Source organism: Mus caroli, chromosome 7 (genome assembly GCF_900094665.2).
Source record: "Mus caroli chromosome 7, CAROLI_EIJ_v1.1, whole genome shotgun sequence".
Classification (NCBI taxonomy): domain Eukaryota; kingdom Metazoa; phylum Chordata; class Mammalia; order Rodentia; family Muridae; genus Mus; species Mus caroli.
Window position 1 is genome coordinate 65,101,273 of NC_034576.1, and position 72,089 is coordinate 65,173,361.

Below are 72,089 nucleotides of genomic sequence, written 5' to 3' on the forward strand. Positions count from 1 at the left end.
ATAATTTCTTGAACTGACGCAAGTTTTTGTATGTGGTCTTAGCTGTTGAGAGTTCATGGTTCAACTGCTTTGCCATATCTAGGAAATACTGTAATAATGCAGAATACTACTATCTTTATTTATTTGAGATAATGTTTCATAGTTGACTAGAATCTGTCAAGTAGTCCAAACTGCTTGGGAAAAAGAATTTGTCTACCACTTCCTACCATGACCTTGAAGTGCTAGCACACAAAACACACTACTCCTTGATTTTTACATATCTGTTCTATGAATAAAAGTCAGGTACTCATACCACCAAATGCAGACACTATTGCATATGCCAGCAAGATTGTGCTGAAAGGACCCTGATATAGCTGTCTCTCATGAGGCTATGCCAGTGCCTGGCAAACACAGAAGTAGATGCTCACAGTCAGCTATTGGATGGAACACAGGGCCCCCAATGGAGGAGCTAGAGAAAGTAGCCAAGGAGCTGAAGGGGTCTGCAACCCTATAGGTGGAACTACAATACAAACTAACCAGTACGCCCAAAGCTCATTTCTCTAGCTGCATATGTAGCAGAAGATGGCCTAATCGGCCATCATTGGGAAGAGAGGCCCCTTGGTCTTGCAAGGAACATCAGGGCCAAGAAGTGGGAGTGGGTGGGTAATGGAGCAGGGGTGGGGTATAAGGGTCTTTCTGGATAGCATTTCAAATGTAAATGAAAAAAATACCTAATAAAAAATTGGAAAAAGTTAAAGAAAAAAAAACATCCACAGCCTGCATATTTTGATCTATGAAAGAAATTTAACACACTTAAGATTATCCACTGACCATAAGGTCATACCTGCTATATAACTCTCCAATCTTCTACCTCATCTTTGATGCTTTCTCCTGAGATTCTCTTCAAATAGTAATTTTATTTTTCTGAATACTGGACTGAAAAGTTAGGAAACAGATAAGTACCTGTCCTTTTCCCTCATGAACCACAAGAATGTAGTGGAACAAGAACAGAAAATAAATGTGACATGACTATGTCCCATGCCCCACATAGCCCACACATAAGTTAAAGGCCTAAACTACATTCAATATAAGTTGCATTTTAGAATTCATTGCAATATGGAAGTGATATAGAGTATCCAATACCAATCAACTTTACATTGGGCAATTTCTTACCACCATGTTATATTGATGGAAACCCTAAAGATAACACTGCTACAAAAAATGTGGGTAAACATTATGATTTTACCATCTTTCCTTAATTGTCATCATTTCTAAAATCATAATTATTACCGGGATATTAGAGGCTTAGAGGTTCAAATCCATAACCCAATTGTTCACACTATTCATGGTGAGTAAGTAGACTTATATCATGGCAAAGACAAAAAATCTTCCTGGATACTGTATACTTAGTCAGCAGTTCATGGCTGGTGAGGTTACAGATCCTGCCAGAAAGTTTATGACAGCCATGTTTTTGGCATTATATAATTTCTAAACACATTTTGAATGTGTGTCTTTTCACAGAGAAATTAGTATAACTTTCACCCTCATCGAAACACTCCATTTTAAAGCAGATGGAGATTAGCAGAGAATTCCACAAATAATCAAATTGAAAAGAATAAATTACTGGTATTCCCAATGACAATTGATAAATTAACACAAGAATGAAAAGAAAAATAAGGGAAAAGGGAGAAGAAATTGTATTACACCCAAGACTTAGAGAATTTGTGTAAGATGGAGCAGAAAGGGTGTAAGATCCAGAGAAATGGCATGCCTGCTATGAGAAAGTGTCTTCTACTTATGACAGGGAAGTTGCACCCACAATACCCCAAATAACAGAAATACCTAAAGAAGATTTTTTTAAATAAATGACACCACATGTTCTTGTGTCAACCTGGATGGGGGAGAAGGATGTTATTGACCACACTGCTAACTGAAGACCTACAGGAAATTAATTGGAGCTTATGAGAGAAAGAATGGGAATTCTCCTGGGCCAAGTTCCTTAAAAAGTTGTCAAGTCTTGAGAAAATAGCTTTTGCACACATACACACGAGCAATACCTAATGGACTTAATAGTCAGTAATTATGCATACATAACTGTATTATATGAGAGTAGACCATGAGTTTGGGAGCAAATAGGGTGCAAAAGAAAGAAATTGCAGGTAGAGAAAACAGCAGAAATAATGTAAAGGATCACCTTTGTAATTTCATTAAATTTTTGAAATATTCATTGAAATACATTCCAAATATACTTTGAAAGTAATTTAAATGGAGTTACAATATGTTGAGTGAGACAATTACAACCTAGATATATTATGACACCAAATAAAAATTTCAGTATAAGGAGTGGATTACTTTTGTGTAGCAACAGCTAATGGTGCTGCCCACCCCTCCCGATAAAACACGTTATTGGCAAGACTATCAGTTACTCTCTACAAACTGAATATATCATGAATTTATAACATTAAACATGGACAAATTGATCCGGTTCCCAAGTAGAAGATTCACTAGTCCTAATGAGCAGACATAGTGTTGACAAGTACTTGGCACACTACTGGGAAAATTCATCATCAGTTTTTTCCTAGATAGAACCCGTGTAACATATAGCAATAACCCCTATATAAGATATATCATTGCAGTAATGCCAAATATATTACAGAAGTAAACAAGGATATACAGGAATAAATAATTAATTAATGAAAAAATTAAATGAAAATTGAAAAAGCTATACATGATAATATGACTAAGAACTTCCATTTCATAGTCATTTTATAATAAAATTAATGAAATAGACCAAAGTACATAGATTTAGCGTAACATACATAAAGGTTTTCTGTGAAATACTGCCTTATTATATGAATAGATAAAGACTATAAGCTTATCTCAAAGTGCACAGCCAAAGTCTTCAAGAACCCCCTCTCTGTGGTTTGAAAAGAAAGTCATATATTAGTTATGTAAATGAAACCCTGTAAGCTTAAGAGGCTGTAGCACTTGTCCAAATATAATATTTCTGTAATTAAAAAAATATCTATAGACCTAGAGGTCATCCTAGGGCAGTTATTGGGAAAAACTAAAAGTGGACATTTTTTTTCTTAAATATCTGATTTTTAAGGCAACAAAAATAATCTAAAAGCTTTGTGAAGACCACATCCCTGTATATAGAAAATTATTGATATTGGTTAGGTCAAAGATAATTTCAGTAAAGTAGCAGTGCATGTTAAAATAAAAAAATAAATAAATTATGTTTTATGTACAAACGATCACTATTCAAAACTGAATGCTGAAACACACCTGGTTATACAAAGCCCTCAGTGAGTGTGGTGGCCTACATCTACAATGAAGAGCTGTGAGCTCCTCAGCATCTGGAGGTTCAAGCATGACTTTGTTAATGAGTCTCAACTCATTATGAGAAGTACATTGAGACTTTGTGTCATAAACCAAATATATTAAGGTTATATCTGTCAAGCTTCGTGGTGTGCATGTGATTACAGCTCACCAGACCTGAGTCAGAAGAATTCCAAGAGTATAAGGGTTGGAGGTCTGCCTATGTGACACAGAGAGAACAAAAGTGAGACCTGACAAAGACTGTTTGAAACTATTTTAAAACAGATTTATCATTGGTAAGGAACTATTCTTAAGGTAGGTCTAGAAATAATTTACTGCAGTTTCTCTTTTTCTGGAGAGACGTGAGGAAAGATGTGTTTGTCCTAGTTATGACATAGGTAAGAGAACAGAAATTTTAAAAGGTGCCCACTATTCCAAGCTGGTGTACCACTAGGTTTACTGGGGTTTACATACAGAGTTGCAAGTAATCATGTGTGACACAAAGGCAGGTAGATTACCCTGATTCCAATCAATGTGGGAGGAATCTACTAAAACTGCAGCCATGTAGCTCTTTAAACAAATTGAAGGAAACTCCCATAAAACTATTTCAATTAAAATTTTCTATTTGCATAGCATGTCTTGATGCCTTGTCTCTTCTTTATCTGAACTGACCATCCCCTCTGACACTGTTTCTATAGGCCCCCTCAGAGACACAACAAGAAGAGAAATTTATAGTAAATAAAATTAAAATGAGCTACAGAAGAGATATAAAATGGTATAAAGAATTGGAAAAAAAAGGTTTTTTTTTATTCCAAGGAGCAACAGAGACAAAGCAATATGACTATATAAAAATACATGACTTAGAATGGTAAACTGATTGGCAGAAACAAATTGTTATGAGGAGAACTTAGTCAAAAAGAAGACATTGCAATCCAAAAGGAGAAAGAAATTTTTGCTAGGTAAATGCTTTCCACGGCAGGTGGACAGCCCTCTTTACTTGCTTGCCATCCAAAAATTTTAAAGGAGTGGACAGAGAAGAGAAAATAATATTTGGGAAGTAATACTTCCCATACAGCAGTGACAACGCAACTCTGGAAGTTGACCCTGTATTGGAAAAGAGTATCTCTGAAACACTTCATAGCAGCTGAATGATGTCAACTGAATGCCAGCATTATATAACTTTGTTCTTAGAGAGCTGTTGCACACCAGGTAAAATGCCACAAATGACATGGCTCTTGGCGTTTAGATGATCATAGTGTATCAGATGACAGCTGCCTTTGATGTAGCAATTCCTGAGAGTAGGTGCCCCCAAAATAGTGCAAGAAGCATGAGTTCTCATTCTCTCTCACACTGAAAGCTCTATGGAATCACCTTTCTTTCAGATAAAGTATGATTCCAAGATCTGAGAGAGAAAGGGAAGAGTTTAAAGCAGAAGTAGTATTGGCAGACCCAAGAACAAATTCTCAGCAATGGAGATAGGAGCAGAATTGCTCTGAGCAGGACTGTGGGTAATCACTTCAAGGACCCTCAACTTTACTGCATGTATATTAATGTGTTCTGTCAAATCAGAAGCAGTCCTACTTTGATGAACAGCAGGTTTCAGTAAACCTCTGGCCTGATCCTGGTAACTGCTGAGAGGTAGACTCCAGCCAACTGCCTAAATGGCATAATACTGTGTGCATGAATTAATATTAGCTGTGGTTGGCTGAATGTGAGCATTCAAATAAATAATGAATTAATGGCAAATCAGGAGAGAGAACTTTCAAACACAGGAATGAAAATCAAAAGCTTACTATAACCTGATAGTGTTTTACATTTGAGCCTATTCTACCTCTTCTGCCTCCACCCTGTGTTCTACAAGGTGCTGACTTCAACAGACATTAGAGAAACCAGTCATTGGAATATAGAAGTTTAAGTTTTTGTCTGGTCATATAATGCTTTCATCCTGGTAACATACAATAAAATCAGTGTTTGTGTGTGTGGCTTTCTGATTGTGGTTGTGGGCTGTCCAATGCAGCTTGTTGTTAATCCTTTGAAATCCTCTATTGTCAGTTTCATCAGGTGTTGTGATTATATTATGATCCATTACACTAAATAATGTCTTTGTGACCATTACAACCCACTATAGAAAAACTGCTTAGGTTATATAAAGAAATAGTGGGTTCTAGCCATGGTAAGCAATACAATTAATTAGCATAGAGTGTATTATAGTCGAATAGGGTATATATTTTAGAACCAATAAAGTCAAAATGTATTCACCATTTGTTTATGGGCAATAAACATATATTTTTCCATTGTACACAACACATAGTCTGCATGTTTATGAAAACTAGAGGTGCAATCATTAACTGTTTCTTAGAAATCATTCATCATGTAAAACTGTTCATATTAATGAATACATAGTACATGTAGTAAATTCCAACCACCAATTCTATAGACTTTAATTTCTCCCTAATATCAATTAATGTTTCATCACAAGTTCATATACACTGTCCATTCAGTGCTATTTGTGTTTGCATAGAGATGTGACCAGCTACTAAAACATCAATAGCCTCTCAGGGTTAGTATCTCTGAAGAAAACTGGTTCTCCTTCCATCTGCACTTAATCAAATACCACTAGCTTCTCAAATAAGTTTGGCTTCATGAATCCTGTCCCTGACTTTGCTAAGATTTAATTGGCTACTTCCAAGACAAGAATTTAGCATGTAGTCTCAGCTGTAACAAGTTTATGTGTTCCAATGTGAAGTCCTGTCCAGAAAATCCTGTTTCAGTATACAGGTCTACTACCTCTACATTGATATAGCATTTAATACTAGGAGAATTTCATGATAAGAGTGTAGGCTAGCTGGCCAGTAATACTTAAAGGCCCCACTATCTCTAACCCTGAAACTTTAGGATGGCTTTTATACACCTCTGTTTCAATTATATATACTTGATGAGTGTGTTCATTCAAATAAAAATGAATTAAGGGCCAATCAGAAGATAGAGCTTTCAAACGTAAATGTAAATACAAAGCTTGTTGTAACCTGGGAGAGTTCTCAGTTGGAGCCTGCTCCAACTCTTATGCCTCCTCCCTGGATATTTCAAGGTGTTGGCTTTAACTGACACTAGAGAAAATCAGCAAAAGGAATAAGAATATTAGTTATAAACTCTGGGTGATCAAAACCCAAAGACAAGCATACTCTTTACTGTGCCATCTTCCCAGCCCTACATTTTTAAACTTAATAACCCAGTAAATATAATTCAACAAAACACTCCCTGATACCTACTACATGTAACTATCAAATTTTCCTCCGTGCTAGCTCTGCTATTGTCTTCTGAGATACTCCTCTAGTGTTATTTTTAGGTTGTTTTTTGTTTTTTTTTTTTNTTTTTTTTTTGTTTTTTTGATACAGGACTGAAATCTCAGAAAACTGGACAGAGTCTGTACTGCTCCCTGGTAAACACACACACACACATGTAGTAGAGCAAGAGCAGCACTGACTGCTCCCCCTTATATCCTTCCTCACACATTAACCAAGTCTTGTCAAATTTCTCACCTACATTTCTACAGTTCTTCAATAATCTCCAACTTTCATTCATTTTTAAATTAATGATTTGTCTGAACAAGTTCTAGAGTTCACCAGGAATGACCTTTTGCATTTCATAGGGTTTGTCAAAATGGTTAGATAAGGAAATTAATAAAGTTTGAATTAAGGTAAGCAGGCCTTCTAAACTAAAAAATATAACACCATTATAACTACTAGAATGGCATGCATGTATACTAACTGTAAATTTCACTCACCTTCAGATAAATATATACCTTACTTCCACCAAACAAAACTCCCAAAATAGGTATAAGAAGTCCTGTGTTTACTTGCTATTGAGATCTGTTTGAAAGATGCCCAAACACACAAGCTATTTCTACTGCCTATGACTGGTCCCAAAAGGTGGTAAGTAAGTCGCTATTAATAAAGACAACACACACTTTAGACACAGGGCCTAAAGGTACCTGATCTGAAATGTGCCTTCTCCCTGAGGACTAGCTTTCATAATACCAGAAATGACAGATAATCTTCAAAGGAGGGATGCAATAAACTGCCCTGTTCAGTTGTGACACATATGAGCCATAACATTCACTGGCATCACACACACACACACACACACACACACACACACACAAATAAATAAATAAAACTAAGGGTGCATTTACAGCACACTTACAATAACTAAGACCTCTCTAATTGAACTTAAGATCTCAACATGAAAAAAAAAAAACCAAAAAAAAAACCTTGTCTTATACTAAAATCTAGTTAACTAATCCAAGGCCTGACAATATTACTGATGCTATGGTGTACTTATAGAGAGGATCCTAGCATGGTTGCCCTCCAAGAAGCCCAACAAGCAGCTGAAAAAGTCAGGTGCAGATACTTACACCCAACCAATGAACAGAAGCCAAAGACCCCTGGATTTGAACTAAGGAAAAGCTGGAAGAAGCTGAGGAGGAAAGTTACCACATAGGAAGACCATCAATCTCACCTAACCTTGACCCCCTGCTCAGACACTGAGCCACCAACCAGCCAGCATAAATGAGCTGGTATGAGGCCTCCAACACATATACAACAGAGTATTGCCTAGTCTGGCCTCAGTGACAGAAGATGCACCTAACCCTTGAGAGATTGAGGCCCCAGGTAGTGGGGAGGTCTGGTGGGGTGGAGTTGAGGGAGTTGGGGACATCCTCTTGGAGACAGAGAATGAATAATGGGATGAGGAACAGTCACAGGGCAGACTGAGAGTGGGATAACAACTGTACTGTAAAAATAGATTAAATAATAATAATAATAATAATAATAATAATAATAATAATACCGCAAAACTATTTTAGCTGGGATTTAGTAAGAGACAGACAGTACAGGTCTGTTGACATGTTATTAGCACTGACTAAAATAATTTTACATAGATCCTACAAACTTATTTTAGTTGGATACAAACCACAAACTCAGTAGTTTTTTGGGGAAAGACTATACTGCCAAAATGTGTCATTGGTATAATCATGAATTTCTGACTAAGAGACAGCATTTCTTAGGAAAGGGCATGAAGTCCTATAAGATGCATTCTATTCTATATTGATTAAACATGCCCCAGTGAAATATCAATAATATAATATAATTCAACTAATACCTTCTGGTTAGATACTTCAATTAATGGTGGAATATTATAATTATAAATTATGTTTTTAGAAGTGAATGTTCACAGTCATCTATAAGATGGAACACAGGGCCCCCAGTGGAGAAGCTAGAGAAAGTACCCAAGGAGCCGAAGGTGTCTGTAATCCTATAGGTGGAACAACAATATGAACTAACCAGTACCCCCAGAGCTTGTGTCTATAGCTGCATATGTATCAGAAGATGGCCTAGTTGGCCATCATTGGGAAGAGAGGCCCCTTGGTCTTGCAAACTTTATATGCCCCAGTACAGGGGAACGCCAGGGCCAAGAAGTGGGAGTGGGTCAGTAGGGGAGCAGGGAAGGGGTGGCTATCGGGGATTTTCAGGATAGCATTTGAAATGTAAATGAAGAAAATATCTAATAAAAATTGAAAAAAATGTCATCACCAAAGATAACAATCCCATGCTGTTTCCACACTCCACATTTGAATATAAACTTACCCTATATTGAAAATGATTACACCATACTCCCAGTTGATGTCATCTCTGCTTCCTCGGCCTTCCTCAATGTGGTTCATCAAATTTTCTATTCCTTACAGCTACTCTCTAGTGAACAGCTCCTTTAGAAAAAATCAAAGATACACATGAGTTGCATAATTGAGCACCTCTATCCACACTGCTTATGCATAAATACTCTCTGTATAATTCTTAATTACAGTATGTACACCTATAGACTGTTTGCCTCTGCTAGACTCACATTGAAAGGGAAGTATCTAAAAATGCAGTGGGCAGTAAGGCTTTGGTATCCCAGTATGTAAATATACTTTCTAGGTATGCTCTGTCATCTTAACTGTGCCATACTAGTCAAGTGAGATTCCCTCCATGAGCTAAGATTTTAAGAAAAAAAAATGGTCTTCCAGTATTGTGTATATTTGAGTGTCTGTTTTCAGCTGCTCAAGTAGTCCTCAATGTTCTCCCCTTGCCATGGGTCACCTAGAAAAAGAAAACAGAAGGAGAATGAATAGAACATAGGCTCTATAAGGAGCACATGATAATCTGATGATAAAATAAGCCCCCTGTGAGAGAACTACCCTTTCATTGGACATACAGTAGTAAAATGATTCAGTAGCATAAACAAGCACACCACACTATAGATAAATATCATCCATCACCTTTCATAATTAATTACAAGATGGGGGATTAAAATAGTTAAAAACCCCAATCAAGCCTAAGTCAAAGAGTGGAAAATAGCTGTGTGGTATGAATGTTTCTATTTTTTATTAATCATTTTATTCATTTACATTTCAAATGATATCTTCCTTTCTGCAAACCCCTCATTCCATTCCCTTCCCCTTTTCCTCTATGAGAGTGCTCCTCCACACTCACTCACTCCAGCCTTACCACCCTAGCATTCCCCTATTCTGGGACATCTAGCTTCCACAAGACCTAGAACTTCCCCTTCCTATTGATGCCAGATAATTTCATCCTCTGCTATATATTTATCTGGAGCCATGAATCCACCCATGTATACTCTTTGGTTTAGTCTCTGGGAGCTCTGGGTGCTCCAGTTTGTTAATATTGTTCTTTCTATGGGGTTGCAATCCCTTTCAGTCTTCCTCTAGCTCTTTCATTAGGATCCCTAGGTTCAGTCCAATGGTTGGCTGTGAGTATCTGTATCTATATTAGTCAGGTGTTGGCAGAACCTCTTAGAGGACAACCATACCAGGCTCCTGTCAGCAAGCACTTCTTGGCATTAGTAACAGTGTTGGGGTTGGGTGTCTGCAGATGGAATGGTTACCTAGGTGGTGTAGTCCCCAGATGGTCTTTTCTTCTGTCTCTGCTCCATTTTTGTCCCTCCATTTCTTTTAGACAGGAAAACATCTGGGTTAATTTTTTTTGAGATGGGTAGGTGGCCTCATCCTCCAACTACAAGTCATGTCTATCTACTGGAGGGGATCTCTTACATGTTCTATTTCCCCTTTTTTGGGTGTTCTGGCTAATGTCATCCCTGGTTGAGGTAGCTTCTATCTCTTACATGCATGCAAAATACCTTCTGGAAGTAGGAAATCTAGTTAATAGGGATGAAATATCTTCTTGGGTACAAACTACATTTTTCCATATTTGATTATATAAGTAGTATATTTAGGAAGAGGGCCTTTCTACTGTAGATATTGTAGGTGTAAATGATGTTTAGCACTACTAATTCATGTTTGAGGTTAGGGTATATGGGAATTCTTTGGACAATAATCCAGGAGGATTTAACCCATTCCCACTGCTGGAGGTTTACTTGGTGGCACACCTAGCTAAGGAATTGTCTTCTTTAATATGGTGAGTACTTCATAATTATTATCATTTGTGTACATATTATAGAAAGCTTCTAGAACAATAGGCACAGACAAGACTTTCAATATTTCACACCACTTACAATTGCAGCATTGATTAAGGATGTGAACACAAGTCCTACTCCTCATCAGGAATATATTTGTAGTTTATATCTGTAAGGAAAGGGAGAATCATGTTTCCCCAGTGGAGTTATTAAGAATATCAACCACAATCTAGGGCTGACTTCATTCCCACGAATAGTAGGCCAAAACAAAATGAAATCCAGGTTTATTTGTTTGCTATTTGATTATGCACTGTGTTGTGATGGGCTCTGTTTGATTTGGTTTGTTAGATTTTCTGTTTCTTTGCATATTCATATTTTCTTAATGATAGGATATATATAACAATAAATTAGTTGGGTAGGGAGATAGGAAGAATCTGAGTGACACTGAGAGAGAAAAATAATCAAAATATACTATAGATAATTAATAAAGGATTAAATATATAATATGTATAAATAAGTATGATTCTATTCATTAAATAAGCAAAAAACAGTTGTTTCCAGAATACCCTTTCTGGAGTGGAACCTGACAAATGTAAACAAATTCTGCACTACACTGGAAATAAGAAACAGCACTGAAAATTTAATTTTGCCTAATGCTGCTTTGCTCAATCTGTTTTGTGCAATCTCAGGAACGGTGATCACAAGTTCACCTTGTTTTATGTCGCAACCAAATGTTGTGATGATTCTAATACTCAGAAAGTTTGGAGTCTCACCCTGGCTCTGTGACCCACTCTCCTCTGATAATTGGAACCATAAATAAATTTTGTTGTTTCCAGATCATCATAGTAGATGAAAACTGTATAGCATAATAAAATAGAATCTTCCATCTAATTATTTACATAACTAATCAAAAATAAAAAAACAAATGTTGGGAAGCTAATGACTTTATAATACCATAGCTCCAGGTAGCAGTCTCCAGTGTGATCTTCTCAGGATGCTGACAAGAAGCATGGCATTAGTGCTTGAGTTTGCAACCTCACTAAGAAGTACAATGGATCTCCATATCAGAAATACCTGAGATAAATAATGAAAAACACAGGGATAAGTAAGTATGAGAATACTTAAAGTTTCAGACATGTATCTCAGACTATTAATAACACCCATGTATTTTTAATGCCCAATTCATTGACTTTAAGAATTCCATAATTATCAAACTATTATAGACTAAGAGTATCTCCATCCACAGCAAAGTTATATTACTTTTTGTTCTATGGGCAAACTCATCTAAATTCCACAAGGAACATTAGTACAAGAACTAAATTTGACCTAATATTCAGATAAATAAAAACAAAGATGGAGAACTTGAACTTTAGACCCTGTTTCAAAACTTATGACAAATTAGTTTCAATAAAGATATCTGAATATGATATATAGTTAAGCATATATTAGTAAAATGAAACCAAATACCCCAAATAAATATTTAATAAGCATTTGTGAATATGATCATGGTGTGTGAGAATGTTGCAAACTGTGCATATGTGTATGAATGTTTAGTGAACATCAGGGCTTTTAATCAATTGAATTCTGTCTTCTTTAGAGATATCATTTGTCACTGATCTTAGAGATTAGCAGCTAAATAAACTAGCAGACCATTTCTAGGATGAGGATGGCATGACACCATTTCCAGTTTCTTTGTTGGTTGGTTTGATTCTGTAACTGCTAGGGATACAATATCATATATCTGCAAGTTCTGTGAGAAACACTATATAAGTGAGCAATCCCCAAGCATAAAACATTTATAGTTAACATCAATGATTATCAAAAATGTCCAGTAATTTTTGAAGCTATCAGTAAAGTTGATACAATATGAAAATTTGCATACAGCAAACATAACTGACTAAAATTGCCCATGCAAAAATATATACTGAAAATTAAAAACTCATAAGCCAGCAATATCTATGGAGTTAATTATGGTAGCACTAATGAACAAATTATTAGTAATATGGAAGCAGAATTACTGAAAGAAAAGAATATTGCAATTAATACAAAATAAGCATTTTATAAAATGAATTATAAATTCAAACAGTTTAGGATGACAAAAATATAGAATTTTCGAGTATCAGTGTTTGCCAATAAGGTAAGATTTTTCGAGGAGTACCAGAACATAATGAAGAAGAGTGAAGTATGCATATATACCCCATGTGGTGATCATCACATGTCCATTCAAGTTATTCCCTCTGCTACCCAAATTTCTCAATGTAATTACTGCTATGAGACATAAAAGCCAACAGTGATAGTGTATAAAACAACAACCATCAAATAATAACAGACAAAAATACCAAGACAAGTGAAAATAATTCAAAACAAAGCAAAACAAAGAAAAACCATAGGGGCTGACATAGCTTTATAAGAGTGAAAACACAACCAGTAGAATCACGTGTTTCTAGATCATATTGGATAAGTCTACTAACAAAAAAGTATAAAATATTTTACTATTTTAAATACAAAAGAGGAATAACAGAACTATATAATTACGAGTCTAAATAGACATTTTTGCAAAGCAGTTCCATGAGCATTGCAGAAGAAATTTTCTAAAATAAATAGAAACAATAGGGTTAGTCAAAACTTACAAGGAAATCATTATTGATAATTATCCCAAATTATATATAATTGTTATTCACATATAGATACTCACACACATGCATATACACATGTATGTGTATACATAGGTTTACATAATTTGCACACAATTGGGAAGATTATTGGCCCACCTGGGGCCATGAATATCTAAGAAAAATTCCAGACAGGAGAAAACTCTGAAATTTTGAATTGTTAGTAAATTTGATGAGTTGTTGAGAAAGGATTCCAGGAGAATACCACAAGAGTATAGTATAAGATAAGTACTTATTGCTTGAAATAACTGCATTTTGGATAGGGGAGCTAAAGGGATACTAAAGGTACAGTTGTGTTCTTAAACATGTTCAATAACTAATAGCTACCTAATTGAAATCAAGGCTTGCTTAACAAAGGGCCAATGATGCCTCATTGTGTAAACCAACAAATGTCATAAGGCTAGTTAGCCTTTGGAACTTAGACGACCTTACCACTACTTTCATAAGCCATTATATTCCCTAAATGCTGATGACATCTTATTCCTACAGAATGTTTAGAGCTAAGAATATTAAATCAATTTGTAAAGTTGTATTTACATACAAATATGCATGTGTTTGTGTGTAAGAGTATGTATGTAGCAATTATAATGAAGACATGATTTTGAGAGACGTGAATTTGAGACGTGAATTTGAAGTACACAGGAAGAGTCAGATATGTCAAAATTATGTAATATCTATTCATATGAAATCCTACTTTTGAATAAAGAAATAGTAAGGACACATAGAATGTAGGTTTTCCATAGAAGAAAGATTAGATTAGACTGAGGAGAATTGAGATGAATATGAGTAAAACTTATTTAATATAGGAGTATAAAAGAAATTGAAATACAAGAAGAACTAGAAAACTCAATAAAGCAGGCCATGTGCAAAACTGAAAGTTTATGGATTTAAATAGAAGGAAATACCTAGATTATAAAAAAAAAAAAAAAAAAACTCAGTACTTTCCCAGATGTTATCAAAGAAAAGATAAAAGTGGATGTCACTTCATAGAAAATGCACTGGTCATTAATCTTAGTCCAATTAGTGAATACAATGAACAATAGGTCACTCCTCTGTCTTTTCCTTATGACAAGGAAAACAAACTACTTTTGTTGGAAATATCACATTATTTCTATAAAATGCACAAAAATATACAGACTTTAAAAGATAGCAACAAACATAAAAGTATATGGACATATAAAATTTCACTTGAATTTATAGAGAAGAAAGTAATAATGAAAAATGAAAGGCAAAAGTCTCTAAGTATACAATACTACCAGCTACACATGGGATCCCTTTAATAAAGTCTCCTCAGAAGACCAGCACGGAGCACCTTCTCAGAATCTAATATCAGCTTGAGCAGCACGGTGAGACTCTGCATCATAAAAAGAAAAAAAATGTTTAAGAATAAGTAGTTAGTAAATGTAAAATACGTATGCTTTATTATTTATTTTCTTTCATACTTAACAACTTGACTGCAATTTCTTTCCCTCCACTACAACCACTCATTCCATCTCTGCTCTTCCTTAGATCCTATCCTCCTCTGTTTCTCTTAAAAAATGATTAGACCTCTCAGGGATATTAAACATGCAAGGCATATCAAGTTGCAATAAGACTAGGTACAATCCATCACACCAAAACTGTATGAGACAACTGAGTAGGATGAAAGGGTCTCAAGCATAAGCAAAAGAGTCTTGGACATGTCCCACCCTCAGTGTTAGAGCAGTCCCACAAGACCACCAAGCTACACAACCATAACATATATGCATAAGACCTAGCTAAGACCCATACAGGTTCTTTGATTTTCACTTAAGTCCCTGTGAGACCCTGTGAACATTGCTTAGTTGATTCAGTGGCCCATGTTCTTATAATGTCCTTAGCTACTCTGTCCCATACAATTCTTCTTCCCCTTCTTCTGTAGGGTTCACTGAGCCAGCATGAAATACAAGCCTTTGAGTAAAGCTGTGCACACCTATAAAGGGTGTGGTCCCATTCTCTTTTACTCTCCCTCTATATCTACTTGTATTATTATCAGTCCTATATTAATCTATATTTGATCACATTGTAACCTCTACTTTAAGTTGGCATTAATTCATCAGTGTATTAACCTGTGAGCCATGCCATTCTGACCCCTGAGGTCTGTAAGTGAAATATATTTCAATTGTTGCATTGTATTGCAGATTTGTCTCTACTGTGCCTCACTTAACAATCACTTCTGACCCTACTATCTATTTTTTCTCACTGCATAATCACTTTTATCAAATTATTTGACATGATATTAATATATAAAATAAATATTATGTTTGAAAAAATAGGCCCACCATTTCCTAATCAAAAAATCCTCTATTAAACCTATGATGTTTTCTATTATAACTTCATGTATTCTCTCCATTCTTTATATAAACTGAGTCCACTTGCATGTGTACACCTAGATGTGGAACAATCTACTAAAGGATGAGTAGACTCTCAGGGAAAACAGTCCTAAAGCAATATGACTCTCTTCTCGTAAAAGGCAATCAAATTCTAATAGCTATGTAGGGATGGGACTTCATGAGTTTTTCCTGCAGACATGGCAGTATATTGGCTGGCTTGCATTGTTAGAAGTCTTGTGGATATATTCTTAGCTGTTGAACATTCATTTGTTCAGCTTTTCAGTCACACCTAGCAACTACTGCTACCATCTGCTACCTCTGGCTCATCTGAGACAGTGTTTCTCAATGGACTGGAAATTTCCAAGTAGTATATGCTAACTGGCTGACAAAATTCAGATATCAGACTGTCACATCCTCTTATGTCTTAGGAATCCTTACCCATAAATAACGCCTGGCTTTCTTTTCTTTTTTTTTTAATTTTTTTATTAGATATTTTCTTTATTTACATTTCAAATGCTACCCCAAAAGTCTCCCACTGTCCTGCTCCCCAACCCACCCACTCCTGCTACCTGGCCCTGACATTCCCCTGTACTGGGGCATATGATCTTGCAAGACCAAGGGCCTCTCCTCCCATTGATGTCCAACTATATCATCCTCTGCTACATATGCAACTAGAGACACAGCTCTGCGGGGGGTGGTGTAGTGTTTAGTTCATATTGTTGTTCCTCCTATAGGGTTGAAGATCCCTTCAGCTCCTTGGGTACTTTTTCTAGCTCCTTCATTAGGGGCCCTGTGTTCCGTCCAATAGATGACTGTGAGCATTCACTTCTGCATTTGCCAGGCACAGACATAGCCTCACAAGAGATAGCTATATCAGGGTCCTGTCAGCAAAATCTTTCTGGCATATACAATAGTATCTGGGTTTGGTTGTATATGGGAGGAATCCCCGGGTGGGGCAATCTCTGGCTTTTCATATATATGTGTGTGTGGGGGTGTATGTTTGAGAAATAATACTTAGTTTTATATATCTAAAAAGCAAGCATATTGCTGAATAAGCCACCTCCACATACCTATGTATTTTAACATAAAATGAAAAATAACAGATATTGTGCAAGAATCATAATGCTGTGTTGTGGGGCCAGGGAGAGACAGAGCCAAGGGAATTGAGCCTGGAGCAAGAGTGTGGTTGGGGCATGTCCAAACCCTGGAAATCTTATCCTCATAATAGAAGTAGTAAGATTGCTCCCTAGCCCTGCCCTGGTTCTGCATGTCCTTGTGCATATAGCCCTGTGCCCTTACTTTGGTTCCACTAGAGAAATTAATGTAGCCCAGTAGCCATAATAGGTCCACCAAATATTTGGAATTACTCCTTATGCTGAGGCATCCCCAGCACCTGACCCCTACCAATGGTATACCTTTACCATATAGCTCCTACTCACCCTGCGAAACATTTAAATAGCCTTTAAACCACCTATTAAAATGAGAGGTCTCCATGAAGCTGCTTCTGGAAAGTATGTTCTCACTGTGTTGACTGCCACCTGAGACAATATTCCAACTAGATATTTTAAGCTATCAAATAATTGTGCATGTCACAGAGGTCAAGGACTCCACAAGACAACCTACATATTCAACTCACCTGCACCCAATGGGGCTCACCAATACAGAACCAACAACCAAAGAGTATGTAGGGAATGCAATTAAACCCCCAACATCTATGTACCATATATGCAACTTGGTCTTCATTGGGCTTCCCTAAAAATAAGAGCAGGGACTGTCTCTGACTCTGTTGCCTGCCACTGGATCCCCTTCACCTAAAGGGAAGAGCCTCAGTGGAAGAGGATATACTTAGTCCTGCTGTGACTAGATGTGCCAGGTTGGGGAAGTATGTAACAGGGGCATCCCCTTCACTGAGAAGGGAAGAGGTAATGCCAGAAGAGATTTGTAAGGGGGGCACTAGAAGAAGAGGAAAGAATGGCTTGTGATCAGGATATAAAGTGCATAAATAAATAAATTTTAAAAAATTGTCAGGAATGTTTTTGTTGTTGTTGTTTGTTGTTGTTGTTGTTGTTGTTGTTGAGTTGTTGACTGGATGGTATGTCATGAAGACATGACCAAACATTACAAATTGTCTCCTAAACACATGAATATTTGAGAACCAAGTAATAGATTCAACAGCTGCCAGTTAGAAGTACATAATAATAGGTATCCAAAAATAATAATTAAGAGTTCATGAATTGAGAGATAATGTGAAAAACGTGAGAAGCCAGTGGTGTAAGAAGGAGAGTGGAAATTATCTACTTACAATACTTATGAATGAATGTCTCAAAAACTTTTAAACACGTCCTCTATATGGAAGAAATTTAAAGATAGTCACCATAGAATAGAGGAGACTATACCCTAATCTCTCCAGTGTTAGGAATGGGTAATTTTGTTGCATTTTAGTCAATGGAATCCCATAGACAACCCCAAACAAGATATAGACAAAGCTTTTAGTTACTCTCTACAAACTGAAGGCAAAATCCTAATACAAAGAAAGATATCACTTACTTATGTCACCAAACATGGAGAAATTGAGCCAACGCCAAGCCAGAAGCTTCACATGTAATGTTCATGGAGTTAGAAGGTACGCTGCATGATACTAGAGGAAGAAATAAATAATCATTAGTACTCAGCTACAAATCCTGTAACCTAAACTAGTAATATAGCTACAAAATATACTGCTGTAATTGTGGCACAAAGTTTATTGAAGTAATCTCCTATTTTTGATTGGATTCATGGCCTAACACATAAAAATCAAGAGTCATACCAGACATTGTCAATGTGCTCGAGAACCCAAGAATACATAGGCCATGGTCCTAGTGGGAAACCACTATTATTCTGCAAATGGCTCATGACAATAAAATGACTCCTAATGGCATATTGTTATATCCATAAATCAGTGCATCACTTAACTCTCATCAGAGAAGTTTCTTCTTATAGTAGATAGGAACTAGCCCAGAGAGCCACAACTGGATAATGTACAACAGTGAAAGACATTGGAGTACTTGTCCTGAATAAGAAGCCTTCATCAAACCTTTCCCATCAAGCCCTGTGAATCTATGGGAAAGGGAAATTAGAAAGATTTTAAGAGAAAAAGGTAATAAATGATTCCAAGGAACTAGACTATTTATATACAACAGGGCACATAAACATTTGTACTCACAAGAGACTTTTATAGCATGCACAAGACTTTAAAGTTCAAACTGAACAAAAAAATCTCAGCATTAAATGGGAGAAGTGGAAATGAAGTGTCCCACCCCTAATTAAAAGCTATGTGTAATTGATAGCTACTGGCAAAGGGAAAGTCATTTTTTTTCCAATTTGGGTCATTGGATATATCAACAAAATTCAAGGGCAAGCTGCATGTCATAAAATAATTAGGAAAGAGAACCATATTCTCTTTTGGCTTGGGGAGGAGTGCTTTTTTTTTCTTTTTTTGATTTAGTTTCATTTGGTTTTGATATTGGTTTGTATTATTGATAGGTTTGTCATTGCTTTGTTTGATTTTCTTTTTTATTCTGTCTTGAGGCGTTGGGAGATAGAGAAAGAACACAAGTTTGGTGAGGAGGGAAGCAAGAAGGAGTTGGGAGTACTTGGAGGGGTGAAATAATATCAAAATATATGATATGAAAACAATTATATATATGATAATACAACCCAATCCACCAATATGAAAAATGATTATATACAATGAATACTTTATGACCCAGTTCAAGTTTTTTTAAGAACTTTATGTACAATACTATATTTACATCACTTCTACCCCTTCCTCTGCCTCTCCACTCTTCTAATGTACCCATATTCTCCTACAAACCCATAACCTCCTGTCTAGTTTTGTAAAGGCTGAGTACACAAAATAGGAATACCTGAAATTTTAACTAATCTACCAATGACCTTTTTTTCTGTTCAGAAATCCATATCGAGATCCATGAAGGATGTCTTCCTGAAGACTCGGATAGTCAGGTCCCCTTCAGGCTCCTATGATGGATTTCTGGGTGGGGGGTTAATTCCATGTTGAACTGAAGTGATTTCACTAGGGAAAAATTCAGAAATTTTTATTTTAACTTGTAGTTTCAAGTTACATTCCATCATTGCAGAAGTCACAGTAGCAGGTTGCATAAGAAAACTGATCATGTTATATCCATAACTTAGAAACAGGGAACTTGTCCAAGTGTTTTCTAAAGAAAGGAAGAAAGAAAATATGGATTTGAGTAGGTTGAGATGTGGGGAGGTTAGGTATAAGTTAGGAGAGGGGAAGTGGTAATCAGAATATATTCTCAATATAAAAAGCAGAGAGTAATGAACACAAGTTCATTCTAGTTCATGCTAGTATTCAGCCTGCCTTCATCATTTTATACAATCTAGGATATCCTGCCCAGCGGATTTTCCTAGCTACAATTAACATGGTTCTTTAAACAACCAAGGTGACCCCTCACAGATAATATCCCAGGGGCTTGCTTCCAAGTTGGTTTCAGTTTTTGTCGTGTTGGCAGCTAACAATGAACCAACTACATGAGCATAGAGGGTGCTCTTATTTTAATATAGACAATATGTTTTAAAACGACAAATTTCCTTTGCAATCTTTTGAAAATCAAAACACAATTTTAAAGCTTACAACAAGTCTTTTAGAGATGACAGTGTAACCTAGTATCAAAACTTCAGAAGCAAGATAGCACCTTAGAGACAAACATGATTTAAGAATGCAGGAAAGGTCTGGAAGAGAGAAGAAGTGGGGAAGACTGACTCCAAGGAGAGGAGAAATAGTAAACTCTGGTTAGGATGTAATACATAAGAGAAGAATGAAACACAGAATTCAAAAGAGGAATTTGATGTATTGCTCAGTAATAAAAAACACTGCTCTTCCAGAGAACCCAGGTTCAAATTCCTGAATGCACATGGCAACTCACAAATGTCTGTAATTCCAGTTCCAGGGGATCTTACACCATCTTCTGGCCACTGAAGGCAACAGACATGTATTCGAAGACATATACCTACAAGTAAGTAAAATATATATATATAATATATATATATATATATATTATATGTGTGTATATATATATATATATATATACACACACACATATAATTTATTTTTTATTTTCTGCTTTCACTCTTTTTTACACTCCAGTCATTACCTACTTCCCGGTCTTTCCTCCCACAGTTCCTCATCCCTTTCCTCCTCCCATCCTGTCTCCAAAGGAATGTCACACCTCCCTACCAGACCTCCCCACTCACTGGGGCCTCAAGTCTCTCTAGGGTTAGGCAAGTATTCTCTCACTTAGGCCAGACCAGGAAGTCCTCTGCTGAATATGTATCAGAGTCCTTGAACCAGTTCTTGTATGCTGCCAGTTGGTGGGTCAGTGTCTGAGAGATCTTGGGGGTCCAGGTTAAGTGAGACTGCTGGTCTTCCTTTGGGGTCACCCTTCTCCTCAGCTTCTTCTAGCCTCTCCCTCATTCAACCACAGTGGTCTCCGACTTCAGTATATTTTGTTGAGTGTAAGTATCTGTGTCTGTCTCAGTCAGCTGCTTGTTGGGCCTCTTGAAGGGCAGCCATGCTAGGCTCCTATTGTAAGCACAACATAGGATCAGTAATAGTATCAGGCCTTGGAGCCTCCCCTGGAGAAAGATCCCAACTTGGTTTGGTGATGGGACCTCCTTTCCTCTGTCTCTTCTCCATTTTTGTACCTGAAGTTTTTTTTTTTTTATATAGGCACAATTCTGGGTCAGAGTTTTTGACTGTGGGATGGCAACCCCATCTGTCCATTTGATGCCCTGTCTTTCTACTGGAGGTGGACTCTATAAGTTCCCTCTCCTCACTGTTAGGAATTTCATCTAAGGTCCCTCCCTTTGAGTCCTGAGCGTCTCTCACATACTGGGTCTCTGGTACATTCTAGAGGGTCACCCCACCTCCCACACTCTGAAGTTACATATTTCCATTCATTCTGCTGACCCTCAGGGTTTCTCTCCTACACCCCCAATACCTGAATAGGTTCTCCCTTCCCTCCTCTCCCACTCCCTCCCCCTCCCTCTTCCTCTACCATATACCACCCAGGTCCTTCCCTCCCTCTGCCTCCCATACCTGCTGCAATACTCATAATGTCCTCATTCTTAATAGCTGAATCTTATTCCATTGTGTAAATCAACCACATTTTCTGTATCCATTCTTCCCTTGTGAGACATCTGGATTGTTTCTAGCTTCTGGCTATCACCAATAAGGCTGCTATGAACATAGTGAAGCACGTACCCCTGTGGCATGGTGGGTGTCTTTTGGGAACAGCTTGGTCTTCAGGTAGATCTGTTTTCAATTAAAATTAAAAATACAGAAGAAAAATCCTTCAAAAAGTATTTTTGAAACAAAGACAACAAAGAGGAACCAGAGTACACATGGGCACAACGTGCATGGGAATCACAAATGTAACAGGGTCCCAGACCTTGGAAAGCCTTGAAAGTTTAGCCCAGCTGACTTAGTACACTTCAGTGGTGGCAGTACCATTTAGAGTGTAAAACTCAGCACATAGACAGTGCCACCTCCCAAATCTAAAAAAAAAAAAAAAATCTATTCTTAACCCAGCAACATAATTGTTCTGGAAAACTCTCTAAATGTACTGACCTTGCTTTTTTTTCTCCTGTAGTTCTGCTTCTGACTAACTGTTCTTCAAACCTGAAATATCTCAACCCAAAACAAGCTTGATCTTTTTCAAAGCTCATCCTGAAAAGATTTCAGTGCTGCACTAAGATCCTGAACATCCAGTGTATTTGCTGGTCAGCTAATAAAGATTTTCTTTTGACTGAAATCCATCTCCAAGCAACATTTTCTGGTAAATACCCCACAACAACAAATATTCATTTCAGATTTTAAAATGAGTTAATATGTTACACTACACTTAAAGAGTATGATAAAAAAATTAAGTGATTATCTCACAAAGGCAGAGGAAATCTATCACAAATCCAAACCCAATTTATAATAAAACACTCAGCAAATTAGGGAGAGAAGAAAGTCATATACACATTTTATCTTCAAAAGCTCAATTTTCAGATTAAAAATAACCAGATGTGCACTCCCTTCATATTTCTATCAAACATTTGTTCCAAGCATACTGTGAGTTGTATTTAGTGAGAAAATAACATGAGGGATACTATATTTATAAAGTTCAAGGATAAATAAATCATAATCTACCTATATAAAATGACATATCCTTGTGGATATAACAGCCACCAGAAACCTACCAAATTCCTTTAAAATATGAAAATATTTTGACAATGTTGCAATTGATGTAAGTTAAATAAATGTTTGGCTACATTTCTATCAAAAGACATCCCAAATATTAACTCAAAAAATAAACATAGCAAAGGAAAATATGCTAGGCTTAGAGGTGTGCCTGTGGTCACAGCTCAATGGAAACTAAGTATGAATCATTACATGAGGTTAAGAGTTGGAGACCTGCCTGGGCAGGACTGAGAACAGTCTATTTCTCTATATAAAGACTGTTTAATTCAAGTTTAAAATGCATAGACCTTTGGTAAGGAAAGATTCTTAAATTAGATCAGGACATACTTTTTTCTGGTTGTCTTTTCTTGAAGAGACACAAAGTAAGTTCTGTTTGGCACAAATAGGATATGGATGGCAGCCCAGAAATGGAAAAAGTCCCATTTAGTCCAGGCTGATGAATGAACAGAAGTGTGGAATATCCAGGTAGATTCTAATGACTAAAAGTTGCATCTTAAAAAGTGTGACTAGTGGGATACTTTAGGTTTATATTATTAATTATTGAAAATCATGTGTGGTATTGATATATGCACATGAGTGACAGAGCCAATTGACTTGTGTTGTGGGAACTAAGGTCATTGTGTGTTCTTACTCTCAAGCCCCTCTCTCTAGTGCCTGTTTTTTTTAGATCATCTATAAGACAATTTCTGAAACTATATATTAGGAGAAGTGAGGTACATGCCACCATTTAAACCACTTTTGAGGGGAAGAAAAAAGGAGAATGGTCACTGAATCATGAGCAGGTTGCCTAAGGCAGTGTTTGGAATGATGAATAAAACTTTGCTTGTACTTATAAAGATTCCAGGAGACTGCACTAAGTAGGCATTTAGAATAGGTTGGTTATTGGGTAAAACAAAACATTTAATTCCATCATTATCTATAAAATGTGATACTTTTGTATACTGCTATATTGATTTTTATTAATTTATATGTAATGACTACTTCTATCTTCAGTTTTCATCTTTTATGGGAGATATGAAGAAAGGTTCTAGGTACCTTATCCAAGTAATCCATTCTTAATCAGATTCTTATTGTTTCATCACAACCATGGGCCGATGGTGTTACACATCTTCAGTCCTAGCACTTGGGAGACAAGCAGGCAGATCAAGGAGTTTGAAGTCAGCCTGTTCTTCAGAGCCAGTTCTAGGACAGCCAGGGACACACAGAGAAATTATCTCAAAAAATACCAAGACAAAAACAAAAATGGGGAAAGCACAGAGGTATGTGCTTATAACTCACACCATTGGAAAGTCAAGACAGCCATGTCACTGGAGCTCCATTGCCAATTTAGTCTGCAAAATCTGTGAATATCGAGTTCCTGTGAGAGAATCTCTGTTTTAAACAACAAGAAAAAAAAAAAAACACAACAATAACAACAAAGCCAAGGTGACTCTATCTAGTGATATGGTTTAAGTTAACTGCTGCTCTTCTAAAGGACTTGGATTCTATTGCCAGCATTCACATAGTAACTCACAACCAAAAATGACTCCACTTCTCAGCGATCCAATGTCATCTTCTGGCCATAGCAGGTACCAGGAATAGAGGTGTTGCACAGAAAAAAAATATAGACAAAATAACTATATGTACAAAACAATTGAATTTTAAAGAAAAACATGGAAGCTGTCTCTTGAAAAACAACATGATCAATTCATCTATGGTTTCCAATGGTCATAAATGTATAAACACATGTTGCACATGCATTTGCACATGTGTTGCACATACAATGAAAACACACATACACACACATGAACATGCACAAAAAAGTACAATCCAAAAGAAGAAAATTGAAATAAAGATGGCATACTTTACCATTCTTACTAAATGTTGTAGTAAATCTTCCCATCAAGAGCAATCAGTGAGCAAAAATAAATATTAGGTACGCTTATTTCTTATGTATCTTTTCCCTATCACAATTAGGATAAACTGCATTTATTTGGAAAGAACATAATCTTTTGTATGAGAAAAAAATAGTTTGGAGCTGAAAGATAGCTCAACAGCCAGAGGAATCACTGGAGCTTGGGAATTACAGGCAATATTTGAGAATATATATATATATATATATATATATATATATATATATATATATTTACCTGTTAGGTGAACTTATGTGTGGCTTCTGCAGAAATACCTGACAGAATGGCCCATACTTGCTAGCTGTAGCTCTTCATATCTTCCTCTGTAGTAATTCAATTCTGTCATATTCTGCCTGTGATAGATTATAAGTTGGAACAAAATATTAACATCTAAATTAGTAGCAATATAACTTCTAGCTGTCCAACATAAGCTTATTATAATTTTGGCTTTTTCATGTGAAAGGAAAATATATCTCAATCAAAGGAATAAAGAATGACCCTGGAATACATTATATAGATATATTTTCTAGCATATATTAAATATTGCAACTAAAAATTAAAAGAAAAATGTCTTAATAAAAGTAAGATTTTAATACACACTTCTCCACAGTAGCTATAGGAATATCTTATTGGTATATCAAAATTTCTCAATACGTTCCATTCTTACCAATTACACATCTCAATAGCCATGAAATGTACTTTATTATACAAGAGGCATATAACTAAATGAAAGGATGAGATTGAAAAATCAAAACCTCATTTATGTAACACTGGGAAAAAAGTGATGTGAAGGAGCATGTGTAGGAACTAATAAAATCATTAATAACTACAAAGTCACTTGGGTCATGGGAAGGTTTCATAGGTGAGATGCAGATAATTTTTATAATTCACTAAAATATTTTTACAGTTTTGTCTTGAAATTTTATAATATAATGATTAATCCTACATTCTGCATAAATTAAACAGTAGGTTGGGTTTCCCTAAGGAGTAATTTGAACAAAATAGCATAACTCTTTTTTGAATATATGTAAAAACCCTGATTTCTGAAAGTAGTGGGGAAAGGGATATGACCCAGGTAGCTTAAAAATAACTGGACATTCCATCCTCAAATAAAAAGAGAATTATCTGAGAATACTGCTAATTATTAGAAATATTACTTCCTCTGTATGAGCTTCTGGTTTTGTAACCACTCTGCATATAATATTTGTGTTGATTTCTCAAATCAACGAAGTCAAATTTCTCACTGATAAAGATGTTATGTATAATTAAATAAAATGAGGTAGACTATTCATGTTCTACAAACTCAAAGAAAAGATCTAATTAAGTACAATTAAGGCATGTACATAAGGACAGTCATAAAATTGAACAAAAATGTAAAAAGAACACCTGTGTTCTGGTATCCCCCTTCTCTTAACCTGTCCCACCCCAATAGCCCCATTTCCTGGTTTCTGCCAGAACTCTAAGCCAAACACACAAATCTAAAAAGTCAAGGCTAAAACCCACATATAAGAAAGATTGTGTGCTGTTTGACTCTCAGCCTGACCACTGATGGCTACTAGGTAAATGAATGCAAGTTTTCTTCAGGGTTGTGGTTAGGGGTAGCTTGCATGGCTCAAGAATGTACATCAAGGAACACTAACTAGATTCAGTATTTTATTTGGGGGCAAGAGGAGAATTGAGAAGGGCACAGTGGGGGCAGGGAGGAGCTTGGAGAGTTTGGGGATGAACATAATCTAAATACATTTTATACACAAATTAACTCCTCAAGGAATAATTTAATTTAAATAACATATTTTAGAAACCAAAGTAAATAAATATAATCTAGTTTTTATAGGAATACTATTAGTTTGATAATTTTCATAAAAGGAATATGCAAAAATAATGAGATACACACCAAATCTCCAACACATTTTTGCTTTTGGACATGCACAAATGTATCTTTGAAAATGGCCAGATATTTATACTTTAGCAATGATTAAATAAAAATATACAAATATATGGCAATTCCCTTTGTTAGCTAAAATTCCTTATGAATAATTGACCAATAAAAACCATATTTAACTTCAGGATTACTTGATAAGGAATGTAAGGGGACATATGAAAGAAAATAAAACGTAAAATTACACGTTATGATTTGAGGTATAAGGTAAAAATCACGAAGTCGTTTTGAGTACATTACATAGTACAAAGCAAGATGCAGAGACACCAGACAATCTGTACCTATGCTAAGAATGCAGGGAAGACTCCCACAACACAGAGACTTTCCACTTATGCTTTTATATCGAATCCCTCTGCAAACACTGGACGCCCATCACCCATCGCAGTCCAGCGACCTCAAACCTTACCTCTGAAAAGGCTTTCATCCGGTGAAGTGGTTGGCCTTGTCTGTGTTGGACCCTCCATTTCATTCTCTGCGCAGCTGCAGACCCTGCCCATCCGCAGCTTCCCAGCAGGCTGTTCGTGGCCTCCATCTAGTGGACACTAGGTGGCAATGTGAACTGTCATTCTGAACTTCTGATTTAGAAAAATGTATCTAAGCCTGAAAAAAAATAGTAAAAAAAAAAAAAAAAAACAAAAAAAAAAAAAAAACAAAAAAAAAACAAAAAAAACCAAAAACCTAACATGAACTTATTTGCCTGGTAGGATCGAGTCCTCGTAAATGGCAAAAGGGAAATAAATGTAGACAGAAGAAAGGTAGACGAAGAGACGAAGCCTATTAGCCTGAGTGCCCAGCAGTTGTTTCCATGCAACTTGCACCCTTCCTAAATCCAGCCTTTGAGGAAATAACCCAGAAAAGAGCCTTCTGGGCTTTTCTCAAAACCAGGCATCTTGGTTTAAGAGAGCATAATAGGGAATAAATGTAATGATAAATAAATTACAAAATTCTTCAGTACAACAAGCAATTCTTCTGGGAGATACATCCCCATCTCCTCCTTACCTGCATCCTCTCACCTGTCCAGTATCCTACGTATGGCTCCCTGCTATGTTGCAAATTCAGCGGATTCTTGTTATCTCCTAGTCTGTTGCCATATATACAGTTGTTCCTCACCCCATATCCTTGCCTGACCAACTTGTCCTCCATCTTCAGCGCAAACTTTCTTTCTATAAGTAATGTATCCTTTCCATCCTATCTAGTTCTAATACTGTTCTTTTGGTTCCCCGGCAGCTCTCCCTAAGCACCAGCTATTATTCAAGTTTTATGCATCCCTTAAAAAATTAAATACCACGGAAAATGGAAAATGTGTTTATGGGTGTGTCCCTGCAAGTCCCATGTAGGTAGTGGGAAGAAGGAACACAGATTGTCTTTTATACTTAAGTTACACAAGAATTAATGTCTCAACCTTCTGACATATATTCTATCTGCATTACAATAAAAACAAACCTTTGATTTGAGGATTTGAAGATGGTGACTTCTTAGTTCTTGTTTCTCAATTCAAGACAGAGCCCCCAGATCCGCACTTTAATTGTTGCCTCTAGCCACCCTTTATCCACCCTTGGCAAACAGCTGGACAACATTGGTTCTCTCATCTGTATAAGAAATGGTTAATTTGACTCTCTTAGGTCACTATCAAACATTCAAGTTTATTAGCCTGTCTTTCTAGACAAATATTTTCAAATCTTTAGTAGTTACCATGTTTTCCCAATATCACACTGTATTTTTTTTAATGGATAACATTTTAGCCTGGTAGCTAAAACATGCTATGACCTTCACTGTGTGCTCATGAATAAACAGGTCCTCACATTTCTATTATATTCTGCTCATTCGCTTCTATCAAATCTTGCACATGATCTATCCATAAAAAGAGTACAGATCGCATGGAGGTTGGTAGAAGTTGGGAAAAATCTGAATAGCACCTCCCTTGCCCCAGTGTCACTTGCTTTGACTATAAAATCACGAATTTTTAACACGTACCTATAATTTCAACCCTTGGAAGGCAGAGACAGAGAGAAGGATCCAGAGATTTTTCTGGATAGCAAATCTCAAATAATGTATATGCTCATCTCCCAGTGAAAGACTCTGTCTTACAAACCAGAAGGTGTACAGGAGTTTGATTCCATCCTTTACAGCATTGCTACATACTGAAACTTTGCATAACAGTAATGAAGTACATAAATGCAAGCAATGTCTCTGCCTATACTCATATTTATATTCTATAATTACAAACCTTACAACAGATTTATCTGTATTTTTCTTTACTAAATAATTTAAAACAGATTCCAGGTATCTTGAAATTATATCACTTTGTTGTTACATAGTTTAGCATTCATCTCCAAAACAAGTATTTCCTCACACAGCACAAAGCTAACTTATATCCTACAGCTGAACAACTTTTATCTAATATCAGTAACTTTGTTGCTTTCTTTTACTTGATTTGGGATTTAAAGGACACCACACATTGCATTTTCAGTGTATCTGAAGCTTCTGCAAACGTACTTTGAAAGGCAGAAATTCATGTATCTGAGGATGCCCTGAATTCCAATCCTCCTTACACCATCTTCTGAATTCTCGAAGTTTAACACCGTGTACAACTTATATTAAGGCTCTGATATCATTTTCTTAGGTTTGTTTTTAAGATTCTACATTATACATTATTTCCTATTTCCCAATTCTCTTTATTGTTTTCATACCATTTAGTTCTTATAGAAATAGTATCTCTTCCAAAATAATTTATTGGTCTATGGAGACAGCTCAGTTGCTAAAATACTTGCCATACCAGCATAAGGAATTGACTTCAATCTCCAGATCCTATGCAAAAACCCAGGTGCTATGGCACACACCTGTAATACTAGGAGAAGCATGGCAGGGACAGAGAGAATTGAGAATAGCTGAATTTTGAGTTCTAGATTCAATGAGAATCCCTACCTCAAAACATAAAATAAATGGATTGAGAAAGTCATCTGGCATGGAAGTCTGTCCCCAACACAGCCATATACTCATGCATATGTGTCTGCAAAAACAGTTGAAAGTACATATGAACACATGCATACATAAAAATGCTCTATACATTGATTTAAACCTAAGGATGAATAATACTTTTTAGACATTTATATAAGAAGGATTTTAAAGAATGTATGATCTCTAGGAATGGATTTTACCATACTATCTATAAATCTACTTAGCTTTTAAGTGCTTGACTTCAACATGTCAGTTATAAAAGCATGGTTAGCAGAAAAAAAAAAAGAAAAAAGAAAAAAAAAACTCAGCCACACTGGAGGTCACATAGTGAAGCAATGTGTCATTGCTCTCTCACTAGTTTCTGTTATAAAGAACAGATGAACAGAAAGGTTTCCTGTGGAATCAGATGGAAATGAACACATAAACCCACAACCAGACATTATATGAAAACGGAAGTCTAAACCAGGGATCTCCATTGGATTACATTCCCTCAGTGCAAAGGAATTCCCACTGAAGATGAAGAAGAAAGATTATAGAATGCATCCCACTGGATCAACTAAGCCAGGTCCATATTGACTCACAGAGACAGATGCCTGCATGAGTTTGCACCAGGTCCCCTATATACTTGTTGTAGCTGTTAGTTTTGTGTTTTGTGTGCAGGGTGTGTTCCTGATTTTTTTGTCTGTTCTTGGGACTCTTGCTCGAGTTGGGTTATTTTGTCCTGTTTCTGTGTAAGAGCTTTTTCTTTGTCTTGCTGTTTCAGGTTCAAGTTTTGTTGTCTTTTGGATGCCTGCTCTTTTTGGATGGGAGATAGAAGTGGAGTAAAATAAGAGTTGGTGGGAGGTGAGGTTGGAGGTATGAGGAGTGAAGAGAGGGAAAATTATGGAAAAGAAAAATAAAATCACACTTGAAAAATGAACGAAACTTAGATGACATGTGAGCCATGTTCAAAAGGCTTTTTTGCATGATCTTTCATCAACTTGAAGTTCACTTAGTTGAAACTACTGACGTCTTCTATGGTCCTCTGAATAAGCCCTTATATGTACATGTTTTGATGGTATGAAGCAAAAATGTATATCCTCAAGTCTGTCTAATGGCATTACTTTTTTAACACATCTTCCAAGGATAGATATGAAGATGAATTACACATAAACAGATTTAATTACATCACATTCCATCATATTTTTCTTTGCCTTAAATCACATTTCTTCTCAGTCCTAGAAATACCTGCAATGGTCTTCTCTGATGAATCATATTTGAAATGTAATCTCCTACCAACATACATGAGCTATGAAACAAGTAAAATATCTTTGACAAAAATCACTTCATGACTGACCTACAAGGCAAGCAGCAAAGTGAGACTCATGTAGCAACATCACAGGAGGAAGTTTTATTTAAGCAATATATTTTGTCAACTGTTTTCATACCACAGATGGTAACTGTCCTAGTTTGCTCCCTGTCATTGTGATAAACACGATGATGAAAAGCAAGTTGGGGAGGAAAGGGTTTATTTAATCTCACAACTCACAGTCAGGAAAGTCAGGTCAGGAGTTCAAGGTAAGAACCTGGACATAGGAATTGAAGCAGAGAGCAATAGTACTTACTGACTTAACCTTCCATGTCTTCTTCAGATAGCTTTCTTATACAACCAAGGACTACTTCCATTAATCAATGAACTGGAAAAAAAGAATGAAAAAAAAAACTCAGAGGCATTCCTATGGGCCAAATTTCTGGCAATTCTGTAATTAACAATCTTTCCTCTCAAATAACTCTAGTCTGTGTCAAGCTAATGAAAAGCTAACCAGCACAGTAATGTTCAAATATCTAAGACTCTAGGGGTAGGAGATATGGATCAGTGTTTAAAGTGCTTGATTTCTATGCAAGCAGTAGGGTCAGAGTTCAGATACTCAGCACCCCCATAAAAATGATGGCTTGCCTCATTCCTCTAACCCCAATGCTGAGGACAATGCAACCCAAGGGGACCTCAAGGGCTCCCAGGGGAGCCATTCTATGCAATAACAACAAGCTCTGGGTTCAGCAAAAAAAAAAAAAATCAAAAAGACTAAGTAGCCACTTTTAAAAGGCACTCCAATATCAAACTCTTGCTTCTACTTAAGTCTACACAGGTGAGCATATAAATACATACATGTACACAATTATGCATACACCTCACACAGAAAGGGAAGAAAGGCATGGAGGAAGGGAGGGAGGGAGAGAGTAGGAAGGGAGAGGGAGGAGCAGGAAAAGAGAGGAAGAGAGGATGGAAGAAAGACATATAATGATGAGGCAGCAGGAAGGAGGGAGAAGAAAAGGGGGAGAGAAAAATAGAAAGAAAGAAATGAAAAGGAGGAAGTGAAGGCAATGGTAAGAGGGGAAAAAGAAAAGAGGTAGGAGAGGGAAAAAGAAAATCTAAAATGATAGAACAAATGAGTTTCACAGAAGTCAGATCATTGAGGTGTGTGTAAATGCCTTAATTCACACATAGAAATCCTTTTCATATGAATGAAAGTCTTATCTGTCATTGTGGAACATTACAAATAATTATAATAAAAAATGAAAGTCTTATCTGTCATTGTGGAACATTACAAATAATTATAATAAAAAGTATGTTATCTATACAAAAAGTTGAAAGTGATACAATCATTTTAAGTAATATATCTAAAATTTTCCTTTCCCTGCATGTAGCATATAACTCCCATAAAAACGTTTAAATAACTTGCGACCCAGGCTGGCCTTAAGATAAGAGACTATATATCCATATATACATATATATATGGATAAAGTATATGAATCAATAGTTGGTAATACTGTATATCAAAATATAAAAAAAATGAGGGGGAAGGGAGGGATGGAGGAGAGAGAGAGAGAGAGAGAGAGAGAGAGAGAGAGAGAGAGAGAGAGATCTATGAGAATCACTTTGCCTCAAATTCTTACTTCAAACAGTGAGACAGCGTTCAGCCTGGCTATGTAAAGGATCATGCTGGGATTCTAAATTAAGTTGATTCTGATGAGAGTCTGGAGAACATTCTGGGCTTAAATATCCCAGTGCCACATTCTAGAAAAGAGATCACTCCTCAGTGTGAGGATTCTGAAGATTCCGAAAGGTTGTTTCATTAGTCTGAGCCAAGAACACAGCTGAATCTGAGGGAAGAATCACTTAGAAGTATTAAAGATGTTTCACACTTACACCTGCCTAAAGTAATATTTCTCATTCTCTTCAGCTACACTTCAAGACTCAAAGAACATTGAAAGAGGTAAAAGAGGTATCTTGCAATTGCAATAAAATGTTCTTATACCAAATGCAATTTCATTAATTAATAGTAATAGAATTTTTGCATACAAAACAATGCAATTAATTCATGTTATGGTCTACAATTAGGCTCAAATTTATTGAAACATAATAATGGGCATCACTCAATAAAGTAAAATTAACATTTCTTCTTTCTCAATAAATACCCACAACACAGGTAAAAACATTTAAGTGAGACACATCGTAAGAAGGAAATGTTCCATTGTAGCTGCCTTAGACATAAAATAGAAGCTAAAAGTTAAATGGCAACAACACAGAGACTGTTTTTTCATAACCTCACACTACCCTGGAAATGATTTTACAAATTCCAGTGCAAAACACTATTTTTTGTTTTCTTATTTTTTGTTTGTTTTGTTTTGTTTTGTTTTGTTTTGTTTTGTTTTGTTTTGTTTTGTTTTCCAGCCTCTGTCTCTGACCCTGTTGCCAGCTCATCAACTAAATTCCAATATAGATGCAGCTTAGTCATGAAAGTGGTCAGGAACCTCAGTGAAGTTGAAGATTTGTTTGTGTTGAAAAAACTTAAAGAAATGCAGTGCATGGGGTTACCTGATAATTAAACTTTTAGAAAGAAATGTCTAAAAAATAATGAAACCTTGCATATAGGAACCATGTATTTTACAAGACAGAGAGTAAAATAACCAGAATGAAAACAGCATCTCTAACTGAGATGTGGGACATTTTCAAGCTCATATGTGAGTGCAACTAGAGCCAAACTAGCTAAAATAGAAACCTATATATTCAAAAGCACTAACTTCCAAGCACAAGGGATATGAAGATATCTATACAGTAATACATTGTACCCAAGTTGCCCCAAATGGCAATCAAAAAGTAAGAAAAGAACAAGCATGTCATTACATTGGAGATAAAGTAGGGTAACATATTTCACATCCAGTGAAATAGAAGCATGTTTGAGGTACAATATGATTATCCAAATGCTGCAATAAGATGAAGCTTGCAAGCATTGTACAAATGTTAAAATAAATTTTAAGTCCTATTTTGTGCACATATGAACTATAATGATTTGTCACTACTTAACCTTTGGAATAAGAAATGTGAAACTGAAGAACTTAAGAGAAAGAAATCGATCTCTACAAAAAGGAATTTAGAAACATCTCTAACTACTTGAGTAAATATAGAAAGTCATTTCATATTACTTAAATACATTTAGCAAACCATTTATTGCCTAGACAAAGTGATGACAGGACTATGAGACTATCAACAGAAGTAAATACGTGACTTATCACAAATATCAGGAAAGAAGAAAAGGAATTATTCCTCTAACATGGTAGACTATCACTTGAAAATAGAATGTGATCAGTTAAATATGCATATATAAACCCTAAATAATTATTAGAAATAAAATTATACCTGTATAACCCAAAAGAATATATTTTAATTCTTGAAGATTATATCATTCCTTAATAATGCTGATAAAGAAGAGAAACAGAAACAGGTAGAATGACTATTAAAGTAGAGATGGTCTATTAAACACAAAAACTCAAAAAGAAAATCTGTCAATCAGACAATAAAGGAATCTGAGAAAAAAAATCAAATCAAAGAACCCAATTTTAAAAATGGGTACAGATCTAAACAGAATTTTCGGTATGGGAATCTCAAATGGCTGATAGACACTTAAAGACATGTTTAACATATTTAGCCATCAGAGAAATGCAAAACAAAATGACTTTGAGATTCCATCTTACACCTCTCAAAATGGCTAAAATCAAAAATACAAGTGAGTATTCATGATGGCAAGGATGTGGAGCAAGGGGAACATTCCTCCACTGCTGGTAGAAGTCTATATTTGTACAGCCACTTTGAAGTAAATATGGCAGTTTCTCAGAATATTCAGAAGAGTTCTACCTCAAGACCCAGCTATACCACTGTTGGGCATATTCCCAAAGGATGCTTCATCCTACAAGGACATTTCCTCAAGTATGTTCATAGCAACTTTATTCATTTAATACCCAGAACTTGGAAATAACCTAGACATTCCTCAAGAGAAGATTTAAATAAAATATGATACATTTACACAATGTAGTACAATTCAGCTGATTAAAACAATGACATCATGACATTGCAGGCAAATAGATGGATGTAACTTTAACTTTTTTTCAAATCCTAATTTTAATGGTGGCTCTTAAATTCTTTAACCTTCCTTAGAACCCACCACCCACCAGAGGTAGTGGGGGGAAAAAGGATACCGGGGAAGTGAACCTGTTTACAAAGGTTCTTTGGAGCAATTCCTGTCTGTGTTTTCTGGAAATCACACAGTTCAGTTCACAGGTTAGCAGACAGTGGCAGCTTGATACACTCTCAAATGCTTCCTGGAAACACCAGCAGTCCAGTTCAGGAGAGTCAGATTAGCAACAGGGGTGACACAAGTTAGCAAAGACAGCCTGGCCTCAGCCTAGGCTCTAGTCAGCAGGTGTGACCAACAAGAACACCAGAAGTTCTCAGCTGTGCCTCTCTCAGGGAGACCCACAAGTATTTCACTGCTAGCTGTACTAGCAAGCAGGCACTGTCTCCATCACTCTGTTGAGTCCTATTTGTACCCTCTAAATACCACATGTCCTCCACATGCTTTGTCTCAGCACATGCATCCAATCAGCCACAAACTATGGTACATCACCAGAAGATTTTTGGTCCGTTTCTCTCTAAGGCCTCCTGACAAATGCAGCTCAACTATCCAATGTAAGGCAGACAAATACATGCATATCATATATCATTAGCAAAAAAATTTTCATCATGTGTCCTTTCATGTGTTTGCTTTAGAAGCACATCCTCTCTCCTGTGTCTGCTTCATCGAAACATTCCTTCATGAATAGGCCTTGGCCTTTCACACCTGTGTCTACTTTAATGAAATTTTCTTTAACGTGTTTGCTTCAGCAAAATACTATCCAACTGACTTTCCAAAGAACCCTTAAGTTTCCACTTCAGATGGAACTAGAACAGATCCTGAGTGAGGTAACCCAGACACAGAAAGAAACACATGGTATTTTTTGGGACCTAAGTAAAATGTTAAGGCTTAGGTGATTGTTACCTAGATAGCCTGCCATTACAAAGAAACTTTCTCATATGTGTCTGTTGTTAGTAGGATACTTTCTAATGCCAAGGTTGATACATATTCTGTTATGTTCTGTGTCCTTGGGAACCAATAATAAGAGAAATCAATAAAACTGTTTTGTATAGTTACCCACAGTGTTTGGGCCCAAACCAACCACCCAACATCCATTCCTGCATCTATGTCTAAGCTTTTAGGGAATTTGGATTTATATTCTGCCCCTGTAATGTACCCCAGCATAAGAGATATACCTACACCAATATAAGAAACTATTTGCAATAAGACTTCCATTTTGAGTAGTGGTCAAGTAAAGTTTATGTTCCTAAGAACTCCCTAGGAACTGACTTTATTCTTGGCAAAAAGAGACATGTACATGGAACTGATATCCTAGTTGGCAAGTTAAGACATGAAAGTTTGTCAAGTCCCATTTTGGTAAAAACGTTGGTACATGTGTATTAGACAAGACAAGCCCCCTGCCACTCCAACTAATGGAAACAGGATAAGTGTGCAACAAAAACATGTTCCTAAGGAAATCCCCTATCCTTAAATCCTGACTGGGGAAATTATGTGTCACAGATGTTTGTGGATTTTGGGACTTAAAAACCCTGTAGAATCTTAATGTCATGATTCAGTTGACAAATCTTGACCATGACCCTGTTCAAATAGTTCTATGGGGTATGCTCAATAAACTATCTCTGTGTGATTGAGATCAGTGTTTATGTGGCTTTTGAGGCCATTTCTGGACCCCAACAGTGTGTACACACTTATAAATTGATATTAACCATAAAATAAAGGATAAGCTTGCCACAATCCACAGACCCAGAGAGGCCAAGCAACAAGGGAGGGGGTTTGGGTGGGGGTGAGAGCACAAGGGACCTCCTTGGGAAGGAGAAGTAACATAGATTTTGTGGGTGGAATGTAGCCAAGTGGAGTTGGGAACAGGAGGGATCTGGTGGGAGGAGGGAGAAAATATTAAAAGAAAGGATTGGAATTGGGGGCACTTGAAAGAATGAGATAGATACCTAGTACAATAGAAACTCCAAAGAGTCCCAGAGTAATCCTGGCAAAAATTCATAGTAATGTGGGACACTGAGCTTGAATTGTCCATTTTCTGTAACCAGGTGAGACCTCAAGTATAGGGATTGCGACACCAACACAGTCACAAAACCTAGAATATTCCTGGCTACAGAGAGTTCATCATCAAAGAGACAAGAGAGACTTAAGCCAAAAACTGATGTGACCAGATGCAGAGTCCCACAGCCAAACATTAGGCAGAACTCAAGAAGTCCAGACAAGGAGGAGGAGGAAGGATGGGGGTAACTGATGGGTCAGGGAAACCCCCAGAAAATGGCGCATAGAATCAACTTACCAGGACTCATGTAGACTCACAGAGATCAGGGAGCCTGTGTGGGTCTGACCTAGGTTCTCTGTATGTTATAGTTTAGTAGCTTAGTGTTACTGTGAGATTCCTAACAGTGAGAGCAGGAGCCATTTCTGACTCTATTAAGTGCTTACAGGACCCTTCTCTTCCTACAAAGTTGCCTAGTCCAGCTTTGATGTGATATATGCTCTTGCTTTTATTGTGGCTTGTTATGCCACATTTGATTCTTGTCCCTGGAAGACTTGCTCTTTTCTGAGGGGCAGCAGAGAAAAAGAGAGTGGATCTGGAGGAGAGGGGAGGTTGGATGAAGAGACTAGTGGTGGGCTGAAAACTTCAATCATATATAATGCATGAGAGAAGAATAAAAAAGAAAAAAAGAAAATCATACTTATGTGAAAGCTTCATAAGAAAGATTGAAATAACTGAGATTGGGATTTTAAAAATATATGGATAAACATTCCACTAAAATGTGAAAAAAGAAAATAAAAGAATCTGTAGATGTATATGCAATATGAATGTGTAAATTGTGTAAACACAAGAACACATACACATGCCTTTTAGGATTAAAAGATATTACTGATATAAATTAAAATGAAAGATAAGTTTATATAAGATAATACTATATACTTCTTTATAGAAATATATATTCCTTTGTAATAGGACCTGGAAGACGAAACTATCTAGGACCACACAATGATTCTTTAAATGCACAAACTAAAATCTAATAGAATCTGAGGTGAACTGAAAGTTTTCATTGGAAATTCCAATATAATATTGAAATACATAGTGAAAAGGAGAAAAACTACTAATAATGTAGAATGTTAAAATTATACTATTTACTATTTGAATCTAATTGTCACCTACAACATTTTATGCTTCTTCTAGTACATCTTTCAATTAAACATGGAACATTTGATAAGGTGGACCATCTCTTTGAAGAAAACATCAACCTAAGTAAATCTAACACATGGAAGGAAGGAAGGAAGGAAGGAAGGAAGGAAGGAAGGAAGGAAGGAAGGGAGAATAAATGAAAACTAGTACCATTTGTTTAGAATAATATCTGTCAGCAAATAGTCTCAGGCTGAAATACAAAATAGTAGTGACCTTACACCTAAATCCCTACATAACTAAACAAGAGTAACTGCTACTGCTTCCGAGTCAGAAGTGGTTTCTTAATAGCAAAACTGACCATTTCACATTCCACCAAATTTGAAAGAAAGTGTAGGTAGAGAAAATATGCAGAAGAGAAGAATAAGAAGAAATATACAAAGAACTAGGAATTATGACAGTAGAAAACCAGGAAGGAGTGGGTGGGAGGTGTGAAGCTCAAAAAATGTATTTCAGATAATAAGAATGTTGAAAAAAATCAAGGAAACTATGAAAATTGATGCTTTAACTTAGCTAGGTAACACACAGCACATGAGGTGCTCATACTTCTGTGGGAATATATTGAACCGAAATGGAAACTGAAACAGAAAACCATAGAAAAGAATCTTTAAATTACATTTATAAGATGATGACAAAGTCGACACAGAATAATTCCTCAGTAATTTAACTTAGAGCTCATATAGCATGCCTGTTACATCTACTGAAATTCTTACAACTGGAAAGACCTCAAACAGTGTTGCAAATATGTAATGGCTCAGAATCTCTGGCAAACAATGGTCATTTGTTATGAAATGAAGTTTATTCCTTCCAGATATCGCAGCAATCTCATTCTTGGTCACTTATCCTAATTAGAAAATGAAAATTATGTGCACGTACAAGTACTCATGGTAATTTTACATTTACTGTTTCCAAACTGCAAATAATCTTAATTTTTTAATGGGCAAAGAAAACGAAAAGGATTCTAGTACTCTAGTACTCAGTAATAATGAATAATAGATTTTTGAAACAATACATGGGCTTCAATGAATTAGTCAGAGTAAGAAAGTCTCACAAGTCCATATAGGTAGAATAGTGGGTGAAGAAATCCCTTGATACTAAGCTAGAAGACCTAAGTTTGGTTTCCCAGAACCCAGGTAAAACCTCACCTGTATCTGAGCACTCATATAGCTATATGGCAGGCATGCACAAGGTAATTCTTTGAAGCTTATATAAGCAGTACTGAAGAAAAGCAGTCTTCATTCTAAAGAAGATGGAAGGCAAGAACAAACACCCAAGGTTGTCCTCCAAATCACTCATGTGCATTCCATACTCACAAACAGCACCACACATACAAACATGCCATATGAACATGCATATGCACACACAGTCTAAAAGATTACCTTCTGTATCATTTCATGTATAATGTTTTAAAATCTAAAAACAAAACAGATTTATAGAGAATAAATCTTTGATGGTCAGGAGAGTTAAAAAATGATAGTAATAAAGTCATGTTGCCGAAAAGGGCTTGGCACATATACATGTGATACAAATATGCCCATGTGATACAATTTTATAGTTCATTTAAATTGTTGAAAGAAAACGGTATATAGTTTGGTTAATTTTCACTCATCAATACCAATTCTTCGTGTGGAGCACACTATCCTACAATTACACAAAATGATCTTGTTGGGAGAATACCTACACAAAGCACCAGAACTGTTTATGGTTTCTAAAGTGAGCCTCCATTAAGAAGAGCTTCTGACTGTGTTGCTAAGCAAAGTTCCAGGAACCAACACATTTCTTATGACAGGGAAACTTCTCATAATCTCTAATATAATGACTGATAAGTATGCAACATAGTCTCTCACTGAGAACTTGGGACATCAGATGAAGTCTCTCAAAGTAAACCAGGCAACCCTCAAACTCAATATCTTCCTACCTATAGCTGCGAGCTGCCATGCCAATCTTGTCAGAATTTGATCAAAAAGTTTTTATTGAATCATGTATACTAGAGCAAGTAATTGTTAGCATATGTGATTCAATAACAGATGATTCTAATCCTCTGTGCCAAACTCAAAAGTTAATTGAGACATGCCTAAATAACACAGATGTATTTAAAAACTTGGTCATCCCTAAAGGTGTATAATATAAAAGATTATATATAATATATAACCTTTATAATTTGTGTGTGTGTGTGTGTGTGTGTGTGTGTGTGTGTGTGAAGCCTTTAATGAAAAATACACCACAAACTTTAAGGAGAGTGGGTTGGAGTATATAGAAGAGTTTGGGAGAAAAAGCAAGAGAAGAGTGTTGTAATTATATTATAATCTCAAAAAGAAATACATAGTAAAAGAAAACTTGAGGAACCCCTGCAATCTATGCAATCTAACAAGACCTATGGTGCACACCTCCTGCTTCTGACATCTCACCTTCCAAAGTAAAAGGAATAAGATATCCTTTTTCCTCAGAATAATGTCTATATTTTGATTATGATGGAAAAGACTCCAAGAGGAACAAATTGCAATTAAAAAAAAAACTGAAATAAGGGTTTAAACTTTCTTGACAATAAGAATTCTAAAAACAAACAGGGAAACAAGAAAACCCTAACAGATTAGCTTCTTTTACATGTCAACACTCACACCACCACCTCCTTTTCAATCCTGGAATGTTTCTATCAGTGTTTTCCTCATACAGAAGTTTTTATTTCTCTGTTGTTACTTTCTGTCCTTACCTCTCTGGCTTACTACACATTTCCAGTGAATCTTCTAGTCAGCCACCTGCAAACATATATTACCAAATAAATTAGACAAGCATAGTTAAAAGCACTATAAAGTACTTAAATTGTTGCTAACGTAAAATGACTGAATAATATGCTTTGTAAATTACATATGGATACTTAGGATATGAAAATTTATTCTTTTGCCATATACAAATAGTTTAAGATACTATTAAAGTAAAAATTAATACTGATTTTGTTCACATGTGCTCATATGTAGTAAGATTTGAGGAGTATCTATCTGTTGACCTAGAAATTAGATTCTAAATTAAGCTCTACACAATAATATGTTTGTAGTGCAAATAAATGTACAGGTATTTCAGTATGGAATCTGCAAATTGAAGCAAAAATAGACACAAACTAAACCAAATAAAATGAAAATACAACAAATATATGCTAATCAAATAATGATGTAATTTGGTAACAATATCCCTGCATGTTTGTAAAGTATATTTCTAACTATTATAAAAATCTATTGCTTGTTAGTAAAGAACTCTAGGATAACAGCAAAGGAAGAATAAGCTTTTTGCAAAGCAATGGAAAAGATGGTAAAATAATATAGTCTTTTTGTCATCACTTAATTTTCTTGAGCCTTTCAAGTTATTTGCCTAGTGCACCATTAGTGCTTCTAACTGAGAACTTGGTACACCTCACACATTTGGCTTTTGAATAAGAAAATTTTACCCAATTGAGAGGGGAACTCATAATGTATGACTGTGCTATGGCACACTATATCTACCTGAAATTAACTTGATGATCCTTGTATACATCTTTTGTAACTTAAAACATCAATAGTAATACATACACTTACTCTGCAAACATAGGTTGAAAAGACACAGGTGATTACAAAATTCAGGATTTAATGATCAGACTGTGACCTTTCGTTTTATATTATTTTCTATATAAAATTTGAATTCTATTATTTTTTTCAAAAATGCTAAAACCTACATAGTGAAATGATTACCTGTATATATTTCTGAATACTTTAAACATAATTCCAGGGCTGTAGATGGACACAAACCCAAACTACCATAAAAGATTTTGATTTCAATATTTTTCTGATTCTTTTTTGTCTTTTTCATTCATTTATTTCTTTAAATTCAGAATGATAAAAATCGGAGTAGCAACTAACTGTTTACAATGTAAAGAAAAGGAAATCAGTGGTGACTTCTTTGGTATAACTAAGATAGTCTTGCTGTTAAGCAAAGCAAAAAAAAAAAAAAAGAAAAGAATTAAGAACTGTAAATTTTTTTAAAGTATGCTGACCAACAGAAGAAAGAAGAGCAGATACTACTAATATATGTACTTTATGTACTTGTGCATGAATATAAACTTGATAAATAATGAAATATATATTTTTTCCCTAAGGGGAGAAAAAAGTTTATCTTCTGTATGTTGTGAAGGAATGCAGGGGTAAGAATCTGTCGAAAGTTTCAGGTTCAGCCACAGACTGAAGAAAAACTCCTAGAGAACCGGAAGCTAAAACCCCTGTGTGTAGATTTCTAGGCTGTTGCAGAGACCAGAAAATGCTGAGCACCTGGCTGCCTAGCTGATGCAGAGGAGACAGATTAAGATTGACCCTTGCGAGATGCCTTCCCTGTACTGTGAACACGTGACTTTCCCACCATTCCCTGCTACTAAGCCTGCTAGGGTCTGGACACTTACCAGCTCACAAGCATTAATGACCAGCCTGGTGCACTGGTTCTAAGCAGTCCCCAGGGGCCACTGAGGAGGCCAGATGAGGAGTTCAGGAAGGATTTGCTACACAGTCACTAAATTCACCCCAAATTAACTGAAAACCATCTGTGGAACACAAAGCACAATGAAGTTTTTATCCTTAAGGAAACATTAAGTTTTCACACTTCCTACATATTTTTTTTTGTTTTCTTTCGTTTCGTTTTGTTTTGTTTTGTCTTACAAATAGTTCTTGAATTTTCTAAAATTGAAATGTTAAGAAAATAGACTACACAGGTCATAAGAACTTTTACAACGTTTCTAGAATCAAAAAAATATATACATCAATAATGGTATAATGTTAAAATAAAAATTGTATATTTATTTCCCAAATATTTACTTCCACTTAGTTTTACCTTATTATGCTTAACCATTAGATTCTTTTAAAATTCTAACCATTAAGTTCTAGTAAACTAATAGTTTAATAGAAAAATATGTAAAAACGTTCTAGCAAAAATATGCAAATGTTATTTTTACCTTAAAACATATTTTAGACACTTCACATTTAATTATTTCTAGGTTCTTACCAATTTTATTATTAGTGAAGTTTAAAGGAAGTATGAAATTTACAAAAATACTTATAGTAATCAAGTATTGATGAATTAAGAGGCACTTAACTTTAGGATTACAAAATACAGAAATAACACGTGTATATGTATAATTAATACTTAGGGAGTAAAATAAGAAAATGGAAAAACAAAGCAAAAACAAACAAAAACCTCCAAGATCTCACATCTTGGAGGCAACTCCCATTCCTAATGTTCACTGAATTTACTTTCTACAAAATTAAAGAAAGGTAGCAATGAAATTCATACTTAGTAATTTAGAGATGTGGGTATTTTCAAATATTTGTAAAATAATATCGACTTCCTACCTCTTTATCATACATTATATATATACATAATTAATACTGTATGTTTTAAGTTAAAATAGCATTTGTATATTTTTGAGAAGTTAATTGGTTGCATGAAACCAGAAATATTTACAATTTATTAAATTACTGGTAAGTAATTGATAGTGTAAAACTAAAAACAGTTAACCGTTTGGAAAATATTTATATCATTGTAGTCTTATATACATGTTGACACAATAATCTCATATTACTAATGTATGCTTTTTAAAATGTTAAAACAATTTACCAAAGAGAAAACTAAATAAGGAGCAGGAATAGTAGGCATTTAATGTTAAATAAATATATTAGACGAGCTGTGCTAGCTTTTGCAAGGAGAGTTGCTAATGTTGAAGCCTAAACACTGCATTTAATATCATCATTTAATATAGAATTAATGCCATAATGTTCTTTTAGGGAATCAACAATTTTATTACTAGTGAAGCTTACAAGAATGCAGTTTAAAATAATACTTCTTGCTGTATTTTCTGTGAAACAGAAAAACAATAAATCAAGTATATATTGTTAGTCCACAAATAAATTAAGAGGCATTTGTATTTAAGATCACAAAATAAAAAATAATGCATATCTACCTAATGATAAGAAAAATACGGAATGTTTCTACATATCAAACACTGACTATCAAATATAGCTAGCTTTATATATTAACTATAGAATTGTTCATGACAATTGTTTAGAAATATGTAGACTTAACTGAGCTCAGTCATAGGTAAGGTTTATACTATTATGATAAAGCAAGATGACCAAATTTAGGAAAGAAAGGGTACATTTGTCTTACATATCCTGGGTCACAGTCCACTGAGAGAACCCAGGACAAGAATTCAAAGAGGGAACTGGAGAGAGAAACTGACACATGGAAGAATAGTGCTTACTTGTTGCTCTCTATGGCTTTCTCAGGCTGCTTTGCTATATTTCCTAGGGTCACCAGCCTTGGAGTGGCAACTATCACAGTGAGCTGGACTCTCCCACATCAACTGTGAATCAAGAAAATGCTTCATAGACTTGCCTAAAGTTCAACCTGCTGAACACAATTCCTAGTTGAGATGCCCTCTTCCCAGACTGCATCTTTATGGATGGATATAAAAAGTTGAGTACATTGTTAAGTTTTTTTTTTTAACATGTTCCTGTTTTAAAAACTGTGCAAGTAAATAGAAAGGAATGCTATATGCCAAACTCTTAATGTTCCTTTGTTTCTGGTTTATTGGCTTTTGTTTCCTGGTCTCCGTTTTACCGTTATCTGTTGTTTTGGAGCCAGGATTTCTGTTACATACCCAATCTGGTGCTGAAATCAAAATTCAAATACCTGAGTCCTTAGAGTCAGTCATATGTCTATAGTTTAGAAATATATTAATTTGTATTAAATTTGCTCCTTACCGATGTCCATCAGCATTAGTTTCTTGGGCTCTCTCCAGAATCTAATCACTCTTTGTATCTTACTACTGAGAGTCTAGATTCCGAGCCATAAGATTGGGCATAACCCTGTACTTCCACTTCTGGATGGCAGATGGCGATGTTGAATTGCTTTATGGGATTTTTGTACATGTTTTAATATTGTTAGCGCTCACACACTGTAGATTTTAACTAAAACTAAAAACAGAGTTGTCAGGGTTATCAAACCTTCAAGAACAGATTAATGTAAATTCCCCAGGTAGAGTTTAAGAGCTTTATTAACTAGAGGTTCAGTGATCTCACAGTACTACCCAATATGTCCTGGCTGAGAGGTTTTCTGCAGAGACTTACTAAGGCACCAAAATCAGAAACAGAGAATTGGCCTTCTAGAACATTCTCAAGGTGCCATGATAAGTAATGCAATATGTTACTCTGAATAGGATCCTGGGACACTGTTGTGTGTTTTAAATTGATACTGAAAATAACATATTTTAACTCAATGAATAAAATGAGAGCTGTGTATGAATACTCACAAATCAATGAAAGGTAGGTGCTGAAATACTCCTCATTACAGAATGACTACAACATTGTGACCTTAGAAGAAATGACAGTGGGGTTAGAAAGTCATGAAATTCTGCCAGTAACAGAAAGTACATAATAAACAGGTGTGTCTCCAGAAAGATTTAATCAATCCAAGTTTGCCTAAAGTGTGGTTAAAAGAGATGTCTTACTTGAAAGACACTCTGAAAGATTTTGAGTTAAAACATTCAAACCCTTGTATTTTCAATGTTTTGATGTAAATATGTGGACATTGTTTTTGCATGTGAACAAATTCAGAAGAAATGTATATAGAGAAAATAACAGGAAGTGGAGTATAAGATAAAAATATGACAAATATTTATAAAGAAAATAATATAAATCCAATATAGCATCTCCTTTATGTTTCAGATTAGATATTAACAAAGTTTAATTTTTGGATAACTTATTATTCATTTCCTCTAGGGGAAAAAAGAACTGTCTTATCACATATTCACAAAATAAATTTCAATTAATACAAAAATCCTGTGGAAAATAGAGAGGATCATGCTATTAAGAAAAAAAAAAAAACAAAAAACAAAAAACTGTGAGACCTGTAATGGACAAAGCCTTGTTGTATAGAATCCATAAAATATTTCTATAAAAGATTAAAAATAACCCATCCAATTCAGGGGGAGCATAGAGCAATTTTATGCAATGAATCATTTGTACAAAATAAACACAAATGTTCAAGGAATATGGGCAAAAAAACATAATGTGCAGGATACAGGAAAATAAAACATTTGTTTTCAATAGAAAATAACAAACTCAAAAAAAAGTTTAAATTGTGTTTTGTTGTCAAAAGAACAGAAGATCAAATGCTCTCTGTTTCAGTAATTATTGAGTTTTGATACTGTATAATTACCATCCAATGCACATGTAGGAAAGTCTAGAAGTCGGTAATCCAAATGCTAAGTGTTCCTTCCCTCAGACTCAGCCATGCTCCTGGCTCAGACAACTACCACAGCCTTTGGGAATCTTCAGAATCCTGACACTGAGGAGTGATCTCTTTTCTAGAACGTGGCACTAGGATATTAAGCCCAGAAAGATCTCCAGACTCTCATCAGAGTCACCTTAATTTAGAAATCTCAGCACATATCCAGGCTGAGTGCTGTTTGAAGTAAGAAGTTGGGGCAAAGTGAGTCTCACAGATATTCCATTCTCTCTCTCTCTCTCTCTCTCTCTCTCTNTGTGTGTGTGTGTGTGTGTGTGTGTGTGTGTGTCTGTCTGTCTGTCTGTCTGTCTGTCTGTCTGTCTCTCTGTCTCTGTCTCTGTCTGTCTCTCTGTCTCTCTGTCTCTCTGTCTCTCTGTCTCTCTCTGTCTCTCTCTCTCTCACACACACACCACATACATGATCATACTTCCCGAAGTGAAACATTTCATAAAATAGAAGCTATTGTGTCACAGATTTGGAATGGGATGGCATACACTGAAAATATAGCAAAAGAAAAGTGTTAAAAAAAATGCAGGAAATAAACAAATTTCAGTTGACTAGAGGTTAGAAAACAAAAATCTGGTAAATGTCACCGATAAAGAATTAAAGTACCTGTCTATGATGGATGACCCATGGCAAGATGGCTTTTAAGTAAAAATGTTGAGTCAGTAGACTTTTGGTGGTGTTAAGTATCATAAAATACAACAAAATATACAGATGAGCTTAGAAATAAACTGTTCAAAACTGTTCAAGGTTTATGAGAATGAGAGGAAACAAAATGTATGGAAGAACTACTTTTCAGGTACAAACTAAAACAAACAAACAAACAAACAAAATCCCAGAAATTTGTAATAAAACCTCATTGCTTCTACTGTGGTTTAGAATGAGGAAAACTTACGTACCACAGCTTTAAAATCATCAACATGTGAATAACTTCCATGTTCATTATTTTTTTTTCACCCCCAATCCAGACTACAAATAGCACATGCATACAAAATACAGTTAATTTGAATCTGACTGAATTTTCACCAATTTATTAACACATTAAAAAAGTCAGAATCTGAACTTTGCTTTTTTTTTTTTTTTTTTTTTTTTTTTTTTTTTTTTTTGACTCTCAGTGTACGGAAAAAGTCAGCTAACTTTCCTGTTCGGTCAGGTGAATTTGAATTTGAAGTTGGCTTTAGGCTGAGTATCTTAACTCAAGGAGTGGACGGTGACAGACTTTCCAAGAATGACTCCCTGTTTTTAAAAGGCTCCTCTTTTATTTTATTTTATTTTATTTTATTTTATTTTATTTTATTTTATTTTATTTTATTTGCATGTCACATGGAGAGAAGGAAGCACAGAGACTGTTTTATGTTGTATCTGTTAGCAAACAGGCTTTGGAAAGACCAAGTCCTGTGCTAGGCTCAAGGCCATCACATTGCTTTGCTGAAATGACCCATCTCCTGTTCTGGTCAGCCCCAGGAGAGTGGGACCTAAGGGTCAGATTTTGGGAAGCAGTGTTCCCGGGATGCAGTCAGGCCTTTGTTTACTCAACTTTCTCTCCTTAGTGTCTATCTGGAGATACAGATCAAAAAACACCCCAAGGCTGTTAAAACCAGGGTGGGCCCTCTCAGATTTCTTTTTCTGACTGGAGTGAGCTGAGAATCTGCATTTCTAACAGTGTTGCTCTAATGCAGATGGCCAGCAAGGAGCTGAGGCCCCAGGGGATAGAGTCCTGGGTTGGGGGCAGGCTGAAGGGCATCAGGCTCAAATACTGAGGTAATCCTTTCTCTGAGGCAGCTCACCTTCAGCTTGTCAATGCACCCAAATTTCCTTTGCAGCTGCTCTTTCCAAAATTAGGATGTGTTATTTGACTCGAATTCTACTTTGGTGACCCACACAGCACATTTCCAACATTTCCAAGCCCTAACAAACACTGCAGTCAGAAGCTGTCAGGGGACAGAAGGGCCTCTTCTGTTCCACGCAGCAGCCGCCTGTTGGCGCAGTAACCTGAGCAAAGGAACACTTGTGGCTTGAGAGCTGCAAAGGGAGGGGCTGGAGCAAAGAGCCACAGCCCAACTCCCTCTCTGCCTCCCGCCCCTGCCTAGCCCTAGATCTTTCTAGAAGCTGCCAAACTGGCGCAGTCGCACAGTAAACTCTGCAATGCTGTAGTAAGAGTGCGCAGGCGCCAGGAAGCCCCCTCCTCGAGAGAAGGGAGCTGCTGCAGTGTGTTTCCATTGCGCATGTGCCAAGAAATCCCCCTCCCTCTAGAGCAGACCCCTGCACTGCGGTGGAAGGAGTGCGCATGTGCTAGCACCCCCCCCCCCTTCCTCCAAGTCTGTGAGCTGCTCTGAGTCCATAGCCTCCCTTCTTTTTCAGGTGATTGACATTAGATAAGGCCCACACGGATGGTGAGAGCTTGTAAAATGGTGGCTGTGAGAGACTGATTCCCTACAGAAATGTAATTGAAATGTTCTCAGTTACTGAGAAAGAACCCAGGTACCTGCCCCTGACCCCAGGATGACAGTTTAAAGCAAGGAAGTAAGCTAACTCTGGGTCAATTAGCCAAGGTCAGATTAGCTCAATTTTCTGAAATCAAGTTTTCAGATCCTTCAGTGACTTCAAGGCGCTTTCAGCCTCACAGCCTTGAAATGGCATTTGCAATTGACCTCTGACTTTTCGCTTTCTTAAATCATGAGTTATCAGTATTATCAGTATTTAAACTTTGGACGAACGTACACGATTTAGGCTTTGAGCTTCCACAGAATTTTAATAACTCACTGGTATGGGAAATCAGGAAAGGCATAGAGAGCCTGGTGGAGAAGAAAAGACTTCATTTGTAACCAAGTCTGAAGGTAGAGGACAGGCAAGGAGAACAGCCTCCCTGCTTACTGAACTCTAGCCTTACATACAAATGCCTGCACAGTTTTTCCCTTGATAATTTTTCCCTCTGCTCGGGCTAATAACCACATTTTCCCAGTAGACTCAAGTTTAAACATTCTGGTTTCAATCTGGCTGTGATCCAAGCCACACCTTCAGTATCCTGCCCCAGAGTCCTGCTAAACAAGGCTTCTCTGAACAGCACGGATCTGGGAGTACAGCAAAGCACTTGTTTCTCACCTTATTTTAATACTTACTGAGGCTCAACACTGTTACTGGAACATTACATAGAGCTACTATAGATTTTTCTTTCACACCTCTGTCGGGAACTCACATAACCCCACAGCTTCGTCAAAGTAAAAAAGGCACCTAGTAAGAACCGGGCCCATAGGTGAAACCTGACCTGAATCCATCACACCCACTTCGAGCATCTGAAATAACCCCTTAACACGATTTCCTGCCTATACCCCAGTGTCTCCCCACACCCATACAATCCTCACAGCAAAATGAGTCACACTGAAGTTTTAAATCCCCTTTCAAAAAGCTACCCCAAGTGGAAGCCCGAAAAAAAAATCATACTTTACACTGCGTACATCACCCTCTGACTCTAGCTGCTTCCCAGCCACAGAGACCCTGTTCTCAGTCACCGAATACATGAGCTCGGGAGTGTTTTGTCTCCTGCCTACGAAGATCCATCTTTCACTTCTATTGATTGACTCAGCTCTTGTAAATTTTTTATCAAAATTCAAGTCAAACATGTCTTATCCAGATTCCCTGGATTACCTTTGAAGCCTCTGACATCTAGCACACTCAACCTTGCCTTTGTGTGCTTTGTTTTTTTTTTTTTTTTTTGCTCTGCTTTATGTATCAGTTTTTATTCACTGTATTAATAAACATAACATGCAAATCTGGTGAGAGCCTGATAAAAATCTACAAGGAAGCAGGTACCTTTATTTTACACACCAACATGCCCCAAGCTTGTAAAATAGGATTATATAATCATCAGAGTTTTAAGAGATTTTTGTTAGGTAAATAGATAAGTAAATAAATAAATAGCAGGATCTTAAAATGAAATGAAAGGTTAGGAACTAAGAATAGTGTTGGGAAGAATGAAAGGCAAATAGCACAACAAAACAAAAAAAAGGCGAAAAGCAAAATGATTAGTCTCTGAAACAGACTTCTGAAGTGCTTCATTGGCAGATAGCGAGGTGATCACAATGAATCACTCCGTTTGCTTTTGCTTTCTTTACTTTGCTCTCCATCACAAAGCTCCCTGGCCCCTCGCTTCCTTGGAACACAACATTGATACACATGGGCATGAAACTTGCTTTCCCTGGAAGTGTTTAATTTCACAATCGGTGGCCTCATCTTTAATATCTTGGTCTCCATGTGTCTGAATCACACAGGCAGTCCTCAAATGCTCACCCCTTGCCAGCAACACAGAGGGTGTCAAGGCATTAGTTGTCCAGATAAAGGAATGAGACTGAGAGGCCTCCAAGGTTCCTGTTTTGAAATCAGAGCAAGTCTATAATAAAGCTCTTTTGGTGATCTCATAGAAACCTCTAAAAGTAAAGATTTTTACAATACATTGCAAAATGTACAATATCCTATTTTGCTTCTGCACCAGTCTATTTTTTTTCCAAAAAGAACTAAAAATTTTGTGACTGTCAGTATTATTTGCAATAGCAGAAATATTAGAAATGTTCTAGTTCTCTGTGAATATATGAACGACTACAAAACATAGTGCCTATGATCTTAGGTATCACAGACTTGATAACATATGCTGTGATTAATAAAGTGGTCTGTGAGATTTTACAAATTGAGATCAATTTTAAATCACAAAAAAATGTAAAATCAATCTGTGAATTTCCATAGACACATTGGATTGTGTATTTAGAGTCATCATCAGTTCCTTTTGAGAGTCAATTTGAAATAAGGATTTCGTCTGTTTAAGCTAGGGGGCACAAAGTATTAGTTATTTCACACAGTGGTATGTTATTTAAATATTTGTAGTTGGTATGATTTTTTTTTTTTAAATACTCTACTTCACATTGTCCCCTCTTCTGTTTCCGATGTACGGGGCCTGTTTTTACCGGCAGCTGCCTATATTGCAGGCGCTTTACTCCATCTAGAGACTTCCTGTTCTGGTTACTAGATGGCACTGTAACATGATTAGAGAAGGCTCCCGACCACCATAAAGGAAATGGGAAGAAAAAATCTCTTTGAAACAGCCAACTTGGATTTGCCAGAGGTTCATTCCTCCTCAAGGAAGTGAGGATTTGTTCCTTTGGGTACAAGCAGATGTTAGAGAATTTGGGTGGAGGGGAAAGCAGGAACTCTTGGGAGGCTGAAAGCACAGCTGTATTAGAGCGAGTGCCTTGAGACCCTGAAAGCACGATCCGTTATCTGCAATCATTCATACTCCAGATCTAACACATTCTTAGGAAATGGTCTAAATGGACAGTAAAGCCAAAAGTAGACCTTTCTCTGGGACCTACTATTTTGCAATCGACAGAAACAATATATAAAAGGGCAGTCTTGGAAAAGGTTGCTGCATTGGATTTGGGAAAGTGGCTGACATTTGGCATGGGAGAGAGCAGGCATCACAGCACTGAAAACATTTCCGACGACAAGAGGAATCAATTAGAAAAGTATTCCGTCAAATTTTAATTATCCCGAATTTTACTCTTTTACACAGGGGTCAGAAGATCTGCCACAAGTGGATTGGTAGAGCCAACTGGGGAGACATAAAAAAAAAAAAAAAGAAAAAAAAGAAAACCAAACCTTATTTAGAGAATTTTCATCCCATAAATATAAATGATCACTTTTTTTTTAAAGCCACTGTAGAGTTAGAGGCAAAACCTGTAATCCCAGTGTTCATGGGGTTGAAGAAAAAAAATTAAAAAGGAGGGGTAGGGAGGAACAAGATCTGTATTTAATCTATGTATACATGGAGATTTATCCAAACAAATTCAAATAATTCCCAATTGCATATGGTTGAGATATTAAAAATCATTTCACAGCACTTGGTTAACTTCCATTGGGAGAAACTGTAGCTAAAATGCTATCTCATATCATTAAAAATAAATAAGTCTAGTGATCTGGAATTAGAAAAGGTAGTTTAAAAGAAGTGAAAAAGATAAGATATAGGCTTATTGGAAACCTTTGCACATTTTGTAACTGTATTATAGAAGGAATGTCTATAAATCACTGGAAGAAAAGGCTGCTGAGGTGATGGGGAACTAGGCAAATTATATGAAAAATCAAATCATGGCAACACAAGATCTAAATGTGTGTATTTATGATTTGTATTTCCATGCTCCTAGTCTACAACAGCTTAGTCCCATGGGCATTGCTGCCCTACGGCACTGATAGGCTCTTGCCAGAGGCTAAAGTTCTGGAAACAATTAATGTTAATGGGGAATAAGAAAATCATTTTATTTTCCAAGCATGTAATTATTGGTGTGATCGTGAATACATTTTATTTCTTAAAATTACATTAGAAAGCCCCGCAGGGAGATTAAGAGCAGCCTGAATGGGGGGGTGCTTTGTTACCTTTATCTGCAGGGAGTTGGAAGCAATCACAAATATTTAAGAACATTTGTGTGTTGCATATTTTGAAACAAATAAACTGTTACAGAATTTTCAGAACGTATGCTCATCTCTATGTGCACTCATACATAACAACGAAGATAAAGGTCCTTAATATTCTGCTTAGTACAAAATAGCTTTTCTGTTGAATATTACCAAATATCACCTAAATGGCTAATAAATAAATATGACTTTAAGGATCATGTATAGTTATCATGATCATCACAAGCCTCTGTCCTGTGTAAACACACACACGCACACACACACACACACACACTGCCTAGCATAGGTTTCCAGCTGGACCTATCCATGCATGAAACCCACTCTGGGCTTCTGGCCAAAGAAGGAATAGATTCTAGAATGGTGGCATGTTTTTAGAGCCCCCCTCAAATAAGTCCAGGTTAGCATATGTTCCATTAGGATCAGGGAAGAGTAAGAAATTGAAGTCAAGAATGTTTCTTTGTGGTTTTTCAGATAGGGAGGGCATAAAGAGAGGGAGAGGGAAAAAGAGAGAGACAGAGAGAGATCTATATGTCTATTTCTGTGGGGTTGTATGTTTATGTGTGTGTGATTGTGTATATGTGTATGAGTATGTCAGTTTGTATCTATGAATGTGTGTTTAGTTATGTGTGCATCTATGTGAGTATGTCTGCATTTGTCTGCATATGTGTGTCTTCATGAATACCAGTGTGAGGGTTCTTATGTATATGTGTGTCTTCCTCTGTGCATCAGTCTTTCTCTGTGTCTCTGTATGCAAAATTATGTGTATGCATTTGTGTTTGGATCTGTGGGTATATATGTTCATGTGTGTGTTTGTGTGTGTATGTGTGTGTGTGTATTTTCTGTGTGTGTGTGTGTGTGTGTGTGTGTGTGTATTTTCTGTGTCTGTGTGTGTGCATGTGTGTGTACATACCTGTGTCTTTGGTGTGTGTGTGTGTGTGTGTGTGTTTATAAGAGTCTGTCTGTATATCCATGTGTGTATGTGTGAGTCTCAGAATGTGCCTCTGTGTGTCTGTGTTTTCTTGACTGTGTCTCTCTGTGTCTCTATGAGTGTTTGTGAACGTTTGTTCTTTGAATATTTCTATGTATAAGTATGTTTCTATGGGAGTGTGTGTTTGTGTGTAAGTAAATCTTTGTGTCTGTGTGAATGTTTTTGAAGTGTTTGTGCATGCTTCTCTATATGTTTCTTTCTGTGTGTGATCGCGCACTTGTGTGTGTGTGTATGTGTGTGTGTGTGTATTCTTCCAGGAAAATTCACTTTATCTTCAGAAGAAACTCATGTATAAATAAGGGCAGAAGATAGATCTCTCTTTAGTATTTTACCCATTATCATCTTCTTGCTAGAGGTTTTGTTTTCTTGCTTATCTGTTTTTTAATCTTATTTTATGTTAAATGATGTCAGGATTCCTTATAAACATATCATGTCAATTTTTAGCTTCTTTTTAACTTCTCATTGCCATCATTGCCAACTTTCATCTACTGAAGTATACCTTTATGCCTACATCAAGAGTCCTCTGGGTCTAATTGAAAAGCTCACTAGATTATCTCAGGGCAGGTTCCCATAGGCATACTGAGGCTCATTAGCAGGATCATACTTATGTCTTATATATGAAAATCAAGAAATTAATTTGCTACTCTCTGTGAACACAGGAGTGAACAGGAAGCTGGCTACTCAAAACAGAAGACATTTTGTGCCCACCCTACCAGATTGATCAAGGATACAGAAGATTGGTCTACACTATTCCTAGGCAACTGGGCAGGCTCCACCAGAGTAACCCACTCTCCACATTGAGGGTGTGGTGCTGTTGGAGGGGAGGAAGTCCAAGGGACTAGTGTACTACATCCTCTATTCTCCTAGACAAATTTTCTTTAAGGAAGTTTTATGTGATCACTCCTGAAAGAGCTGAGAATGTGCAGAAAACTGGCTCAGAATACCAGGTTTCTTTAGACAGATGCAATAGAGCATCCTAGGTTATATTGGCTTTAGTTTGATAACCGCCCACAGTTGCCTCTATTCCCTAACCCCAAATCCTAATCCTGGCCAACTGGGACCACAGAAGAATAACCAGGTGCAAATATCAGATTTTCTGTTAAATTACTATGCTCATTCAGTGTTCCAGAATCCTGTCATCTGCCTTAAAATCCTCTTACAAAAAGGCAGCTGACTAGTTTCTATGATTAAAAGGGTATGAGGTAATTCCTTTCCTCTGTGGTCCCATAACCCTTTTGTGTTTACTTGATTAGTATTTTCTCTGGTTACATTGGGAATTTTCTCTACATTAAAACAATTCTACAGCAGGATTGTGGGATGATTTGAGTAGGCTAGACAAAATGGCAGCAACAAGTAATTGGGAGTGCTTGAAAAGGCTGCAAATTTGTGTGCATGATTTTGCTGGAGCTTAAACTAGTCTTTTTTCACAGAACGATGAGGAACAAATGAAAAAACAAAGGAATAACAATAATGAGAAACAAATTAATCATTTTTAGTACACACACTGGGAGAGAGAAGAGAGACAGACAGACAGACATACAGACAGACAGCGAGAGAGAAAGACAGAGAGACAGAGGTGTTGTGTTCATGGACAAATACACACTATTGCCATTTAGTGTCTTAGCCCCAAATCAAGAGGTGAGTCCATGCAATTAAGACCCACGATGCTGCATTGTTGCTACCATGAATCTAATCCAAGTCTCCACTGTTGACTTTAAACCTTTCCTTCTGTTATTAGGTCTGGACAGAATTTTTGTTCAGATTGGCACAGTCTAAAAACGTTCTAATCTCTGCCCACTAATTTCATGTGGTCCATATATTAAGCCTATTAAGCCTTTTAGAGATTCCAGAAATATTCAGCTTCTAGATAACAAAGTCTCTGAAATAAACTTGGAGCTGATGACAGAAAAATTGACATCTACATTCTCAAAACTTTTCAAATTGAGTTTGTTTTGTTCTGATAGCTGCCTGAAGGCAGACTTTAAGCTTTTAGTTATTAATGGTCAAATTGTTCTTCTAGTTGTATCAAATACCACATCCTCAGTTGAAGTTTTCTGTGTTTCTGTTCCTTGTCTTTGCTTCAGGGCATGCTATCACACTTTTCCTGTTTTCTCATATGCCTAGACACTGTGGACTTCATAATATAAACATTCTTGATTGTTCCATGTTCTTCTGATGGATACATGTATACTGTTTCTGTCAATTAACCAGAGGGCTACATTCTGAGAAATGTATCCCATGAACATCATGGTGTTCACTTAAACAAAACATCATTATAAGGTACATAAATAAACAGTTAAGTTGGCTGAACAAACTGCTCACAGCCTCTTCTCCAGATGGTGGAAAGTCAGGCTCTGTTCAGGTTTCCAATACGAAGCCCAACCTACCCTCTATTCATTGTTTCAAGACCATTTAGTGTTGGATAGGATAGATCTACAGAATCTAGTGTCTCTTGTACAACTCTTATTTCTGAAGTTCTGACATATATACATGATTTAACTGTCACAAATATCATCTTTGGGTATTATTATCCCATACAGATGCAGGTTTTCCAAATTGTATTTTCAGATACTCTTCATGGAACAGATTTGGAACTTAGCTGATGACAATATCCTGAAACGATGAAAAAAAAAAAAAAAACCACTCGAAGTATAGAGTAGACTCAACCCAATCGCAGACTATATGCTTTTTGTGTCTCTTCAATAATTTCAAAAATGTGCCTTTGTATAGTATTTAGATTTTCAGTCAAGTTTCTGTTTCCTCTATCATTTAAAATACATTTAAAGCATTTTGAAATTAAGCTCATTCTGTTTGATATTAACAAAGTGTGGGGAATGGAAGTGATTGTGCATAAGCAACTTCAGCTACTCAAGTGGCTGAGGTATAAGAATCCGCAGTTGAACTCAGGAGTTTAGGAAGAGTTGTAGCAAAAACCCCTACCTCATATGAATATTAACAGAACATAAAGTCAATAGGAGATATATATGGCTTATAGTTATACTTAGATTTGTATTTTGTTTTCTTCTGTTTGCAGGATTCAAGATCCTTGATGATGACATGAAGCAGAACCTCGTATCTTCCCACCAGAAGCACACTCATTTGTGTCCACACATGACAAGAAACCTCCAAAGAAAAATAACTTGTTTACAAAATGCCAAATAAAATGTTTTCTATTAATACATAAAAGCTTTCTCATATATGTATTTTTTTATTTTCATATACTATGAATTTTTGTGGGGTTTGAAGAAAAGTGTTCAGGGGGGATAAATACAGAAAAAATATAAATTACCCCTTCTCATGAATCTATCTGAAAGAGGATAAGGGAGAATTGAATATTTGGAGAAGGAAAGCCAAAGATGATAGTTCAGGACAAGAGATGAGCATTTCAAGTCTGCTTTATCTCCCCCACCATCCCTCCTCCTCCTAGGTGCCTAGGGAAAAGAGCTCAGATGCATATGGCTGCCCATCCGTGTCAAAATCACAAACTACGTTCTGTGTTTTAATAAACAGAGTGAAATAACATCCTGCAGCTTTAGACAGGACCCTCACTGGGGAGTTGGAGACCTGGATTGAGCACAGTAAAGACAGGAAACAGGGCTCAGTTGTCTTTTTGTTCATTTTTTTTTCTTCTTCTTCTTTCTTTTTCTTTTTCCCTTAGAGATTGCTGTTGTTTCCATTTAGCCTTCATAAAGCATCTGTCTCTCCTAACACTGACCTCACTCCCCAGGAAATCACAGCATCTACTCAAGACATAAATTAGGGGAATCATTTTTATTGTATTTAGTATGATTTTCTTTCTTTAATATCATACTATCTTTGAATATAATGGTATATTTACATTATACACCCACCTTCATGATGCACAGGTTTGTTTTGGTTTTGGTTTTTGGGTTGTATTTTTTTTACAGTTTTATTGTGGTCCTAAGGGTACTTATGCATAAATGTGCCTCATCACAATGTCCTTACTGGCCAACAGACATGAAGTCAAGTGGATAGAACAAAAGAAAATGATGATATTTAGTCAAAAAGTGATAGGGTATATTAATATGGAGAGTAAGTTCAATAGATAGGACAGGTTGGGTCACAGGGCAAAGGTAGATTTGGCAGAATCATATAGATAAAAGTAGAAAACAAAACTGTCCCAATGTCCATGTTTTAAACATAGATGTGACTTTCTGGGAGCATATAGGACCCATCTCATTCAGTATACCATGGTACATGATACCATAACTACTTCTCACACATGTCGATTTTGAAATTACTCTATACACATACCAAGAACAATGATTTGAAATTCTAACATATACTTTAGCTGGCACTGTGTCTATGTTCAGAAACCTGGGGAGACAATAGCAGCAAGTGTGGCACACAGAAAAGCTATTCTAATCCCCTGCCTCAGCACCCTCTCAGAAATCACGCTACAGGTGTTTTCTCAGGAGAAATGTTTGTTCATTAATATATGTACCGCAATACACGCCAACACTTATGTCCAACTTTAATACTCCAGAGTCCAGCATTGAGTAAGACTGTTCTGCAGAATGTCTACAATGACAGCACATAGGCCCAGGAAAGCAGCTGAGGAGCGCACGGCTCTCATTTCTTAGATCTGGGCAAGGCTTCCTAAGATACATCTGTTTTCTTAATTTGTTCTTTATGAAACCATTACTCACCTCCAAGTTCATAACTGTATGCCAAATTTAAGACTCTTCCTCCATTACTAAGACATTAAAATATGGATTTTTGCTTCTCTAAATCAACAGATTTGTACCTCCAATAAAATAACTGTCCCACACAATCAATGCTATAGAAGGCAATGTGCAGAGAGTGCCACATATAAGAAACTATGCTAAAGGTCCTTGCACTTCAAATAAGAAAATAGATTTGATAAAGTAAATCGATGGATTTGCATGGTAGTTGGAATAAGCATGAAATCCTGCCTCAAATTTCATTTAATATCTATCTGACCTGAACTCACTTACCTACCAGTGGGTAACCATACAGACAAGGTGTCTTAGCTGTTCCTTGTAAACATACCTGATATGTGAAGAACCCATGCTCATATTCAGTTTTCCAGAAACCTTATGTTAAAGTACTTTGTTGCCTGGTTAGCAAAATTCTAATGAAAGCCTTAATATCACTAATTCTATAAATTATATAATCTGTTAGCATTTGTTTCAGACAATACAGGTTTCAGGTGATCAGAGACTTCAGCCTGGGAATTCATTGGCAGTGCCTTGTATGGTTGAGAATGCTGCTAGCACTCTTTCAAGTGCTTTGGTGGTACCACCATGTCCCAGCCCACCACAATATAAGTACAGTTTCAATCCCTTTTCACGTTCCATCTTGAAGCACTCAGGTTAAACATTAGATTGCTGAGGATACAATTTGAATTTAGATTCATTGCAACCCCCATCACAATTACAGCATAAATCTTCATAGATATGAAAAGAGCAATTCTCAACTTCATATGGAAAAACAAAAAGCTCAGACTAGTCAAACAATCCTCAGTAAACGATCTTCTGTGGGAATCGCTATCCCTGGCCTCAAACTCTACTACAATGCAATAGTGGTTAAAAATATATGGTATTGGAACAGAGACAGACAGGGTGATCAATGGAATAGAATTGAAGACCCAGAAGTAAACCCACACACCTATAGACAGTTGATTTTTGAGAAAGAAACCAGAATCCTTCAATGGAAAAAAGCATCTTCAATAAATGGTGCTTGTCTAACTGGTGGTCTGTATGTAGAAGAATGAAAATAGATCCATATTTATCACCTTGCACAAAGCTCAAGTCCAAGTTGATCAAGGACCTCAAGATAAAAACAGATACACTGAATTTAATAGAAGAAAAACATCATTTTTTTGCTTAGATTGTATGCAATATAATAATACACCCATTTAAAGGATCTATCTCAATCCACACAGAAGTTAATGGCACGCAGATTCTTCTTACCTTTCAATTTCATGTTACACCAAGTTACAGATATAATGCAATGCTATATGCGCTCCTTTCTTTTTCTTAATAGTTTTGAGATCGATTCATGTTGCTGTGTATCAGTACTTTGTTTCTTTTCATAAAATAGTAGTATATTACTCTGTAGTTATGACACAATTTGATTAACTACTCAATTGTTGAGAGAGAAATTTTGGTAAATTATTCTATAAATAACCTGAACATAGTACACATAATAGTTTATCTCATTATACATACATAATTTGATTCCTTTTGTTTAAACAGATGGAGTTAAGTTTGGGTGGGTTATATGGAGAGTATATAACTCAATCCACTTGAAAAGAATCAACCTATATTTCAGAGCATCTGCATTGTTTTACTTTCATGGAGTAATATATAAGAATGTGATTTTTTTTTTCTATTTCTCTGGCTCATGATGGGTGACAATTTTTATTCCCTGATGGCTAGCCACTCTGAGGGGTTCTACAGGGATTTATTTGTCTCTCAAGACAACACTTCTGTGTTTTTCTAGTTTTCACTGAGTATTTAGCCTTATTGTGCACCATATGATTGTTCCTTTTACAAAATTTAGATATAATCACTACCTAGGAATACATATTGCTAATAATTCCTCAAACATTATGAATTTTCTTTCCTTGAGAGTACAAGCATTTTTGGTGTAATTCAAATGCTTATTTTTAATGTGATTCACATTTTAAACTGCTGAAGTTATGTTGCCTTTGTTTTGTAGATGTCTTATGATCGTGACATTCTGTTCATTTCTGAATTATATCTCTGCTTAAATGTATGCATTCTGTGAGATTATTGCAACAACTCATTTCTCCCCATTTTGGTGACCAAGTGTTACAGCACTCACTGAAAATGCTCTGTGTTACTGATTTAATGATTTTATTATGTATATATATATATATATATATATATATATATATATATACATTTGTGTGTATAATATTTGTATATAACTATGTAAATATAAAGAAATAATATATTTATATATATATACTATAATACTATTATATGGTACTATAGATCCCTATATATTACTATATATTACTCTAATTTAAATTACATATAGATATTTATACAAATAATACATATAAATAGATTAATATATACATTCCATATTCATAACTCTATTTTTAAAATTCATGCATTTTCATGGGGTATTGTGCTTTCAACCCCCAAATCAACTGCCTTGATTTGTGTCCCTTTGAAAATAGTTTGAAACTAGACTATGAGAATCTCCCACACAATCCTCGTTTTCTGCAGTTATAACAACACTAATCCCTTTTTCTTATAAGTCATTTTTAGATTCAGTGTGCCACTATCTACAGAAAGTTCTCTATGTACTCCATGGACTTGCGGTCATGTATTTTTTTGTTTGTTTGTTTGGTTGGTTGGTTGGTTGGGTGGGTGGGTGGGTGGATGGGTGGATGGGTGGGTGGTTTGATTTTTCAAGAAAGGGTTTCTCTGTGTAGCCCTGGCTTTCCTGGAACTCACTTTGTAGAACAGGCTGGGCTTATAATCAGAGACTGGCCTGTTTCTTCCTCCTGTGTACTAGGATTATAGCCATGCACCACAAACATCTAGGTATTGAATCATGTTTAAACTAATCTTTGAAACCATTTGAGAGGTGAACTTGATGCTTTAATTCTATTCATCCCTTTATCCATGACTATGTCCAGTATTTTTACTTGTATTCTCTTTTCAAAATCAATCCAATATTTGCAATTTGAAGTTCTGATGTATTATGCATGTTTTACTCAGTAAACCTTTTTGGTTTTCTGTTTGTTTTGCTAACTGAAATACTGTTTTGTTTTGGTTTTTATTTTATTTCAAGCAACAAACAATAAAAATACCCTTATTTTGACACTGTGTCTTATAGTCATACTAAATGTTCTTCTGTGGATTCCTGGGGCCTACATAGTACTCACTTGAGTTTCCAGACTTCATACTTCACCTATTGTCACTGAAATGTTTTTTGGGGTGTGCATGTGTATACAGGTGTTCCTGTATTTCTGCAGAGAATAAAACTGTTTAAAAACAAATGTTTTAGGCATAAGACATGTTTATAATGTAAGAGGATCACATTGGGAATATGGCAGCTGGAATAGATGAAAAACTTGATAGAAAAAAGACAAACCTCCCACCCTTCCAACTCAGAGAGGCCTAGGGTAAAGTTTGAACAGAAACTCTGGCAAACACCAAGATGACATCTTTTGGAGGAGAAATCTCTTTTCCATACTTGACAATAAGCTGTCCTTTCCCAAGCTCATCTAAAATGTTACATAAGACAAAAACTTTCCAGACATTTTTCTGGACTCTATGGCTTCCTTGATGACCTACTGCAGCAAACTAAGTTTCCTTCTTATGAGCTAATATTCACAGAATTATATGGGAAAAACTTTATTTTATCTTTTGCTCCCACTTCACATACTATTTTGATGTGTGTGTGTGTGTGTGTGTGTGTGTGTGTGTGTGTGTGCTGTATCATCCACATACCAATATCAGTTTTCATTCCACAGTAGCACTCCAAAGTAAAAACATGTCAAGTGTGTATCTAGCACTTGTCTAGTGGCATTTGAGTGCATCTTATTAGAAACAGATTTAGGTATAAGAATTTGGACTTTGGTTTTCAGAAATATAGTTTTATTTTTATGGGCAACTAACTTGGGTGGAGTTTTGTTTAGGTATACTGTGATACAGAACTATTGAATACTAATATCAGATGGCATAGTAAGAGTCTCCTAAACTAGCAACAGTGAGGTCATGTGTGTTCTTATCTTCTGCACATTGTTGAAGCAACTACATTCACAGTTTTGTTTTTGAGGACTTTTAAGTTACCCATTTCTCCATGCTCATGGCCATAACTTCAAAGGTGAAGAAAGCATAAGGTTCAGTCCTCCTGGAATACACAGTAGGGATGACTTAACCTTGTAATGGTTTGTTCAATATTTTAACAAATTTAAGGTGTTTGCAATATTAAAATTGCTTAAAGATTTATTGTTGCTTTGATTCTTTTTATGAGATTAAAAATGTGTTTTGGCTTTTAAAAATAGGTTTTCAACCTTACATTTGCTTGCAATTAAAAAAGACAAACTTTACATTTTGGCATGCATATTATCTCCAAGCACAAAGGGAAAACTATAGATAAAAATAAACCCATTTAATTCCTCCAGGAATCCCTCATCATGTTCAAGTATGTTCCCCAGAAATGAAAGCAGCTTATCTATCTGGAACCTGAATTTGCTTTCTTATCTTTAAAATATATGTTATTTTCATCATTTGTGTTTTCATTCCTGACTGTGCACTTCCCCGGTCTACTCTGAGCTGATATCTCCCTTGTGATATTTTACTGTATGAAGACAATAATTAGCTACTTGGAACAGATATTAAACTTCACAAGTTATCTTTTCATACTGTGTTATCTAGATGCAGGAAGTCTACCTGGCCACGACAGCCCAACAATAGAATGACCACATCTCTTGTCACCACAAAAGATAAGCAGCATCTTTCTCGGTCTTAATTTGAGTTTCCATGCAGTCAGGTGCTTGGTATTGTTCTTTCTGTTGTGATGGCTGCATTGTGTTAGGCTATGTTATGTGTTGGTGTTACAGCTCCTTTAAAATTCCTTTACTTTAATCTAATGCTATTTCATGTTCTGTTTGATTCATGCTGCAATAACACAAGCACTGATGCAGTCCTTCCACCATATTTTCTCAAGGATGCAGCTCGCTCTGACCTTTGTATATTCTGTTTACTGCTCTTTCTTCAGGCTTTCACTGCAGAGAATGTAAAAATGTAGACTCATATGGAAGATTTTATTCCCCACCCTGAATTTATTCTCACTAGAGCTCTAGCCATCAGATAAGCTATGATTTTTATCAAAGTCACTCTGGTTCTTATTTCAAAATATGAGCACATCAATGTGGGAATGGGCAGTGTTCTTGTTATTAGAGCTATAAGTTGTAGTTATTGAAAAATACTTGTAGAATGGAGTTAATAAGCTCATGTCTTCAGGTTTCAGTAACATTACAAAACTTCATGTCATAAAGCAGAAAATAGCCAGACATTGGGCTACATGCCAGTAAAACTAACACTGGGCTTTGAGCAGGAGAAAGGACATGTATTTGAGATCAACCTGAGCAACACAACATGTTAAAGGCCTGACGTAGATAGATAACAAGTATCTGCCACTAAAAAAGAGATAGAGAGAGAAAATGAGAAGAAAAGCGATAGAGATAGAGAGGGAATTTTGAAGGTCATAATTGGAACTACCTAGATTTTTGAGATTCAATGAAAAGGAGCTGAGAGTGGGAGTGTGGGAAATAGAAGGAGAGAGGTAAGAAAGTAGAGAGGGATAGAATTGCACAGTATTCACAGCCAGAGAAATCACTTAAGACAACAAGATCCATCTCCATGTTTTTTCAGAGCCTTCTCACAGCAAGAACAATCAATTTTATTCAATGTTTTGAATATACCTACAAATATCAAGTGAGATCATAGAACAAATATATCTACCTTTTGTCTTAAGCTTCCACTGGAAAGATCTTATGGGAATAGGATTATCAGACTCGTAAATATGGAGAAATATGTATCACCAGACTTTAAGTATAAATGGTCTGTATCTGTCTGCACCCATCCTCTTCTTCTATTTTCTTATTCAAAGAATGTTAAAATAACCATCTACATATAATTATAGATAATATCTCGCATTGCAAGCCATTATACCATCTATTCTATCTACTAACATTACTGGTAAGACACAACTATTTCCAAATTTAGTCAGTGCAAATGCGATCCACAGTGTTTGACATCATTCCCATGGAAAGGTGTTCCTATGGTCATCCCCTTTATAATTTGGTGGACTTGTGACTACTTCCATGAAGAGCAAATATATTGATTTGTTGAAGATGATTTGAAGTCATAAAGAATTCTGCTCATGGGCAAAACAAAATTATCACAGGACTTTATATACAGAATTCAAGTTGCTAGTCCTAAAATTTAAATTGTCCCTGTCCAGAAATATCATATATTATAAAAGGGAGCTTTTATAAGCTACTAGTTTTATCTACTGTAATCATCCCCAAGTATTTTTCCATTTAAAGTTTAAGTCTCAGATATAGCAGAGATTACATAGTTTTTTGATAGGCTTCTGTTTATGGTATAGGTATGATAGGAAGAATTTATGAATGTGTGCTAAGCACAACTCAGTAGATAGATCATACACCTTGATTGAGAGTTCCCTGTAGTTAATATGACTTAAGAATTAAGGAGAGATTTAATATGTAAAGCATATTTCTGCAAGTGATCTCAGAAAGCAAATGCAAGAACATCGGTGGAATAATGGATGTAGGTAAACCCCTCATTTTTTGTAAGTGAGACAGTGTTTCTGCATCATATTTTATTGATGTTTATGTCTTCCAAACTTTCAAATCACTAATGAAAAAGTAAGACTTGGTAGTTAATCACTTTGTTGGATTGCATAAAATTTCCCCTTCCTCTTTGAATTAACTTAGTACAATAAAACCCAAAACACACTCAATCACTTCTGCAATGGTAATTGGTATATTGCTCACTACTTCTAATTAAACAATTGCATGAGGAGCTCATGATTAAGAAAATTAAATAAGGTGTTGGTAAGAGAAAACATTCTTTGCTCTCAAAATGTGGCCACTTTACACCACAGGTCTACCCTTGTCTTAAGAATGACCTACATATCAGAAAAACAGATGCTGGAAACCAAGTGTGATATTCCATATCCACCATGCCAGAACCTTGGACAATGAGACAGAAGGATCATGAATTTTGTACTATCCTGGCTTGAGTATAAACAAATAAACAAACAAACAAAAACCCTATGCATTGCTTATAGAATACAGTTTGACCATATAGTATTGGATAACAAATTGGAGTGGTCTTTCCTGAGGAAAATAATTTTTTCCAGTCAAAGAAATTGTTGGTTGCTTTCAGTACTTTGCATAAGGTTGGAGAAATAACCTTAAATATTTTTTTAAAAGGCGTAAGAGCATATCAGAGCAAAGTGCAAATTACTATGATCAGCACAGCCTTGGTTGTCACATCATTCTTGACATAGAGTTCCTTGCATCTCCATTCTCTATAGGTATTTTATCATCCACACATAAGTGCTATGCCAATCCATAGTGATTCAAATTTTTCTAGAGTATGTGCTATTTCATTTATATATATCTTCTGTCTGGAATGGTTCATAATTCTTTGTGGGCAGGTTTAGAGAAGAGTCACACCTGCTATGCCTTCCCAAATAACTATCTGCAACAAGAATTCTGTTAATATCCATGAAATAGCAAAGACACCAAACCTAAAAGCAAGTGAAACACATTAGAAAAAGAAAAATTAATAATCAAAAAATATTTCTAAAGAAAATACAAAATTGAGCAGTGTAAGCAAGAATGGCTCTCTGAACCAGTGATTCTTTAGGAAATTAAGTCTATAACAGTTACCTTTCTACAGCTATTAATGATTACCAGATTTATGGAGAAGATACAAATATCAGAGCTTTTGTAACATGTTTCTAAGTATATAAAATGCGAAAGGTAGTATGGAGAACCACTTAATAGTTTATTGCTAGAATTAACACTTTATCCAATATTTTCTCTCCTAGACATCTAGCAAAGTAATTAGCTAATGACCTCAGAGATATACTGGTACATCTATGCCTGTGGTGCCAATGTATGTAACAGACAAAGTGCAGGATAAGTCAAATCTTCAAAGGCAGATGACCTCCCGCAACATATTGTTTATACAAGGACTAAGATAACATTCAGCCCATATAGGAATACTCTTATTTGGACAGTCATGTACATAGAATGGTACTTTAGTCAACATGTATCCAAGCTGACATTACCTACAAATTCTGTGTAAATTTTGTTTATGTAAGTACTATCTAGGATGTTTGTATAATGCATTTCTTAGAACTAGTCAGTCTCCCTGTTTTTGAGAAATAATTATGTTCACACAAAAATGAGTACATTAAAGTTACACACAATATTATGTTTTGTAAGAACAAAAATACAAAAACATCATGAATATCAATTTTTTGGCTGAAGAGATATCTAAAACATGGTATATGCTTCAATGGAATATTATATGGTCACAAAAATGAAGTGCTAAAATTTTGTAAAGCATGTGCAAACACTAAAACCATTTTAATGAGAAATAACTGGGCATAAATGATCTTGTATTTTATTATTCCATTTATGTAAAAGAACCTTGATACACAAATAATTAGAAAGAGCAAGATATTAGATAATACAGGGAATTAAGTGATGAGAAGAAAAGATACAGACTTTCAATTTATTCTAGCTCCTTTAAATTCATTTAACTTGTTTATAAATTCTCTTTTTTGCAACAGACATACAAACACTCTGGTCTGTATATGTGTATGAGTACAGGTTTATTCACATATGGATGGTGTAAGTTGATGGCAACTTTTTTTCAGAGACTGGAACACTCATTGAATCTTGGAGCTCACGGGCTGTCTACGCTTGCTCTCCCCCATTCATAGGAATTCTATTTCATTTTCCACCACTAGGGTAATATGCATATGCACCATGCTCACCTTCTACATGAGTGCTATGGATCTGAATGTAGGCCTTCATGCATGCAGAGTAAGTACTTTAACATTGAGCCATCTCCACGGCCCCTAATTTTTATCATAATTTAAAACTTGTGAATATGTTAAAATTGAATGTCTGTAAATGATTGCTTTCACATTTTATAAATTACATATTATTAAAGGTATCATAAACAAATGACCTTGGTTTAACACAGAGGGGTGAAGCAAGTAGAAGAACACCACACCATAACCTTTGACTCCATTTTTCTATTATAATATTAACAAAAAGCCTATGCAGTTTTCCCCTAAACAATTCAGGCTTCATATAGACTTCCCCAAGCCTGCATAGCAGTTTAGTTTATTCTCCCTATTCTGAATACACGATTTTCTGTTGACTGCCATATTACTAACATTGACCTCATCAAAAATTAGGTTAGAAATATTTTATTCACCAAAGAAATTAATTTCATTTTATATCACCATATGAAGAAATTGAATCCTCCATTTTAGTAAATCATGTGTTAGGCCTTCAGTAGTTTGCCTTGATACTCAACAGAAAGAGGCATCCACCAAGGTGTCTATCACTGAGGAAAAGGCTACCAATGTACAGCTCAGACCTGGAGAGTACAGAATGGCTCAATCTGTGCTGTTTCAGCCCTGCTGAAACTTTCAATCTAAGGAATGATGGTATGGCTGTCAATCTATTTTAAAGAACACATAGGATCATTTATCTAAAGGTGTCCTCATACCAATCCGATATCTTTGGCCAAAACTCAGATCCTACAACCAAAAAGAATCTGGGGGAAAAAAGAAAAAGGAAAAAAAAAAACCTCAAATGCATGTTGTTAATCCCAGGCTGTGTTTTGTCTTTTCCCACAACAGTAAGCAGGAAACATGAGTTTTATAAGAGAGTGACTAAAATGAAGGAATGGCTTTCTGCTGCATGGTGGAGCGTAGGAACACTGCCAATGAGGAAGAATTACAAAACTAAGCAAGCTTTTGGCACCCAAATAATACTTATACTTTGATTCTCAGAAAGGAAATCTGTGATTAGAGATTTGGAATCATGTATCCTTAAGAAATCTAATTTTAAACATCTTAGAAAGTAGAAATCCTAGTGACATGAATGAATTAATGTCTTCTTCTGAGTCCAATGCTGATGGAATCCTATGGGAGTAAAGCTCTGCTCATGGAAAGCACCATAAACACAGTCAAGGACAAACCAAGCAGGCCGTGTTCTGCTGCTTCTGTGTTTGAGTTTTCATGGAGTATACTTATTTCTTTAAGTCCTCAATTCACCTTTGCCAAATTCCAATCTGCTTTTGATTTTGCATCTTTACAAAGCTTATCCAAGAGGATGTTGTTGATACATTTTTCCTACAAGTCAGGATCCACTACCAATGACTGGATATGCAACATGGCAATAGTGCACATTAAATGTCGGCAAGTTGTTGTCAATCTATGGATAAGTGATGAAAAACAATTGATAAAATCTTGAGTTCAGAAAAGTTTGGCAATACCTACCAGACAATGTCAAAATTGACAATGATGGTACAGTTTGGACTAAGATCTTTCCACCAAAATAAACATGTTTGCTTTAATATTTCTTCCTCTATGCACAGTTTTAGTACAAAACAGGTATAGCACTTTGGGGCTAAAATCCACTTATCAGTGAGTACACACCTTGTGTGTTCTTTTGTACCTGGATTACCTCACTCAGGAAGACATTTTCTAGTTTGCCTGCGAATTGCATGAAGTCGTTGTTTTTAATAACTTGAGTAGTACTCCATTGTGTAAATGTACCACAATTTCTGTATCTATTCTTCTGTTGAGGAACATCTGGGTTGTTTCCAGCTTCTGGGTATTATAAATAAATCTGCTATAAACATAGTGGGACATATGTCCTTGTTATATGTTGGAGCATCTTTTGGTTTTATGCCCAGAAGTGGTATAGCTGGGTCTTCAGGTAGAAATATTTCCAATTTTCAGAGGAAACACAGACTGATTTCTAAAGTGGTTTTACCAGCTTGCAATCCCACCAACAATGGAGGAGTGTTTCCCTTCCTCCACATCCTCAGGGATCTGCTGTCACCTGAGTTTTTTTTTTTTTTAAACTTAGCCATTCTGATTGGTGTGACATGGACTCTCAGGGTCATTTTAACTTACATTTCCCTGATGACTAAGGATCTTGAACATTTCTTTAAGCGTCTCTAAGCCATTCAAGATTCCTCAGTTGAGAAGACTTTTTGTAGCTCTGAACCTCATTTTTAATAGGGTTATTTGGTTCTCTTGAGTCTAGTTTCTTGCGTTCTTTTTATATTTTGCATATTAGCACTCTATCAGATGTAGGGTTGGTAAAGATCTTTTCCCAATCCGTAGGTTGCCTTTTTGTCCTGTTGACAGTGTCCTTTGTCTTACAGGAGCTTTTCAATTTTATGAGGTTCCATTTGTCAATTGTTGATCTTAGAAAACGGCTATAGAGACAAATGGTTTATCAATGGCTGCTTTACAGTAACATTCTAATGCCAGCAAGAAATAGTACTGAAATGAGATTCTTTTTTAAAATTGGTTTATTTACTTAAAATCCAAATGTTGCCATCTTCCTGGTCCAAGTATTTTTTTTTTACTCTATCCTGCCTTTCCTTTGCCTCTGAGAGGGTGCTCCCCCTCTCTCACCCCATCTACCCCTAACCCCCCTCCCCCCCCACACACACACACACTCACACACATCTCCTTTCCCTGGAGCATCAAGTCTCTACAGGTTTGGATACATCCTCTCCCAATGAGCCCAGACAAGACATTCCTCTGCTACATATGTAAAAAAGCTGCAGTCCAAACCATGTATGTTATTTGGTTGGTGGCTTAGTCTCTGGGAGCTCCCAGTTGTGTGGGTTAGTTGATACTGTTGATCTTCCTATGGGGTTGCATTCCCCTTCAGCTCCTTCAGTTCTTCCTCTAACTCTTCCATGGGGGTCCCGAACTCAATACAATGATTGCTGTAAGTATCTGTTTCTGTCTTACAGCTGCTGGTGGAGCCTTTCAGAGGACAGCCATGTTAGGCTTCTGTCTGCAACCACATCATGACATCAGCAATAGTGTCAGGTATTAGTGCCTGCCCATGGGATAGAAACCAAGTTGGAATAGTCAACAGATAGCCTTTCCTTAAACCTCTGCTCCACTTTTGTCCCTGAACTTCTTTTAGACAGGAACAATTCTGGGTCAAAATTTTTGAAAGTAGTTTGTTGACACCATCCCTTGACTAGGAGCCCTGCCTATCTACTGGAAGTGGTCCCTTAAGTTTCCATATCCACTCAGTTGGATATCTGAAATGCAATTCTAAAGTAAGGCAAAAATTTATCAGAGGTCCATTAAGAAATTTTAAAGATGGCTTAGTTGGCCATCACTGGAAAGAGAGGCCCATTGGACACACAAACTTTATATGCCCCAGTACAGGGGAACGCCAGGGCCAAAAAAATAGGAATGGGTGGGTAGGGAAGTGGGGGGGGAGGATATGGGGGACTTTTGGGATAGCATTGGAAATGTAATTGAGGAAAATACGTAATAAAAATATTAAAAATTAATAAAAAAGAAATTTTGAAAGGTTACATTGAGAAAGAAAAATACAAGAAAGGTACTCAATATCTAGCAGTCAGTAAGGGAGTTATGAAAATGAGTCCAAAACAATATAGATGAACAATTGAATAAACAAATAAAAGGACCATAATGCCCAATAAATAAATCCACAAAACACAATCACCTGTTCACCAGCAAGAATAGTATAACATAGTGGTGGGTAGAAAGGTGTCTTTAATAACAATGTTGAGAAATCTGGGTCTATACCTGCCCAAATTTGGGGTTGCACTATTTCAGGGAGTTGTATAGGACTCACAGTCTTTATGCACTGGTAGAAAAAAAACTAAGTGATGCACTTACTTTTCAAGAGAGTATGAAGAGCTCTAACAATTGATATAGAACTATTATGTGACCTGGGGATGTCCAATGCAGCAAGATATGCATTATATATAACATTATAATATTCCATAAGTGACATGATGGCTAAACATGGAGAAACCTTTTCAGTGAGATAAGGTAGCCATGGCAGAAAAACATCTGTATGGCTTCGAAATAATTCAATTCAAGGAAAATTTGGACAAAAACAAAACAAACAAACAAAAAACAGCAATTGATGAGGGTAGAGTAAGATCTCTATAGGCAAGATGAATGTCCTAAAATGTTTTGCAACTAATGCCTACAAAATAACATTGTGTTGTACATTC

The 72,089-nt window shown here is 36.1% G+C and overlaps 2 long non-coding RNA genes across 8 annotated transcripts; both read right to left on the reverse strand.

Annotated features, from left to right (window-relative positions):
• Positions 1-8,947: 8,947 nt before the first annotated feature.
• LOC115031492 lies at positions 8,948-21,390 on the reverse strand. Of its 3 annotated transcripts, none has more exons than XR_003837118.1 (10): positions 21,111-21,390; positions 20,740-20,823; positions 19,699-19,865; positions 18,746-18,889; positions 18,341-18,431; positions 14,699-14,796; positions 11,725-11,844; positions 10,870-10,939; positions 10,243-10,306; positions 8,948-9,437 (listed from the first exon to the last, which is right to left on the reverse strand). It is a non-coding gene; the product is annotated as an uncharacterized LOC115031492 (long non-coding RNA). The 3 variants fall into 3 exon arrangements; XR_003837119.1 differs by having other exon boundaries at positions 19,727-19,865; positions 21,068-21,390; XR_003837117.1 differs by having other exon boundaries at positions 21,068-21,390.
• Positions 21,391-22,088: 698 nt separating this feature from the next.
• On the reverse strand, positions 22,089-27,384 carry LOC115031544. 5 transcript variants are annotated; one of them, XR_003837206.1, is made up of 6 exons: positions 27,298-27,384; positions 25,190-25,305; positions 24,909-24,934; positions 24,339-24,612; positions 24,096-24,242; positions 22,089-22,127 (listed from the first exon to the last, which is right to left on the reverse strand). It is a non-coding gene; the product is annotated as an uncharacterized LOC115031544 (long non-coding RNA). The 5 variants fall into 5 exon arrangements; XR_003837205.1 differs by having other exon boundaries at positions 24,339-24,615; XR_003837207.1 differs by having other exon boundaries at positions 24,339-24,417; positions 24,574-24,934.
• Between the last annotated feature and the right edge of the window lie 44,705 nt (positions 27,385-72,089).